A 70,066-nucleotide genomic window follows, 5' to 3' on the forward strand; every position below is an offset into this window, starting at 1 on the left:
TCTCCACTTACTCATGTTTTACAGACCAGGAAACCTATTGCAATAAGTTCACGCAATAGAAAAAATAAGGACAGTTGACGATTAAACTCTATCTTCACTAGCATGAAACTCCTACGCTGTTGGGAGTCTGTGCTTAGAATGTGGCACTTTAAATGGACTCAGTGGCTGCCCTTAGTCCAAGCACTTCAGCTAATGCACAGTAGCTTTGAGAGGAGGCAGTTCGCAGCAATGCTTTCACAGAGAGAAGGGTGGTGGCTGCAGCATTCTTTGTGCCTCAGAGCCTGGATTTGATCATCATAAAGGCACCCGTTCTTGAATTTTCCTGGGACGTAAGGATTATTCAGGGCGTTGGGGTTTCATTAGTAGGAAGATCTTGAGGGATACGTAGGGTGATGGAGGGAATGTTTGTGCTCTCTGCACGATAAGCAGGGCTGCTAGGCAGGCTGTCCTCAGCATCTTTTGAATGGCAGTTGGTGCCTGTTAAGTATTTTTTACCTCCAAAGTACTTCTCTGCATAAGGAAAAAAAAATCTTGACTCCAGTTACTGCAGCTTCAATCTAAGCTACAGTGAAGAGTCTATTCAGACACCAGACCCGTGTGTCCACAGCCTCTGAGGGCAGAGAGTACACAGTGAGCTCTTATTAGATGAAAAAGCATGTTCTGGGTGTATGCAGCAGCATGGTTGCCAACAGCTGTTGCGCCCCACAGTGTGTTCCTACTGCCAACATCAGCTAAACAGCTGTTTCAAGCTGCTGTCTGACTAAGGTGACGCTACCCCCGCTTTACAAGCATGCTCAGGCAGTCTGCCCAGAGCCCTCTGTAAGGCTCGTCTGTTTTAATGCCTTTAAGAAGGGGGAAGTGTTAACGTGGACGGATCGAGTCAAGCCACCAACATTTACTAAAGGAGTCTTACTTCGGAGCAAGACAAGCATCCTGTGGATGGAAAGAGGACAAACCAGGAAAGAAAACCAATGGGGCGGGGGGGAAGAGTAACCCTTCTCCCCGCATCCTCCTGTTCAGATGACGCTCTTATTCACATCTACTGATCACTTGACCAAAATGATCCAATGGGAAAGCCACCGGACTAGCTGCTGGTGGATACAACGTTGAGCAATATGGAAAGCTCTGTTAGGCTTGTCCAAGACAGTCTGACACCACACTTTGATTCATGGCATTTACTCGCAGTCAGTGATTTGGCTGTTATACAAAAGTCTGAATACAGATACAATGTGGTGAGATTACAGCAGCTATGCGTGGATAGAACAGGGAAGGTCACCACAGTAGCTTGCTTTCTTGCTCTCCTTCATCTGGTGCAGACCTCTTCATCACACTGTAGAGACAGACAGTGATTCGGTTAGCAAAGTTGCTCCCTCAAGCACAAGGGGGGTGGGAAGAGAAACCAAGGGAATCACCCAGGAAGTCCTACACAAAAGGCTATTTGCTCCTCTTTCTCTACCCTGGTCCCCCTTTTCTTCTAGCCTCTCTAAACCAGTAGATTAGACCCCTGCTTCATCTCATGGCTTCTGTGAAGGCCTGTTCCTGGAATCTGCTTCTTAATCTGACCTGCCACATCTTAAGCCTCAAAAGCCAGGCTTCTTCCACCAGGCCAAGCCAACCCTAAGTCACCCTTCCTGGGTTCTCTATTCACATTGCTTCCTTTCTCCCTCGAAGCACAAAGACCCTCAAGATGTGCGCTTCCAAATGCAGCAAAGATAGTTGCCTTTGGCTTCCTGCTTGTCTACGTCCTGTATGAACTCTCAGCTTAGGAGTGCAAGCCACGAGAAAAGGACTTGTCTGCCAAGCACAACACATCGAAGGTGCTGTACAAACGGAGCCCAAGATAGGTGTCTGACAACTGCGGTAATGCTATCAGTCTAGGATTTGTTTTTCTAGTCAATATGACTGATCCTGAAGCGAATTGTCTTTGTCTACATCTCCAAGAATACATAGAAGTAGTTTAGTCATTTTACCGCATTGGCAAGAAAACACTAGAGTGCTACAAGTTCCACTACAACTAGTGGAAGGCGAGAAATTAGAGCTTTGACCAAGGAAGTTAGGAACCCAGGATTTAGAGGCTTGGAAGAGCCTTGGCTTGAATTTGTCTCTATTGGCCCCTTTGCTGATATGCAGCAGCCGCCTAGCGTCTCTCGTGTAAAAGTCTAGAGTGCACGTATCCTGAGCAACAAGAGGAAGAAGGGTTCTGTGACCGTACAGGTCAGAGGGCAGTTGCATGTTTGACAGTTTAGTTACTTTGGAACTTGATGATTTTGCAGAAATGTGCCCTTAGCAATTCTGGCACTTGCCCCTTGTTATAAGGGATAATAAACACATGCCAGGGAGGAGTCTGTTCCAAGTCACTACAGCACATGGAAGTTACTATTTTATTTTTCATAAAAAAGTTTATTAAGCCTCCCACTTACAGAAGAGTCTTTCCACCTGTCGGTTTGCATCTGTGCCAACACAGCCAAGTATTCAAACCTAGCCATCCATCCACCCTTCCTTTGAAATCCCTAGTCACCCCACATCCCTTATATGCCTATTGCTGACTCTGCAAGTCTAAAAGCACCTTCCTTTGGTAACAAAGCACTGCAGACACCGGCTGCCACCATTGACCTTGACCAGACAAATGTGCTGGGAGGGCACTGGGAGACTAATCTTTCAGGCGTGTATATTGGAGAGTCTTGGGGGGGAAGGCACTAGAGTGGAGACAAGTGTTATTGGTCCCTTCCTCTCCCACCCACATGCTGTCACTAACGGTGTTTTACCCACACGTGGGAGGGCCTGATTTCTTTGGAAGTCTTGGCTGCCGAGCAAGAGTTAGTGGTACCTACAAGGCTCAAATAGCCCTTGCAGCACAGACAATGCTGCAGAAACCCCCAAGGACAGTTTAGGAAGAGGCAAACTGCATTACACGGTGCTCTGTTCCCAAAGCCCATTAGCCTTAAGAGCTGCCCAGGGACTTGCAAATCCTCTCAGACAGGAATCTCGCTGTCCTTGCCACGCCTCTGCCAGAGGGTTTCCACACAAGCAGCAAAGAGAAAGCCCGGTGAGGACTACTGGAGTCTCTTGCAGCCCTATGGGAAAGGGAGGAGACTTCTTGTCAGCTGAGGATTGCAGGTGGAGGTGTTCTAGAGAGGCACGCCCAGGCCCTAGTCCCACCCAGCTCCAGGGCTGGTTTAATGAGAGGGGGAACATTCTGCCCAGACTGATATTTCCACTCCCCGCGCCTCAGGCTGTTCACCCAGCTCTCCCCTCCTCTGGAGCATTTGACAAGCACACAGACTCTTGGGTAGAAGTGCTCCTAAGAGATTATAAGGCAATAGCAGCTTTGCTATAGGGAAGCCACAGATTTAGCCGCACTCTTGCTCCAGTTTTGCCAGAGATCCCTGTAGGAGAAGATACATTTCTGCGTGGGTCACGACTTCAGTGGACTCCCAGTAGGGACTAGCAGCAGAACGTGGCCCTGGTCTCCGTATTAGCTATCTCTGGCGGGCATAGCAGGGCTCTAGGTCAAAGAGCGTTTTGCATCTAGCCCTCCAGTGCTGGAGACAGGGGTGCCTGAGCGCCTGTCAGAGCTGGTCAGGAGGAAGAAATAGGCAAGTCATGGGAGGGGCCCAACAAGCCCTCTAGCCAAAGAAGGAGAGGGTTAGGCTCCCATGGCCTGGAGTGCCAGCTACACACTGCCTGTGGAGGTCACTGGGAGTTTGGGGAACCGCCAAGATTACATACTTATGGTGGGATAGGCAGAAGTGCTCAGCATGTGGGAGCAGAATTAGGCCATTGCTCAGTGTTTTTGGAAGGTTCACCCCTTAGAAAGTGACTTGGACTATGTACCAAGTTTCACCTAGATGCAGATGGAGTATCTAATCCCAGAATAAGACAAGGCCAGTGCAACTGAACAGCTAAATTCACACTGCTCATCCATCAGGTTCTTCCCGTTCCTTTAGAAGAATCTATCACTCAGTTTAACTCTGGTATGGTATAAAATTATATTGGCAAGCATCAAAACTCAATCTCTTCTCCTCATCTCCTGTTCAGCATTTGGGACCAACACTGCAGTACAAGGAAAGCAATTTCTGGTTATATTAATTCCTTCAAGGGGAGATCGCACAGCCTAAGATGGCCGTGGACAAGACAATTGAGCTTTGTCAGAAGTTATTTAGTTTGTGGTTTGTTCTAGACAATTTTAACCATACATTGAGTTTCCATGAGGCTCAATGGCAGACAAAAAAATGTGACTGTCTGCAAGTGCTCCTACTTCAGGAGAGTTACAATAACTGTAAGTAATATTTATGTATAAGTGAGCACCTAAAATCATTACAGGGAAAGTATTTTCCCCAGTCTAGAAGAGTGTCAGTCAAAAGGTTAACTTTTTGGAGGCTTCCCACTATTTACACATCTCAGTTTTAGGTTGGGTGGAGGAGATTATGCATGCAGAAGCCATGATACACGCAATTTTTCCTCTTAAACTAAGAGTGGCTTCCTTCAGCTTACCAGAGATGTTACTGCAGTGCTTCTGATTCGATGCCGTAATGTGTTTCTGACACTGTGCCTCTTCTCAACCCTTACACATTGCAGTATGGTCTTTAGGGAGCCAGGAATATTGAATGCAAGACTGAGAAAGTGGCAGGTGCATGAAAGGGTTTGAGTGATTGCCACTTCATCCTACCCATGAGGGCTATCAGAGTAAGAACCACAGTGGTTCTCATACTGAATTCTCATGGCACAAGCATCATGGGACTGAAGCAGAGGACAGGAGGCGTGGTTTGCCGAAGGGCACTTCCTTCCACTACAGGCGCTACTCTTCTTTCTCCACAGATTCCAACATTTAGCAATTTGCAACTAAGGCTTCATTTTCAAGTCTACGCCGCTTTATTTGAAGACCAGTGTGGGATGAAACGTTAGGCCATCTTGTCTGTTTTCATTAACCAGATGCATTGCCAAAGATCCATTTGGGCTACGTTTCCCCCAGCCCCTGACTTTTTCCTCGATTGCAGTTACTAGGTACACTACTTTACAAGCATCTCCATGGGATAGTCCCAATTTTGGTAGCAAATGGACAATTTAGGGTTTGTCCACAGTAAGCTGCAATGCGCACCACAGCCAAGGATTTCTAAATCTCTCGGCAAGCAGCAGCAACCCCTGCATGCGGTTATTTAGTATGAAACAGCGCCCTGTTAAAGCACACTAGAGAACCATTAGTGCGCTCCAGCAGGGTCCACACACAGCTCCATTAGTGCACTTTAGAAGTCACAAGTCTGGAGTGTGCATTCCCATGCTGTGTCAGCAAGCTTAGTTTGTGGCGTTGGCACAGTGTTCTGTTTTAAGCTATAGCTAGTTAAGGTTTGGAGTGAACTGGTTACAGCTGGTTCCTTCATTTTTAAGTTCAGCTTCCATTAAAGGAAATAACAGCTCTTACCTGAGGTTTCACGCCCTCCGTAATGCTCGCTGAGATCCCAAGGATTTTGATAATGGTTTCCAAGGGAACATAGTCACCAGGTGATTCCTGTATGAAATGCAGCAGTAACTTCTCTCCTCCTGAAAAAGGACAGGATGTATTTTGGTCATTAAAACAATTGGCCAGCAAGGCAGAGACTTTACCTAGCCTGTGCTAAGGGACCCCTGACCGACAGCCAGTCCTGTCCACATGAAAACCAGAACAGGTCTGATGCTCCCCACTGAGAGAGGGAACCGCAGACTGCAAGACACTTCTAGGGATGAGAGATCAGACTGCCTTCCGTGGCTCTGCAGTCTCAGTCTGCCGGCAAACTGCAGTGCCCCACCCTCTCATGCAAATTACAGATGCCGCAGTAGTTTAAGGCTTTTCCCTAAAGCCTGTAGACAAACTGACATTTGCAACAATTACATAAAGCCTAGCATCACTACTGGGTTGGCAAACACAGCCTGTGCTTATTGTTCAATCACCAAATGTTTGCCAGCTCCCCTGAGAAGTCATTAAGACTATGTCCTGCTGCAGAATGGAGAGAAGTTACACTAGTGTGTCAGACTAGAGACCCAAGCTGGAACTCAGGCTTTGTAGAGTGCTGTGTTATCTTTTAAAGAGGAAGAGGCACATATTCAGAGCTAAGTTGTTCTACACATCCAGGTGGGACAGGTGCACTCTGGATTCCCTATCGCTTTTCACTCCAGCATCTAAACATTAAAGCAACTTCATTGAGAATGTGTTTATGGTAGAACGAGGCAGTATTTTAGCTAGGGAGATTTTTTTTTATTTTAGATCTTGTTTTAAGAAGAGTGTTTAAATGCTGCTTTCTGCTATGCTGCCACCTGGTGGTAAGATCTGGACCCAAGGTCTAAAAACAAGAACGCAGTCTTCAAGAAAACAACTACATGTTGGGGTTGTGTGGAAGTTAAACACACTCTGATCCCAAAAGGCTTAAGCAAATTCAGCTACAGATACCACAGCACGGACTGCCCCCATTGCAGAGATGTGTCAGGGCTCTGCATTAACACCACTACTTGTGAGTTACCAGGTTTCAGCCAGAAGGGATTTCCCTCCCAGCCAGAGGCCTTGTACACTCTTGCTCACTGCATACTTTCACTTTCAAATATTACTGAAGTCAGATGCAAGAATCCCTACCCAGGCCATGGAACTGTCAAGCAATGACTGTTCCAGGACTGATCTTAGCTTGTAGGCAGGAGAAAAAAAACTAAACTCATTTTTTCCCAGAGTCTGAGAAAGTTTAAAAGTGACTTAACTGTCCTAACCAATACCATGAAAGACACCATTAAATAACAGAGTGTTAGCAAGGATGACGTCCATTAGTGACCAATGGATACATCTAACAGAGCTCAGACACTTGCCTATCAGTTTTTCCTTTCCATCAGGTTTCCCCATCACCTCACTCCACCAGTTTGCTGCAAATCCTCCCCACCCTCAACCAGTTAGTCTTGATTTCTCGAGACAGGATTTCAACGTGATGGCTTACAAGCCTTCTCCAGACACGGGCTCTTTGACCAGCCAAACTGCTCTAGCAAGTCATCTAGAAATACACATATATCCTTCATCAACTATGGCCACTTAACTGGTAGTTTTCATAGATGGATTCTCATTTACTTACCTTGACTGACTATTATTGTTCCTCCACTCTGCAGGAGGTCACCATTGAAGTTGCCTTGGATGCCCTCTGCATTTGCCTGAGGGAAAATAAGCCCAAGTCAATTGCAAGTGTGATACAAAGGCCTTATCCTGAGGATGCTCAGCACTCTCAAAACCCACTCAAGCCCATGGGAGAGAAGGGTCCCAGATGCACCCATATAAGTCATGGGAGTGCTCAGCACAAGTTTGATCAGGCTTATAGAGCAGTGGTCCCCCAACCTTTCACCCTGCACCACCTCACCACGCCTGGGAGTGGGGCCATGCACTGCAACCAGGGGCCAAGGCCATGCCGGGGTGGGATACTAAGGCCATGCGCCTGTGCCACGATCAGGGGCCCAGGCTGAGTCAGGGGCCAGAGCAGAGCTCAGGGCAGAACAGGGCTGGGTGGCACTCCTTCCCCGCCCTCTGTGGGGACCGGCCACGCCCCCCCAATGTTCCTCCCCACCCCCATGTGGAGGCATACCCCACAGTTTGAAGACCTCAGCAGTAAAGGGTGCATTCCATACTATCTAGTCTCTGACCTTGGTGACAACTTCTCGAACTGGTTTCCCCAGAGCAGCAGGAACGATACTCAAAGCGTTGTACCTGGGGAAGGGGTAAAAAGGACACGTTGGCCACCTGAAAGATGGAGGGGCCAGATCCTCAACTGCTGTAATTCATCTGAGTCAGTGAAGTTACACCAGCTCACACCAGCAGAGTATCTGATCCCAAGTTTGACTATTAGCAAATGGCTTTGATTAAGGGTTGACGTTATCTTAGATGGGACAATAAAAGCCACCCACCTTTTGAAACCCAAGTCATTGTAGCACTTCTTAGTCTCATCAAGGTAGAGTTCTGGAGAGGAAAAAAGCAAGGTTAACACAACCAGGATAGATGCATGGTCTCAGCAGTATTTGTTTTAGGATCATCTGCAAAAAATCTCCTTGCCAGCCAGCCAGCAAAGCTGCTTGTAGTGGGAAGGGTGAGGGAGAAGCGCATTACTTGTCTCAATAACAGGTTTCGAAAAATACCTTTTACACCAAGCAAGATATTGGTTCAAACCTAGCGGATGCCCCCCTTCCACCCATGCCTATAATTACGGCTACAGTTTTGGGACAGGTATTTTTATAAAAAGTCTTGGTCAGGACATGAAACACAAACAGAAATCACGGAAACATACACAGGGCCAGCATTAGGACGTAGCAAGCAGGACAACTGCGGATGGCCCCATGAAGCTAAGTCATGGGCCCAGCTGCCAAATTATTGGCATTTTCAAGTAGTCAGAGGTCTTGTAAAAACACTGAATCCATGACCACTGACGGATTTGTAGCCTTACCTATAATCCCACAGAAAAGAGCCCTTCCGTAGCAGCACTCCAGACACTACTTCAATACATATGTTGCAAGGCACCCGCGCCTGTAATATCTAGATGCCATCCATGGAGTTGCACGAGGCTTTATGGCACAGACCGTTTTATACTGAAGGGTGCAGAGTGAATTTTACTCAGGAGACTGGGCCAGTGGTTTGGCATGGAGGAAGGCATCTTTTGGGGAGTGAGCAGAGGGGGTGAAAGGAGCAATCATAGGTGCGGTGGAGCTCAGGCAGGAGATCAGGTTCTACAGAGCAAGTCAAGAGTGGGCCAGATCTCCAGCTGCAGTGAATGAACAGTGGGGAGGCCATGGTAACATACAGCCAGAGCCAAGCTGGTGACTTTAAACCACTTTCACAGTCCCCAGAGGCTGGCCCCAGCACTGTTCCAGGTTGGCCCCTAGTACAAGTTAGCAAGCTACCAAAGAGGCTCAGCTTTGGAGTCTGGAGTGGCAGCCCCAATTTCAGAGGCCAAGGAAAGGCATTTGCTTGACAGCTCTGGAAACAGAAGTGGCCACAGAGCATATAATGCACAGCCCTTCCCTTCGGGCTTGGGCTGATTCCGAAGGACACGCCCCAGCAGCCATGCAGACTCCAAGACCACAATGTCCTTGGCCTCTCTGCTCAGGCCGCCAGCAAGGTACAAGTTTCCTCCACCCAGTTTTGCAAGTGGAATTTAACCCCTCTGCACCACTACCAGGGATGAGTCACCTTCCACCTGAAACCAGCAGCAACACCAGGGATCTATACCAAGCTGGCGTGCACAAACAAACACAGGGAGACATCTCGCTTCAAGCTTCCAAGTAGCTGCTCATGCAAAGCTCTTGGAAGGTAACTGTTTGGAGCCAGGACATCCCACCCCTTGCTCACGCTCATCTCACGACTGCCCAACACACAGGAATGAAATACAAGAACAATTCTTGTGTGCAAGGGGTGGGGAGTGTTACCGAGTCAGAGCTCCATGAAGCTAGTCCCAGCTCTGCCCTCCACTTGTTGGGAGGCCCATTTAAGCTCTCTAGCCCCAGTTCAGGGTAGCCCTGAAGCCATCTTGCTACACAACCCACCATGAGTTTGGGAAATAAGTGGGGCTCCCTCTCCACACACCCCCAGCTAGGGGGGATTCCCCATTAGGCACAGAGTCAGCATGGGGCCAGCACATCCAGCTGGGAGAAGCTGTGCTCGAGGCATGCCTGCACTCAGGCTGTGGCCCTGGTCAGCGGGGGAATAGCCAAAGTCAGGGCAGCCCCAGGATAAAGCAGCATGAGCTGGACAAGTCTGAGTGGGATCGTAGGACAGGACGGGGGTGATGGTGGGGGTAGGTTCAGCAGCCCTGTGGGTCACTTCCATTTTATGCTTTATGTTCTTATGAGCTCCAGCTTCAGGGCTCAGTCAGTCACCGCAGGGGTCAGGAAGGGATTCTCCTCCTCCCCCCCCCAAAAAATGTATTGCAAGATGTTTGGTTTTTTTGTCTCCTTCCTCCAAAGCCTCAGGGATGGCCATGGCCAGAGATGGGACACTGGCCATTGGGTAGGGCCTGTGAGGAGGCACGAAGCGTTCTCTCTCCTCCTCAGGTGCTGGTTCTCACTCACATACTCAGGGTTTAACAGATGTCCTTCCCCAACCCCATATATGGCTTTCCCCCCACCCAGTACAACTGGCAAGGACCTTTGGGGTGGTTTCCCCTTCCTCTGCAGGGCAGGCTGTAGGTCAGTTTCCTGGAGTCTCTGACTATCTCACTTAGAGAGACAAGGTGGGTGAGGTAATCGCTTTTTGGTCCAACTTCTGTTGGAGGGAGACCGACAAGCTTTTGAGAACACAGAGTTCTTCTTCAGGCCTGGGAAAGGTTCTCAGTGTCACAGCTAAATACAAGATCGGACAGAAATTCCCTGAATCTGTACTGATCTGTATCAATGCAGGTACAGCCGTGATACTGAGTACCTTTCCCAGACCTGACCAGGAGCTCTGTGTAAACACAAAAACAACGAGAGTCCTGTAGCACCTTAAAGACTAACAAATTTCTGGGGGCATAAGCTTTCGTGGGCTGCAACCCACTTTGTCAGATGCATGAAGTGGAAATCACAGATAAGAGGTATATCTATACATCCAAAGGTAAGAAATAGAACAATGGGGAGGGCAAGTGCTAACAAAGTCAGTTCAAACAACGTGAATTCTGTAGCACTTTAAAGACTAACAAATTTAATTTCAGTAGGCATAAGTTTTCGTGAGCCTCAGCTCACTTCCTCAGATGCAGCTGGTAGAAATGATACAGCAAAATAGGAAACATATAGAAAACATATAGAAGGCAACATTTACATATCCAAGGGCATAGATAACAATGGGGTAGGTGGATAGAAGCCGGGTACTTGAGGCTTAATGACAACCATTGAGTAAGAGGTGAGAATGGGTCATCAGAGCAAATTACTTCTTGTAACGAGATGACACATTCAAACTAGGTTTAAACAGGGATTTGGAATGGCTAAGTTCGCAAATAATTTCTAACTCAGCAGTTTGTCTTTCAAGTCTGTTTTTGAAGTTTTTTTTGGAGAAGTACAGCAACTTTCAGGTCAGTGACAGAGTGCCCTGGGAGACTGAAGTGTTCTCTGATTGATTTATGGATATTATTTTTTATGTTTGATTTGTGTCCATTTATCCTTTTGTGTAGTGATACTCCAGCTACCCCATGGTTATCTATGCCCTTGGATATGTAAATGTTGCCTTCTATATATTTCCTATTTTGCTGTATCATTTCTACCAACTGCATCTGAGGAAGTGAGCTGAGGCTCATGAAAGCTTATGCCTACTGAAATTAAATTTGTTAGTCTTTAAAGTGCTACAGAACGCACGTTGTTTTAGCTGTATACAGACTAACACGGCTACCCCTCTGAAAGTCAGGTCAGTTAGGGTAGATGAGGCCTATTCACAACCGTTGATTAGAAGGTGAGAATGCGTGAACAGTGACAATTACTTCTTGTAATGAGGTAACCATTCCAAGTCCCTATTCAGACCTAGTCTGATTAAACAGCTCACCTCTCTCACTAACAGAAGTTGGACTAAAAGATATTACCTCACCCACTCGGGCTCTCTAATGTCACGGGACCAACACGGCTCCAACAACGCTGCATCCTCTCTCACTTCACTTCCCTGCCATCACAGGTGCATCAGGTGTTCGCACACCTCAGTCCCCCTTATTCTCTGCCTGTGGCACAGAATTGTTCCCTCTCCCATGGGCTGTAATACTTGGGTTTAATGTCAGTTGTTGGGTTTAGTGTGCGGGTGCCGTGAGATATACAGGAAGTCAGGCCCAATGATCTGGTTGGCCCTTCTGACATTACACAGAGTCCATGCATCGGGTTTTGCATGAGCACAAGGCTGAATAAAGGTGCCTGTACCTTGGTTTGTGAACTGGGTAGAGTTCTTCCCCACCTGAGAGAAAGAAGAGTTTATAATGTGCTTAGAGATCTTTGGAGGGAGAAGTTGCCCTCCTTCCTCCTACCTCCTTTGAAGTAGTTCCCACTGATAAACTCCTCCACTCCGACGCTCTCCGGCCCGACAGCGACCAGGTGGACGTTGTGACTGTCCAGCAGCTCTTTCAGTTTGCTGGTCTCCTTGGCAATCCAGCGGCAAACCTGGCAGCCAAACCTCCGCAGGAAGAGCACAACACATGGATGGTCCTTCCACAAGGCCCGCAGCTCCACCACCTGCGGAGAGGTATTACTGGTAGCTACAGGGCCAACACCAGGAAAGCAGCCGAACACTTGTGGCAGCACATACAGGGGAGAGTCACCTCATCAGTGTTAAAGGGTCATCCTCCATTGGAGAACTAGGCAGGCTGTTGGTCTGAAGAGTTAGGAGTCTCCGGGGACAGCAGAAGAGGGATTGTCATCCCTGTCCCCACTTTGTGGCGTGTAGCCATGTTGTTTAGGTTTAGGGAAAAGTGGGGCAGAGAAACATGGTGTGAAATGCCCCTCGCTGAGGAAACTGATGATACAGGGGAAACAATGAAGAGGCCTATAGATAAGAGGCCCTATAGTCTAGAGCTGAAGATTAAAGACCGAGTCTGGGCGATGCTTACTCCTGTGATAGGCAAGCCTTTTGTCAAACAGGACGTGTTTGCATTACACAGACTTGTGTCCCCGCCACCCGGGGTGGAAGGAGAGGACACAGAGTCTAAAAACCAAACACAAAAACCACACCCCCGCCCCCAAACCAACCAGGTACTGAACAGAGCCTGCTGCAGGGGTTTACTAGGGACACATCCCCGAGGTCATCGCCCCGCTGGCGAGGGATTACGTGCCACGGCATTATTGCTGCTCATCACGGGTCTCGTTTTATGGCAGGCCAAAGCCGTGCACAGCTGGGGAGCAGTTAAGATTTTGCCCCCCACAAAACAAGCAATGGCTGGGGAGTGGGTTTCCTTTTCTGTCCGTCCCCCCCGTTGTACCAGCTGTTAGAGGCGGGGAGGCGCCTTTTCTCCCCGGCAGTGGGAGGGGACAGGAGACGGGGGAGGGGCGGCTGGAAGGGGCGAGCGGGACTGACCCCGGCACCGACCCACGGCCCCCCCGGGCTCGTTTCCCCGGGCTGCCAGCCGTGCCCCCCGCGCCGCTCACCTGGCCGCTTACTGCGTTCTTCAGCGGGTTGGCTCCCACTCGGGCGAGATCCACGGCAGCCATCGTCAGTGTTGTCCAGCCGCTAACCCCCGCCGCCTCCTCTTTTATCGGCTCAGACCCAGAGTCCTCATCAGCTGCTTGGCCAGGCTCTCACGTGACCCGAGCGGCCCGGGACACGCCCTTCTCATTGCCATGCAGGAGCAATCAGCCAATCAACGGCTCCGGACCGGAGGGGGCGGGGCGGAGGGTGTGTGTGTGTGCAAGGGTTCATAATAAAACCCTGGGGCTTGGGCGGGGCGGTGACTGGGCTAAGGGGTGGAGGAACAAGGGCAGTGGTGGCATCGAGTGACCCGTGCCATGCCCCGTGGGGGAAGGAGGTGGCTGGGATGCAGGACCTTGGTGATGCCCCAGATTGCATTGACAGGGGCTGCCTATGGATATCCGTGCAGATACACACACACGCCGGAGAAAGGAAATAAGGGGGGTAGGGGTTAAATCATGTAAATCCACCACGTGGGCGTGAAATTAAGAGGGTAAAAGAGTTAAGAGGTGGAAAGTTTTGCAAAGTAGTTCCATGGAAAGGGTCTGCGTAATAAGAGCAGGGCCAGAAGTGATCCAGTCCAGAGCAAGGGTGAGATGATGCAAAGGCTCTGCGGGGTTGCATGAAGGGGTCTGTGCAATGCCTGGGGTAGAGAAATAGCAACACACCAGGGTAGTTAGATCCTGAGCATGGTTATTAATACTCAGTGAGCACTTGCACTTTGCTCTGCAGATCATTCAGGGCTGAGTTAGAAGTTTAACTCCTCTGTGCCTGTGGGAAATGTGTGAATGGTGGGGGGAAGGGTGGCCAAACCCCAGGAAGTTCCTTGCTGTAAATTATGCTTCCTAGCTTTAACCACCAAGTAGCTTCCGAGCGAGTCTAGCAATAATACTTCGCTCCTTTCTCTCATCTGAGGATTTTACAATGCATCACTGACATTAACCAAAGCTCCCCTCCTGCTGGCAGGCAGGGATGGTTAATACTGGTAACATCCAGGGTAGCCAAAGGAATGAGGCGAGACAACATTGACTAAATATCAAACCAAACTTTATTGCGGTCAAGCCCCTATTACGGTGCCTCTAGAACTGGTCAGGCAGCCCCACGCCCCACAAGCACTTGTTTTAACCCCAGTCCTCCAGCCTCTCCCTGAAACCAAACCCACCCACTCCCAACTAATGGGGAGCGGGGAAGCCTATTACAATATTATTACCTCCTTCTACATGCAGGGCAGATCGCTGTGGTTTACCCAGGTCACACAGCAATGGTGCACGTGCCTCAAAGGCCAGGTTAGAAGCTGATGCCAAGCCCGTGCTCTCACCCCCAGACCACAGCAAGTAACACCGTAAACAATTATTATTAACAATTAACAATTGTTCACATTCCTCTAGCAGCTTTCATCCAAGGATCTCAAAGTCCTTTACGAACAACCATAATTAAGTGGAGAGGACCGGCACCAAAACCTCAGGTCTGAACACCTCCAAACTCCCAGGAACTTCCATCTCAGATCAGACCTTCCTCACTGGCCCCTATCACTACACAAGGGACTGACCCAAAGCCCAGCTTCATATGTTGTGGCTCAGATCTATCCATGTGTCGGTGCTGAAGAGTCTTTCGCCCTACATTGGGCTTTGGAGAACATGGCCATGGGCAAATGCCTCACTGCCAAGCAAAACACACCAGAACGCAGCTTCTTCCCATTCCTAACCTATGACCAGAGCAGAGTTTTACTGACAGCGAACTCCGAGGGACTATTTCACTCCAGCCGGGGCTCTGCTGGGAAGTCTTGACTACTACTTATAATTATTGCTTGTATTACCATAGCTCCTGGAAGCCCTACTTGTGGTCCAAAACCCCACTGTGTTAGGTGCTGTACAAACACAGAACCAAAAGGCAGTCCTCGCCCCAGCTAGCTTACAATCTCAGTATAAGACAAGAGACAGATGGACACAGACAGAGCAACTTGGCAGTATCCATAAACAATGAGACAATATTAGTCAATATGATAGGCAGTGGGCTACAGGACCTCTTCTGTGGTCTTCCTGACATCCACCTGCCCCCTCCTGGATCCATTCAAAGTGCAGCTGCTAAAATCATCTTCCACACTCCTCCACCTTCCTCTGAACGTATCCGTAATTCCTGCCGTTGGATCACCCTTCTGCACTTTGTAGAAAACAAGCATCTCTTCCTTAACTCTAAAAGTCTTCAGAATACAGCCTTTCCCTGCTTGTCTGCTCCTGTATCTTACTGCAACACCCCCAGCACCTCCAAGCTTCCCATGGTGCTAGCATTCATCGCCCATTCATCTTCCTCTCCCACAAACACCTTGGCTCCTTCTTCCACAGCTCCATTGTGCCTGATTCATTGCTCCGGACTAATCAGAAAGTCCACACCACTGCCCTTCAAATCCCTCCTCAAGACCCACTTCTACCATGATGCCACGGAATAATAATAATAATAATGCTTTTCTCTTTTGTAATGCCTCTCATCCAAGAACTTCAATGCTTATACATATTCATGAATGAAGCTCCACAACCCGTTATTCCCTCTAACTGTTAGAGCCTAACAGGAAAGTTGCTCCGGAGGGAAAATGTGACTCACTATCTTCGGCTTTCATATGCATCACAAGTTGATACCTAGATTGTTCAGCTGTCCGATTGCTGCATCATCAAGAGTAGCAAGATGGTAAGTCCACCCTCCAATCATCACCATAAAAAAGGTTTAACTTTATTTCCAACCATACTTCTTATCTGGCACTTTATCTTATCCATAGAGAAGGTTCAAAGCAAATCTGATTAACAAAAGACAACAGATGTGCAGATTTAATCTAAAAGGGGATATTAAGAGCTAATATTCACAGCAATATTGTAGGGGGAGAGCAACTATTTTAGCAGTGTTCAAGAGGCAGGAGCAATTGTGACCTCTTAACATCCTAGACTCCATTGCTGTAATCCTGTTTACACGTGCTTGGGAACACTGTAGCTTGGAATATCTTGCCGCTCTGTGCACATTTTGTTTGTGACATCTCACAGTTCGGTTAGCTGCTTAGAAATATTTTGAGACTTTTTGTTATACAAGCAATTGTCTTGCTCATAGCTGAGAACAGTTACTGTGTTTGTGCCTTGTTATTTTATGTCAGTGGAATGATCCATATTGATGGCTAATTGCCCCCTAGCATTTCTAGTACTAGAATAACTTGTACTCCCCTCTTTTGTGAAAACATACATATATTACTTAGGGGAATGCAGCTTTAATTGAAAGTTGTAATTTTATTTATTTATTTATTTATTTTTGAAGGAGAAGTTAGTTAGTGTGACTGAGGAACGAATGGTGTGTGTGTGATATTGAGGTAAATGGTGGCAACTCTAAGTCTTCTTGATAACAGGAGGGAGGTGAAGCAAAACTTAGTTGTAACAATTTTTACGATCCATATGGCCGAAGAATGCAGGATCAAAATTACCCTGGGTCCAAGGGAGTCAACCCCCAAGCCAGGAGCAAAAGTGTGAAACAGGAATCAGGAAGTAACGGGAAGCTGTCATGTTTGCAACATTACGTGTGATTGATATGAGAGAGCAACATGACACAGCAAGATCTATAGACCTGAATGGGGATGGATCACTGTAAAGACGGGGTAAAAAGATGAGGACTTTGGGTTTGGTTCTACAGTCATCCTCCAGGAGCATCTGTGCGCACCGGCAGAGCCCTGCTCCCCCTTCTCGTGCCTTAACCACCTGGCCAGTGGACTAACACAAGCAGCTGAGGCTGGTAACTATACTCCATCTCTGTAGAACTGTGTGTGTGTGTGTGTGTGTGTGTGTGTGTTCGTTCTCACAATAAACATGGCGCATTGGACTTGTCCCCTGAAAAAGATCCTGCTATTGATTTCATAAGTATAATAATACAAAATTGCTGTTGCCAGTCGCTGTTCCCCTATTATACAACAAAAGCTATGCATAAAATCTGTTTTGACAATATGCTTTGAATACACATGGTCCAATGTAGTCAAAACAACAACTGGGGCAGTAGAGATTCCTGGATACCAGGTAATTATCACTGTGATATGTGAGTGGGAACTTTCAAATATGTTAATGAATAAATGAAAGTTTAAGTGAATCCACTGACTGAAACCAAGTGCCCAGAGTCTGCAGGCATTACACCTAGCCAGAGAGACAATGTTACATTGATGATGATTGCTAGAATGCAATGAAGGGGGATTTTCAGAGGCCTCCAGTCACTGAATCCTATCAGTTTTCTGTCCTTGATCATTCATCTTTCTCTAAAGTATCCTTGGCTCTTCAGTTCCGGAAAAGGTAACCAGAGCATCACAGCTAAATACAAGGTGAGACAGATTGGAGCACCTCATCCAGTGCATCAGATGCCCCATTTCCCTTCTCTCTGTAGTAAGGACTTTTCTCTATGTTCCTCCTCTTTCACTTTCAAGCCTGACGAATGGCTTTCTTTCTTCACCCTCTTTGAAAAAATGCATCTGCTTTTGCCTAGATTGTTCGGATCCTTTAAACGGTGGGTTTGCCATTGTTTTTACTAGTTTCCTGAACAGCAATGGTTGGATTAGCTCCATTCACTCCATCCGGTAGCAAATTCTGCAGACCCTGATCTCCTGGCTCATCCTTTAAAATATGACAAAGTAAAACAAAGACATTATGAGCATTCAGTTACTATCCATCAAATGACCAGTACATTTACCTATCACCTGCTAGAGTTCTCCTTCTTAGAGTTTGTTTTCGTATTTGTTATGACGAAGTATTATAATACTTAATGCAGTTCCCCACTTAGAACAGAAGTGTAAGTTATATTGTCTGGCATAATTTTCTCTTATAAAAATATCCAAATATTCGCTATACAGATTTTAGATTTTGTAATTAGCTAATTTCACATCATCTTAAAACAGGTAAGGCTACAAGGTAAAGACATAGATAACCCAGTATAAAACAGCAACTGTTCTAGAGATGCCTATTTCCAAACCAAAAATGTTGAAAGAGAGACAAGGTGGGCGAGATAATGTCATTTCTTGAACCAACTGTTGATGGAAGAGACAAGCTTTAAAGCTTCACAGAGCTCTCCTTCAGGTTTAGGAAAGGTAACCAGAATGTAATAGCTAAATACAAGCTGGGAGGAATTGTTAAGGATCAGAGGTTAACACATGTTGCAAGACACCACTTAAAAGGAAGTGGGCAATTAATTATCACCTCTGCAAGTCATAGGACAAACCAGGGTTAGTAGGTTATAAATTGTTGTAATGACTCTTAAAGCCAGTGTCTCTGCTGAGACCATGATTTTTAGTGTCTAGTAGGGTAATGAATTCAAGCTCATGGGCTCGTCTTTTGAAGGTATTGTGCAGCTTCCCTTTGGGGATGGAGACTGATAAGTCAGATATGGAGTGATTGCTTTGATATGGTGGTGATATGCTGGTTTTGTCTTTTATCATTTTTCTAGTGTGAGTTCATTCGAGAATGTAGTGATTGTCTGGTATTGCCCACATAGTTGGTGGGGCATCTGATGCACTGGATCAGGTACTCCAATCTGTCCCACCTTGTATTTAGCTGTGATGCTCTGGTTACCTTTTCCAGAACTGAAGAAATGCTCTGTGAAGCTCAAAAGCATGTCTCTTCCATCAACAGAAGTTGGTCAAATAAAAGATATTACCTCACCCACTTTGTCTGTGTCATATATGTTCAAAGAGTTTGAGTAATAGGCTCCAGATTCCATGCCTGGGAAGGTAAATGGCCAAAAGAAAAAGGGAAAAGTCCATTTTAACTTCAGATTTTAAAGGTTCCTTTGCTTTAAAGTATGCTCACTCAGCGTGGAATTAAGAGTCAGTAAAGCTATTTGTTACTAAGAGTCATTCCATTGTTTGCACTACATATGTCAGTGTGGTGCAGACCTTGAGCCTGGAGCACATTTAATGCTGAATAATAATATTTTGCACTCCTATGCTACCGGCCATTCAGGGATCTCAATGCACTTTACAAACATCATGGAGCAAATCATGGTCTATGCATACCCCAGGTCATTTGTTCTACTGCTTCCAGGGCCTTGCACAGCCACAGAGCATGCATGTGTCAGTGTCAGGGGAAGGGTTCGCTCCTACTGAGTCAAGTCTGGTAGTATCCCCTAGTGTACATATATTTCGCCTTTTACAGATGCAGAAAGTAAGGCACGTTGGCCCAGATCCGCCAAGATTTTTGGCTCCTAACTTCCATTGAAATCAGAAGCTAAATACCTGTAAAATCAATGGACATTAAATACCTTTGAGGATCTGGATCATAATGTTTAAGTGACTTGCTCCAAAGTCACATAGTGAGTCAGTGACAGAGTTGGACTAGAACCCAAGTCTCCTGATTTAAGAGCACCTAGTACTAATCTCGCTTGACCAGACCCTTGCATTTCAGTGGGGTCTTTAGAGCTTACACACGCACACGCACGCGCACGCACACACGCGCATGCACACACTTGTTATCAGAGACTCCTGCAGCACGCAGACATCGCCATGGAAGAGATACTCATACCATCAAGCAAACCCCTGCCCCAGTTGCTTGTACATAGTAAATAAAAGACCAGACAACTCACCCCTGTCTCCTGTGCAGCTGCAAAGAAAAAGAAACAATCACTTCAGAAAACAGGCTGGTGCATTTTGTATTGACATGTTTATGTATTAATGTCCCAGGGCCAAGTCCTGCCCTTAGATGTATGCATAGCTCTCTGCGATTCAGTGGGGCCACGTATGCACATCCACAGAATGTGGCCCCACTGTGCTGTAACTGCACTCTGCACTCTGCGTAGAAGCATCTTGAGGAAGTACCCCGCCAGGAAAGGGGGTAAGTGACTTTGTGCTCTAACAACGCTTTGCATTTATACAGCATCAAACCTCTAAGGATGTCAAAGCGTTTTGCAAACAGCCAGGAATCAAGCCTCACAGCCCTTATAAGGCGGGCAGTATGTCAAACAGCTAAACTATGGCACAGAACAATTGAGCAATTTGCCAGAATTCACACCTCTAGTCATTGGCAGAGCTGAGAATACAATCCAGGAGTCCTGATTCCCAGTCCCCAGCTATGACCTGTAAACAATGTTCCCCCCTTAGACCTGACAACCGTGTTCTTCTCTTGGTGGATAAATGACTGGGTGAAACTGAGATGCTTATTTCTGAAGCAGTAAGAGGTTACAACTAGAGCACCAACGCCTGTGCCATTAACATCCCTGCTTCCCCAGCAAATGGAAAAGGGAACTTTGTAAACAGATATCAGACACTATCGGGAAAGATCATCAGAAGGAGAGAACGGGTCTAGTTTGCTTGGAGAATAGGAACAGCCTGTGTTTTTAGCCACTGCAGAACCTGGCCTGGGAGAAAGGTTGGTTTATGGCATGTGCTGGGGAGGGAGAGGGTCTCCCCGAGCTGGGCAGAGGGCATGTCCACTGTAGCTAGTGCTACAGCACAGCATCCTGGCCGGGACCCAGCCAGTTCACCCTGTAAATCAGGTCAAACTTTGGGCCAGTGGATCTTCAAGGCAACGCTTTAAAGAAAGGAGAGTTCGACTTTCACAGGGATACTCGTTTGAAGAGGCTGTTCTGGTGACAGGTTGGCATGCTCCAGGGTGAAACAAAGACCATTGTGCCAAATATTAACTGCCCGTCTGACCCTTTTAGAGATCTTTTTACAGCTTTCATGGGTGCCGCGGTTTTCTGACTTACGTTGTTCCCCGTTTTTCCTCTTCGCCCTCCGCCGTAAAAAGTACACTGTTGCTGTTCCTGCTCCACCGGCCAATAAAACCGAGAGTATAACAGCCACCACCGACGCTACATTAACGCTGCTTTTTGCACAAACTACATCGGAAGTGGATGTCCCAGGCGTTAGTTCTGCCTTACCCTGCTCTTCGCACCTATGAGGAAGGAAGGTCTGTTACTAAACATGTGAGTGTATCCACAGGCATCTCACTGTCTTGGTGCACCTCTTATTCCATCAGGTGGCTACTTAACATAGTCAGATCAAATGTGATAAGACTCCATCCAGATTCTAGGCCTGTTCCTGCGGTCTATAGACAGGCCAAGCGCACCCTCATTTCAAGGCTGCGGGGTTAGGCCCTTTGTGCAGGTGAAGTCTGGACATTGGAAATTAAGCTCTAAAGGCCCAAATTGTTAAGAAAATGCAGAGTTAGACTTAAAAAAACAAATACAGACAATACCTCAGAAGCTTTTCCCTGCCCGCTCCTCAGCGTAGCGTTCTGTGTTTTTAACGCCAGCGTTAATGACGTACCAACAGCACAGAGAGTGGGGTTCGCACGCTGAATTGGGCACTCCTCAGGCAATCACCCATTACAGGGCAAACCAGAGCCCTAACTGAGCCCGAGGGCCAGATTCACCATTGCTCTACTGCCCCTTTGCACGATTTGGGGGACAGATGGGCTGTGAAGTTGGGCTAGGACTTCACCTATGTGAATGCACCTGCCACAGCTGAGCTATGGTGGAGCAGGGGTAGGCTAGAGACTCTGCACCCCATTAGTGCATTAGCCACTGTTAGGCTTCAGGATAGGTCAGGGGCTGAGCTGGCTCCCAACAGCCCATGCAAAGGAGGCAGAAAGGTCTTTGTGACGTGGTTTTCAGCTCTTAATATTTGCAAAGCCTGTCCCCTTCTCTGTGGCCATGGCGGCTCTCTGGCCACAGAATGGGTGCTGTTACACTGCATAGGTGGCCAGCTTCGTAGTATGGCACAGGGCCTGGTTCCACTCCCCCATGTCACTGTGCAGTGAGGATTTGGCAGAGGGGGCTGCAGTTGGAATCCACCAGACATCCCATGTCACCTTCATAAACAGCCCAGAGGTTAATCCAGCCCTAATGGAGAGTGCCATGGGTCTGGAAAAGGATTCCTGGGGAAAGGATTTCCCCAACACACGGCTCGCAGCCGTACTAATTTAGAATCACATTTCCCAGCTGGTGCACATCAGGGTCTCTCTAACCTGGTCTGACATACTGTATCTGCAAAATTCAGGTACAAAGAACTAATAATGAATGAAAGGAGAGAATGCAGCATGTAAAGTCGGAGCAAGGGAAAAGGCCATATGAGGTCAGAGTCACCTACTTGGTCCATGGATGACAGGTGGGTGACATGTTGGTTGTTGAGAAGGTTCCACCAGGGCAATCTTCACATATGTTGTCACTGAATTCTGTGCCTATAAAAGAAGAAGGCCCGAATGCATGGACTAAAGGAGCTTTGATTTCAGAGAGATCTCATTCCCCATCCTCCACCACCACCACCACCACCACAGTGCAACAGCTTTTCATGCACAGCCATCTCAGTCAGTTCAGGAGTTTGCGCTTTAAGAATAGATCTGCGCTGGCATATTCTTCCTGCACTGTACTTAAATACTTCAGTACTCCACAGAGCACAGGTACATGGAGAAAAATGCACCTCCTGCTGTCCCACATACCTGCTACATGTCACTACAAGGGCCAACATCCCAAAGGAATAGTAAAAATTAATTAACAGTGCCAAGTTGTGTAGTAGCACCACAGCTGCAACAGAACACAGCAGTGAAGGGGTTAAATGCACAAAGGCTTCTGAAATGACGAGAAGGCAGCTGGAATTTGAAAATATTTAGGACTTAGCCTGCCATGCTACCAACTTATGCTGGGATATGCTCAGTGCTCACAAGCTAAGCAGATGCCGGCTGGGGGACATGGCTGAAATCCTGGGGCATTGTCCCAATCCATTGTCTTCAAAGGAGCCAGAATTACACCCCAAAATGTGTCTGGAAGTGACGTTGCCACCTGCTATTTCTACCCTAGCTGCTCAGACTCCATGGTTCTGGGTCATCTAAGAAGATATACTGGTGCAAGGAGAAGTTGAGGTGCTGCTGTCTTTCATATCAGGTGTAAACCTGAGGTCCCTGAGCCTTGGAAAACTCATGCACACGTCTCCTGACCAAATTCCTGTTGGAGGAATTATATTCCACTTACCTAAATTCTACTTATAATGAACTGAATATAATATTCTTCACTTTCTGACCTAACATGATGCAAGGCTGTGAACTCTTAAATAGCTGTCTTCTTCCACCCTACAGATGGCCACATTTCAGGGGTGGATGAAATCATCTCTGAATATAGCCTGGAGCTCATTTTATTCCAGTTGTAAAGAGCTTTGGGGTGAAATGTAAATATAACAACTATCAAGGGACACTGTCATGCACCTGAAGTCTTCTTCTGAAGCCTCCAATTCCATACGGCCCTGGTAGGGGGACAGGTGATGGAGGGCATTCGAGTTTTGGACACTGGACTTGCAGACTGCAGAAACGTGTTGCACAAATGCTCTGGCCACGCTGTTGTATTAGTTGTTGCCTCTAGGTCCAATAGCTGCCATTGAGCATTTTCTTTCCATAGTCAGGCATTCCTCTTGCTAGCACAAAGGCTATTGGTGCTTTAAACAGTACTGTGTTCCTTTAACTCAACTTGATGCAGATTTCGGAGGGGATCCAATTCTGGTTTTTTGCTCAGCTGGATTTACTTCGTTTGAGACATCTCATTGCAATGTGCTGATTGCATTATTCCTTCACTGGCATGGTGACACCGTGATTACACATTTTCAACTCATCTCACAAACTGCTGTTTTGTGAGTTTTTCAGAGAAAACTGGGCACGCACATTATATCCAGTAGAATACAGTTGAGTAAAGCATCATTTCTCTTACTCATCAAATAATCCATCTGTTCTTTCCTGAGACTAAGGACTGAGATGCGTTAATGTCTCTCCCATCTTTAGTGTAGTGTCTGGTTTATAATGTTACTGCTGATTAAAGCAGCAGTGGATGAGAGTCTGCCCTAATAACTGCTCAGTTTAACTACCAGGGGTTTGTTCCCTTATCATGTCTCTTCCTACAGTGTCATTCTAAGGTGACTGTTCGCTTTTTCCTGCACTTCTCTGCAACCCCCTTTCTATGGCAGTGTAGAAATGCTATTGAATGGCATGGGTGACACATGTAAATGTAATAACACATACTCTGCTTTTCCATAGTAGCTCCCATCCCAATATCTCAAAGCATTAAACCTCACATCACCCCCACTCAGTGTCCACCTTCAGAAACACATGCCTGGCTGGACAGCCAACCTCATTAGTTACTGGAGCAAAGAGTCATGATGTACTTTTGGTTAGTCTGGAAATCACATGTGCCCTTGATTAGATGGCTTAATAATGGACCATTGCCAGGATCCACACCCACGCTCTCAGTAAAGGGACTTATGTGTCTACACCAGCCATGTGCTTCAGTGCAATTAACTGGAATTCTGCACCAGTAGAAAATATGTTGCTGAACAAGTCTGTTGCATCACGGGAACTCCCAAAGGGGCATTGTTTGAAGAAAGGGGTGTGTAGCACAGTACTCTGACAAGTGTAATTCTGGCCCCAAACAAGTGTCCGAGGGAGCTCTGTTTCTAGTGTGCAAGTTAAAGTGTAACTCACACTGCGCTCTGCCACTGTGTCGCTGGGTTGCCAATACGTGTGAGTACATTCCCACCACCGAATGCAAATTGCTGCATGCCAGAGCATCATGTGAGTGTCAGACAACACCCAGAGGAGTCTGATCTCATCACCTCCTGTGACACACTGACCCTGGCCCCTGTATATTAAGAGGGAGATGTCTGGACTGGAAGATTAATATAGCCCGGCTCTGGGGCAGGACCCAGGACAGGATAGCATATTCCAGACCCCCAGCAGCTTTCTCACTCCCCCCTGCCCCGCCCCCAAGGTATATTGAAGGAGCTCCATCCTGAGCACCTCTGCTGAAGTCAGCTGTGGCAGTGTGTCCCGGGGACAGAGGCAGTCAGGACCCAAACCATTTCTGTCTCTATAGGTTAAAACCAATTCCAACATGCTACCAACACGCAACCCCACTCAGTCTGGAAGCTCCCCCCCGACAGAGCGCTGTCCACACCGGCACTTAGGAGGGTGGCTTATTCACACCCCTGCACATGGGAGTGCAGACCTAGCCTCAGCCAGTTTGCCCTCACCCAAATTCCTTCTGTGCCTGCCAGGTTTTGTCTTGATATTACAGAAGCTTTGTTGCCTTACCAGGTCTTTTCACCATAGAGCCGGGGAGGCAGACAGTGTTCTCACTACACATTTCACAGTCCCTGCCTGCGGGGAGACTGCAGAAATAATCCGGGGAACAGCCACACACTGTGTTCTTCGTATACGTGCATTTGTCTTTTGTTATCAGTCTGGCTCCTAAAGGAAAGTTACATGTACCACAAATATATTTACACGGGAAATAAACAGAGCAGATGCAAAAACAAATGTGCATGCTCAGTCCCTGCTGGCCCACTGGTACCGGGCACAGGAGCTGGTGAGGTTTGTTATGATGATTCCATTGAACAAGTTTTGCCATGTAAACAGAACCATCTGAAGACTTCCAGAGGAGTAGCCGTGTTAGTCTGTTTTCAGCAAAACAAGGAGAGTTCTGTGGCACCTTAAAGACTAACAAATGTATTTGGGCAGAAGCTTTCATGGGCAGAAACCCACTTCATTAGATGCATGAATTCATGCCCAAATATATGTGTTATTCTTTACGGGGCCACAGAACTCTTGTTTTTCATCTGAAGACTGATTCGCCGCTGCCTTGCACCTTGTGTTGCATTCACAGCTGTGGATGCAAAATGCTACCATTTCAGAGTTCTCTACTCAGCTGCAGTTGAGATCGTGCTTTGCATCCACTCTGCATTCATCTGCACTGGTATAAATAATGACAAAGGCAGTGGAGAGTCAGGCTCCCAGTAGCCACATATAAAGACCTCATCCTCCAATCCAGCTGGGCACTGGAGAAGCACTCCACTGTAGTGGGATTTTGGAGTGGGGTAGAGCTGTGGTAACACCTGCTACACAAACCCTTCTCCTGGCTGCCCAGTTAATCCCCAGCAGTTGTGCCAGCCCTTTGGGGCTATAGGCAGTTGGGGTAAACTAGAGCTGTTCTAATTCATGCTGAGGAACAGAGTCTGAGGGTTCCAGGAGCAGAGGAGCACAACAGTGGCTTACAGTCACTTGTGGCACTCCCCTTTCCTCAGATAGGCCGGTGTTCCTCATGCACTGCTCAGGATCTGGGATATGAAAGGGAAGGTTATAACCTTCCCAGGGCTATAATACAGAACCAAAGGACACAGTGCTGCTGATCGAGGACAAAGAATGCCATCTAAAATCTTTTATTATAATTATTGTTTATTGTGCTTGTTCTACTTCTGCGAGAGACCCACTTTTCTCCTGAGAACTATCTCCCAGGATAATTCTATGGACCTTAAATCAGTGGAAGGTGTGCAACTAAATCCATGCACTGTGCAAGAAATCTCAACTAAAGTGATTTGCCCAAGGTTGAAAGGGACTCAGTAAGAGACCTGTGAGCAGAATCCAGGTCTCTTGACTTCCAGTTCTGTGCCCTAACCACTAGGCTGCTTTTGTATGTGTGGGACGGGGGAGACGACTCAGAAAAAACAATTAAAATCCACCCCCTGCACACAGCAACTTCCTTACCTGGATCACACAGTTTACATCTCATGCACTCTGTTAGGCCATTGGGATGCTCTGTATATGTGTCGCCCACGCATGGCATGCACGTTGTGCTGCTATCTGGGGTACAGATTTTGACAACTTTGTTCCCTAAAGCAAACAAAACAATTAGCTCCTGTGTAAACTAGGCTAATATATTGAATGTGTTAATACAGAGATTGCAAAAACAGGTAATTATGTATGACAAACGCACATACTATGTGTGTGGATTTTATATGTTGCACACACCACCACTAGAAAGAAAAGGGAAACAGCCCAGAAATAGATTGACATACCTGAAATCCTCTACTTCTGCACAACACAGGTACAGCATAGACAGAAATAATATAACACACTCCTCGCTTATCAGTAGTATTGCTAGTACAGTAGCCCTTAGACTCTGTGTAACAGGACATGGGTCCTTTGACAGATGTGTGTGTCCCCACTATGCCTAGTCAGGATCTTGGCCCTTTAAAACCTGCAGTTCTGAGTATTGTAGTTCCTCCTAGTGGGAGGGAGAATTCCCAGGTGAAGCAAGTGACTGGAGAGATCATATGACCAAAAAGAGGCAGGGGACCAAGGAAGGCAAGTGACTGCCTGGGGCCAGTCCTATCGTACTATCAGAAATAGATTGAACTCAGCTTGGGAGAGGTCAGGGGTTGGGGAAATGCTGGTGTCCACAGCAACCTGCTGGACAGCTGCCTGGGGCAGGGCTGTGGCTGGGGTGGGACTGGCAGAGGTCCCTGTGTGGAGGATAGATCAGTAGGAGGCCCTGATATAAAGTAACTGTGAAGATCTGGGGAATGGCTGGGAAGGGCTTGGGGACCTGGAATGCAGGGCAAAGGGTGAATACATTTTCTTCAATATGAACAAACCAGACTCCAGTTGAAATAGCCGTTGTGAGGTACGTGAAAACGCCCAGGGGCAGAGCAAGACAGTGCATCTTAATGGGGACAGTGTATTGACTGTGTTACAGTCAATCCGGGTACCGATGTGCTGGCCCCGTACAAATGTATCCGAGCCATGGGCAGTCAGTGACTGAAACAAGAGCTGATCCAGCAGCTAGCCAGGTGCTGTGGCTGCTCCGTCAGTCCCAAAGCAGTGTAACCAGGCTTACAGGCTTACAGGCAGCCAAGTTAGTGAAGGCAGCAGGCCAGAAGCTTATCCTACCTGGCCTGGCCTCTGACAGGCCCCAACAGGTGAGGAAGGGAGGTGTTACGGACCTGCCCAAAGGATCACAGTGCATCTCCTTCTGGATCTCCTGTGTCCCAGGCCTCAAGAATCATCCTCTCTATGTCCTCCACTGGCAGGTGAATAACAAGCAATGTAGACATTCGCATGGACAGATTTGTGTCCCCACCACCAGGTATATTCACAATAATAGAGGGTGCAGTGTCTGACTCAGGCCTGAGGCGAACAAGCTCTCCAGAGGGGGCCAGACAATTGGACTCTCTAGGGAAGGGTCTTTATTTTTAAAGAAACAATGATATATACCTACCAGCACTGCACATGGGGCAGCATTGGCCATTTACTTCATAGTCACCTGGCAAACATGAAGCTTCCATATGAGGTAGTTGTGTCACCAAGAAAATGGCAAAAATCTTTAGGGAAGAAGAAAAGAAAGAGTTTCTGATTCGCACAAAGCAGGCTCAAAAGCAGATGGGTTGGGACTGATAGCACCATGGCACTGATTAGCACCGGGATGCTTCTGCCTGAAGTCCTTTGAATCCCCAGGTTCACGGTGGGAATTCAACAGTGCCAACACTCCTAGCAAGCTCTTCTCAGCCTTGACCCGGATGCAGTGAGGTCTAGTGTGTATGAAGCAGCTTCCATCTCCCCCTCACACCCTGGGAGAACATCCTGGTACAGAGACACCACTGACATCAATAGGAGTTAGGGCACTGGGCACTGTTCAAGAAGTGCTCAGCATACTGCAGGATCAGGCCCCCTAAGAGTCTTGTGATGTCGCCTTTGCTGTAGGAAGCAACGTTAACATACTGCATGTCACTGCAATAACTTCAGTGACCAGAAATCATGTGCCTGGGTATAAGCGTCATGTGACAAGCTGCTCTCTCCTGCCACTGAACAAGAATAGCTAGAACCCTCCCCAGCCCCATCTCCTTCCTGGTTCCTCCTGCTAAAGGTTTAAAGAAACCCTGAACAATCCCACCATGGTCTGTGTAGCAGATCAAGAAAAAGCAACTGAGCTACGGGACAGCTGGAGCCTTGATTCCAACCCTCATTGCAGTCTGTCTGTGTGAGGGGAAAGCACGTTAAAAGTCGGATTGGGAGGAGGCTAACCTGGTATCTAAAGGTCTTCTCTGCAGCCTCTGAAGACCTAAATATGATGTCTAATTGATGTCAGGAGTTTTGCCATTGATTTCAATAGGAGTTGAGAGGTTCAGCTCCTGGCCGGTAGTTGTGCTGCTATTCTCTAAGAAGAGGCATGTTTTTGGAGTTTAATGTGCCCACGCTATACACACCCACATCAGATAGCATTTGAAAGCTTATTTTATGTATGTGTAGATGAGGTGTGATGTGGTGCTGTAAGCCGGTAGGCGAGATGAAACGATGGTACCAAAATGAGAAAGTGTCACTTTTTCCACAGTTCCAGACACACAGCAACAAGACCGCGATTACAGTTTTTACTGGTTAAGTTAATTTCAACTCCTTAATATGGTGGCTGTTGGTCAAAGCCACCGAACCAGAATGTATTAAAAGATTTTTATTGATTTTGCATGGGCAAGTTTTTGGGTTTTTTTCAGAAATGAAGGTTTAGCATGTGGCAAAAATGACAAATATCACCATTTTCTTATATACTGACCTGAAATCTTTTCACATTGCACATTCTTAATTATCTAAGTATTTCACAAGTGATTATAATAGCTTTCTGTATTGTGAATTGAAATTTGCTGACCAGATCTGTCTCACACTGAAGGTTGACGACCAGTAGCAGTATTCAGGTAAAGATTAAAAAAACACTTTGGTTCTGCAATTTCATTCCATGCACAGCATGGACAAGGCAAGTCTATTATTGTTCTATGCAGCACAATAACACTAACTGATGCTATCCAAGGCTTGGTCTACACTGCCAGCAAATTTTGGCGGCAGTCGACAGGAGATACACAAGCTACGTAGAGTAGCTTGCGTATCTCCCGTCAATTTCCTAACTTCTACTTACTGCAGTGTCCCCACTATGCTACACCAACGGGAAATGCCCTCTGGTCGACGCAGCGTTACTCTTTTTGCGGGGAGTGGATTAAGGCCATCGACTTCCAGATCGATTGAGCGGGTCTCCACTGCCGCTCAATCAATCCCACAGAATCGAGCCAATGTAGACATACCCACAGTGTGCATCAGAGATGCCATGGCTATCACTCAAATGATGCCTGGAGACAAATTCCACACATTTGATGAACTGGCTGCTGAATACTTGAGGCAGGTCCTAAAAGGATTTGACAAAGTTGATTCTGTAACTGAAGTCTTTGACAAATATGACAACAGTGTAAAACTGCAGAAAGACGGCATTGGACGGGATCTAAGGCTGGATGCAAGAAATACCAGGTGATTGGGGGATGCCCTCTGCCGCCATGGAAAAAGTTTCTAAACATGGTACCCAACAAGCCATCACTTGTAAAATTCCTCTGTGAATATATGCTTCAAGATGCACCTGAACACACACCACATAAACACTCTTTCTTGCTAGAGGTTTCCAATGGTGAAGTAGCAAAAGTCCATCACCAGCAGAGGTGTTGAAGGAGCCCAAGACTCATACAGTATTCAAGAGGAAGCAGACACAAGGAGATCTGCATGCTGTACGTATCAATATGGCTTTTGTGTCTCTTGGTATCCAAGAAACCATAGTACATAGATCACTACATACAGATATTCTGGTCCTTGCTCCTCACTCTTTTCCAAAAATGGAACACACAGATAACACGGGGATTGAAACAGGCACCATTACCAGCAAAACTGCCAAGCATCACATCATACCTGTGCATGCAATTTCTGACACATTTATTCCTGACTTCTGCAACATACCTCCTGCTGTACACGCATTAATAGGATGTGTCTCTGTATCATCCCTATTTACTGTTGGGGAAAAAAATCTGTGTGTAATCTTATCAAAACAAAGAGATCTTACCACTTCAAAGATCTTGCCAAACTGGGAGAGAGTAATGGACAAGCTGCAATTTCTGCATAAGAAAGAAAAGGAGACCACAGAAAACTGAACTGCTTGTGCCTCAATCTACCATCAAAAGGACAAGTCACAGGCCAAACTCCCATCATCTGAGGACCCTTCTGAAGAGCGTTCAAAAGAGCATCTTGGCAAAGAAAGATTTGGATGTCTTCACTCATACAATAAGTAAACCAGATATTAGGTCACCATTGCCACGTGGATGGAAAAACGTGGATGATGAGCTACTTGCTGTATTCTTCAAGGGCTCAGTGGCATCTGAGCTACTACAAGACTTTCTCTGTGCCTGTAGCCGTAGGGGTTGTTGTACAATCCACTGAGTCTGTAGTCAGAACAATCTTCCCTGGACAGAACAGTGTACAAGCCACGGCAATGAAGACTGTGGTAGCGCAAGCACTCTCGATGAAGATCATGATGAACAAGAAGATGCTAATGACGTTGACTAGAAATATTACCGGCACTATTACATTTCCATGATGTCTGTACAAATTTATTATTGGATTTTGTTTTCCCCTTTAGTTTACTGCTGTGATGCATTGAGGTCACAAAGAAATCCAATTTTATGTCTTCAAATAATACATGGAGTTATTAAACTAGCAGAAACAAATGCAAATATTTCAAAGTGGTCATTTTAACGTGTTGATGGTGCCACTGTTTATCCCCATTTCTATGGTAATGGCATCACTTGACAGCTCCACATCAGCCCTCAGTCTTAAAGTAGACATAAGAAGCTTTCAAATGATATTATGATGTGTGTTTGTGTAGAGAGGGTACATTAAGATAACCAATTCAGTGGTATCTGCCCTAACAACCCCCTAGTTAGCTATTTCCTCACTACTATTCTTCAGATTCTGGGTCAAACTCTTCTCTCATTTAAATCTTGAGTAACTCTACTGACATCAGTCTGGACAGAATCCAGCCTTTACAGCCTAGGACCTGATCCTCAATCCCTTACTCATATCAGCTTAGTCTGGATCTACACGTGTGCATTACAGTGACAGGGTTGGATTCACAGACTGCGGCTTTTGAAATTTCAGCTAAAGCCACTTTCTGTTATGATTTTTCTAAATCCAGAAGCATGGGGGATACCCTGTTAGCCATTGGAAATCATATTCCTTTTTCTTCCAGTGTAATCTCTTTCCCTTTTACTCATGGTGCATTTTGCTGCGTACTCACAATGCAGATGAAATTAGCACCAGTTTCAGTTGACACCATGACACCCAAAATGGAAAGGCTGAAGTCTGGCCACGGAAAGCCCAAAACAGAGACATTGCAGCACAGTCTCCGTGTGGGCCAAGCGTTATTCCCTGCCTTGGCCTGTCCCTCGGAGCCAGACAACCATGGAAACTATGGGAGGAAACGGCAGATACAAAACAACTATGGGGCTAGAGCAGCAGCAAATTCAATACAAGGAGCTAGGGTCAATTTCGAATCCTCAGACATTTCCCCATTCAAATGGCAACTTTTGGGTAGGATTATTGGTTTTTCTAAAATCCGTGCCCGTTAAAAAAAAGTCTGCCACTCTACATAATGAAAGGTCAATCCACTTAGACCCACCCAGTCTGAGTATCAGCTGAGGAAAACAAACCAAAATCTCCCAGCGATATTTTTTTTCCTACCTAACTAAGGAGGAAAAAGTATATTTTCAAGATCCACTTTGATTGTTTGCTGTTTCCACCAGATGGAGCCAATAGCTCCTAAAATACAGAGACTGTCTCAAACCAGGAATAAACAACCTAGCACTCCGGTGGGAAAAGGGTGTTTAGTTGGCGTTAGTTAAAACGATAAATGTGAAAAACTCAGCTCCCTGGGATCTTGTTATTAGTTACAGTAGATTCCCACAATCCCTGCCCCCACTATCCTCTCTCCCCACCACCATATATGCACCCCACCCCTCCCACAGTGTCTCTCCAGTGTATGCTAGTTGGATCCGATGTAGTTGACTCTGTTCTATTTCAGGAGCTTTTGTGATCCACTTACCAAGAGCATGGTCCTGAGAACAGACAGCAGGACGTCGGCGTCTGCCTCTGCCCCCCGCAGGGCACTGACTCCTCTGACCTCTACAGCTCAGAGAGGCCTTCGGGTCCCCGCCATTGCCAAACCGCTGTTCTCAGCGAGCCCGGGGCCACCACCGAGTCTTCGGGTCTCGGCCCATGGCTCCCCCACTGCCTCCTCTCGGCAGCTCCTGGGCCCTGTAGCAAAGGGGGGCGGGTCAGAATTCCAAAGTTCTGGTCCAGCCCGAGGTTCTAATCCAAGTCCAAAGGCGCAGCAACCATAGCTCAGCTCCGACCCAGCAGCTCCACAAAGGGGAAAGTGAAACTAAACTTGTGCAGCCGGGACTTTCCAACTGGCTGCTCTGTAGGGCGGTATGGTTATAGTAATGGAGCTACTTAAGGTTGTGAAGCGAGAAGGATTTTTTCTTAAGAATCGGGCATTTCTTGGGGCGAGGGGAGTTTGGTTAATTTGAAAGGGAAGGGGGTGAGGGGGACTGGGCAGGGGAGGAGCAGGGAAGAGGGGCAGGTGTGGAGCAGGGGAGCTGAAGAAACAGAGAGAAGGGACAAAGTCCAGTCAGAACTGCATTAAGCTCTTGGTGAGTTGTTTGCATATCTGTCAGCATGCCCAAGGAGCAGCCAGCCACACTCTTGTTTTTAGGGATTTTAGTCAGTTTCACTCTCAGGGTGTCAGTGCTTTGATGTTTGGGGTTACAAAAGCTGTAGATGAATTTTTATTTATTTTAAAACAGCTGTTTTCGTTGGGATTAAAAATAAATTGTAGAAACATTTCACTCCTCCTTGAACCCTGCTTGGGGAAGGAAAGATCTATATGTGTACACACAACTTTGCGCTGCACTTTAAAAACAACAGAAAATCATGGAAATATTTTTCTTGGTCTTAGCTTTGCAGCTGAATTTCAGTAGACAATGTTCCTTGAAGGGCAGATCTGTGTGGACAGCAGAGACTATTCCAAGGAGGCTTTCACTTTCTCCCTTTTATTGACCTCCTGATTTGGTTTTATAACATTATACTTTTGTCGGAGGATCTCAAAGCGATTTTGCAAAATTTAATTCTCACAAATGTCCTGCAATGTACTGAAGGGCTGTTATCCTCATTGTACAGAGGGTGGAAACTTGGGACACAGTGCAGTGAAGGGACTTGTTCAAAAGTTACTCCGGAAGGAGCAGTAGTCCTGATTCATCGCCCTCTGCTCTAGCCACAAGGTAACACTGTCACATGTTGTCAGTGTAACTGCTGAAATGTAAACTAAGGGTCTGGCTACCCTACCCTGGTTACAGTTGCATAGCTACGGGGCTGATGTGTAGACGCTTCCGACATCGGCAGAAGAGGTTTTTCCAACAGTGTCATCAATCTCTCTCTCCAAAAGGTGGTAGCTCGGTCAATGGAAGAATTCTTCCGCTGACCTTGCTGCGTCTACAGTGGAGGTTAGGTTAACTTTAACTATGTCACTCGGCACAAACTTTTTAACAGACCTGAGCGACGAAGCTAGGTCCATCTAATTTTTAGATGTAGGCAGGCCTAATGCAAAATTGGAACGAGCAGTAAGAAACAACTGAGTGTGAAGGTAAAATATACTACATCAACCTACTATGAAGTATTTCATTCTACTGTAACTGCGTGTACTTTTTTCCTGTTATGTTATATACCAGGAAAGGAAAAGGGGAATGGTGTAGGGTGCATCTGAAGTTGTTTAAAAGGTGAAAAAGGAAAATTGAGTTTGTGATTTCAGTTACACTGAGAAATACAAACTGCACAAGTGGCTGCTATGATATAATTGATTTATCAAATGGGACAGATATAAGGCCAGAGTTGCTGCTGGTGTAAATCAGCTTAGCTCCACAGAAATGAATGATGCTCATTTTCCACTAGCTGAACATCTGCCCCCATAAAGTTTTAATTTAGTGCACATGACTTGTCCACTCATGATCTGCTGTCTCCCACCTGTGGTTACAAACAACCAGCGCTCCCTTGTCATTCTTCATAGCTTCAGAGCTATTAACTTCCCTTTTTGTTGCACTCGTCACACTGGACATGTGAGAAGGGTCATGTGAGCATTTGTTAGCAGGACTTTCCTTGTTCTCCACAACTGGGTCATATGGATTCATTCAAACAAGGCATCCTTGTTAGGGACAAGTACTGGGGGGAGGGGGGATGTTTTTTCCCCCAGGACTCTGCCCTACAAATGGACAAATCTTTAATGCTGCTTCCCCATCTTACTTCATGCCTCTATCCCAGCTGGCTGGCTGCAGGCCCTATCTGTACTATCCCCACATATACCCTGTCAAGATTATCTAGGCAGCAGACGAGAAACAACAGATGCAGACAGATAGATGGAGGAGCAAAAGGAAACACTGAGACAATACTGGTCAGCATGATGGGCGGTTGTGTCAGCACAACAGCAGCCTAACCACTGTCACGATTTTTGTAGGCATCATGGCGAAGGAGAGTTTTGAGAAGGAATTTGAAGATGTATAGTGAGGTAGTTTTATGGATATTTATGGGGAGCTCCCTCCAAGCATCTAACTTACCTGGTGCGGCCCTGTCCTCCATTACCTCTCTTCACCAGAGCGTCCCCCAAAGAATTAGACGTGACGAAAACAGAGAGCACCATTGGTAAAACAACAGAGCAGGGTAAAAGCCGTACCAACCTACTGCCACAGCAGCCTGGAGAACCTAAAGCTCCCAAGCCGCAACTGGTGCATCTGTCATCTGTGCCCCCAGGAAGTGAATCAACATCACGGTCCTCATTTTAAAGAGGGGGGAAACTGAGGCACAGAGCGGTGACGTGATTTGCCCTAGGTGACTCAGCAGGTCAATGGGAGCACTGGGAACAAAGCTTTGGAGCTCCAGGTTCCCCCACTGCCTTGGCTGATTCCTTACACCACATGCCCCCAGCACACAGGGGTCCTTGCAGTTGGAGGTCACTGATCACAAGCATGGTTACAACAGTGTGACTTTATTAATGATCCTGCCTCTACCTTGGCTCATTCCTTCTCCTTGACATTCATAATCTGTTTAGCTTTCTTGTCCCCCCTAAATCAACTGCCAGGTCTGCACAGAGGTAGGTGCCTGTTGCTTAATCTTGCTCTGCCCCCTGTAGGCATTTTTGCTCTTTACTGGCTCTGTACAGCTGCTGCAAAAATACAAACCTCCCTTATGGGACAGTGAGGTAACAAATCTGGTTGCCAGGGAGTAGAATCTAAGATGGGTTAGCTGAATCAGGCTTTCCTTCATTTAGTCACTGCTGGGTTAAATCAAAATTGCTGATAAGGCAGCTCTTCAACTGGCTGAAGATCTGCTCTTCTGGCTGGTTATAAACACAGCTTTACCACTACAGTCCCAGCTTCTACTAGCTTCTGCCATGCAAGCATTTTATGGAGGTGGTAGACTCCAAGAGTGCAAGGGAATACTGTCTCAACCAACAGGAACCTGCCAGTCAAGCTACAGTTTAGCAGAGCTGATGGTGCGGGTAGGAGGCTGGTAAGAAAGAACCCAGGAATTCTTCTTGTTCAAAATACTATAATCATAGAGTGTCACCAAGAAGTTTATATTTCTCTGTATGTTTCTTTAAATGTAGAGAAGCGAGCCATTGAGCTGAGCATGGCAGGGTAATTTGTGGGTTCTTTTAACCGCTCATAGTCAAAAGTCCAGCCTGTGCTGTTCGTTTTATAGCTAGCTAGATGAGTTGTATTACCAAGGTAAATAAGTGACTGCCCTAAGGATGTTCACGGAGTGAGTTGTGGCCCCTTTGTTACTTAGTGATCAGAATCTCCACTTTACTCAGTCAGAATCCCAGTGGGCTAAGTAAAATTAGCTAAAAGTCAAAATATTCTTTTATTTTTAAAGGAGAAGTTGAGGTTAATGAACGATTCTATCACTTTTAGTTTTCTTTTCAGAATGCGGGAACTAGGGGATTTCAAGCAACTGTGGGTGGGGACTAAGGGTCATTAAATGTAAAACAATTCTGGGCAGAGCATTGATATAGGGTATTTCTTGGTACTATAGCTGTCTCAGTTCTCCACACATCACTGCCTCCGTTCTGCGCAGTTAACCTGGAAGGTGTGAGCCATGGGAATAAGCGCTTCAGTACCACAAACAAAAAAAAAGCTGACGGCTAAGGTATGCATGTACAGACAGAGAGGACCTGGGCTTGTGTAGCCTTGTCCCTGACAGATTTCAGCTCGCATTGATCTGACAGTGCGAGGCAGCCAGCGATGCGATCACATCACATCACACGCTGATGTTAGCCTGGGGGTTTCACGGCCAGAATCCCCTTCGCTTGTGGCCAGCACTGATCACTAAGTTAAGTAATTTTCAGATAGGAAACCCAGCAATGTTTTCTACTGGGGAGGGGTGGGGGGTATCTATTATCAGTGGCCCTTGAGAAGGCAAGAGGACTGTCCAGAGGAAATACAGCTGATGCTGAGGCTAGGTGGGACGTGCAGGCTCACAGCAGCCTGATCGCCACCTTAGAGTAGAGCAGCCTCAGGGCTGCTTGAAGTTACTCCGGCTTCTATTGGACTCAAGGAGACATTGATTATGGGAGTGCAGGCACACTTGGGCCACACCCCCTTTCCCCTGACATAAGCCCTCTGCTGGAGGCCAAGAGGGGAGGGGTGCAAACGTCACTACAGTGGCTCTGTTTACTAGCTGGTAGACAGTGCAGCCTTGATTGGACCAAAAGAGATGAACCATTGGCTTCAATGGAGATACTCCTGATTTACATCAGCGTAACAGAGAAGGGGGATCAGGCCCTCTGGTCTGATTCTCCATTGCCCTAGAGTCCCTTTACACTGACAGGCTAACGCGAAGCCTCTCGGCTTGTGACTACACCCCCAGCACAGGGATCCTCTATGCCAGGATGGCACACCTGCAGGAGCACGGGGTGCAGAGGGCTCCCTGGGCTGAAGCAGGGATGGTGCAGATCCATGGTGGGGCACCAGTCCTGTGAAGCCTGACGGGAACCACTGACCTCACAGCACGAGTTATGCAGCCACACCGCTCCCCGCACAAGCCCCTGAAGTGAGGAGAGGCATGCAGGCTGCCTGACGGAGCTGGGGTGGCCCCGCCCGCAAACGTATTCAGCACCTCAGGGTATGTCTATACTGTAATTAGACACCATAGCTGGCCCATGCCAGACAACTCGGGCTCCCAGGTTTCAGGCTGCAGGGCTGATGAATTGCTGTGTAGACTTTCAGGCTGGGCTAGGGCTGCAACCTGAGATCTGGGCCCTCCCACATCGCAGGGTTCTAGAGCCTGGGCTCCAGCCTGGGCCCACGAATGTCTACACTGCGATTAAACAGCCCCTTAGCCCAAGCCCAGGGAGCTGTCAAGGCCAGCTGCAGGGTTTTAATGGCAGTGCAGACAGACTCTCAGAGCTGATCAAACAGGGCAGGGCAGGCAAGCCACAGGGGGACTGGGAGGAGCCAGTTATATTGCTCCATTCTGGGGAACTGCAGATAAGATTCAACTGATCGGCTAGCTTAGTGCTTAGTCAGCAGCTAAAGTCAGCCAGCAACAGCCAGGAACAAGCGCTGGAGCAGGCTACTGGCCACCGTAGAATGGCGCCTGCAGGGCAGCATGTTCCAGTTCGTTCGGTGTTCCTGGAAAGGGAGCAGCCTGCCTTGTGCCATGGCCCAAAAAGTCCACTCAAAATGAAGCTTCATTGTGACAAACACCCAGCTTTCACTGGTGGTTTTAACAGTGAAAGTAATAACTCAGCCTTGAATTTCAATCCCCAGAGGAGAACTGTCAGTTTTGAGACAAACCCCAGACTATGGAGAGCCCCAGGCTGTAGGGACTTACAAATATCCTCCTGACACCTCCTGACCGCAGACACCTCCTCAGCCTGATGCACACAGCCACTGAGCTGTGGCCCGGGCTGAAATATGTCACCAGGATTATTCTGTAGTATGTCAAATTGGTGCGGTGCTAGCCTACTGGAATCCTAGGAAATGGTGGGTGCAGCCCACCACCACCAGGAACAAAAGACCCACCCTCTCAGACCGGGGGACGTGGGGGGGACGGGTCACAGGACCCAGAAATCAGTTGAAAACCTGAGATGAAAACATATTTTGTCTAGCTTGTCTATTTAGACGGCAAGCTCTTTGGCAGGGACAGCCTCTTAGTATGTGTTTGTACAGTGCCTAGCACAACGGGCTCTTGATCTCAGGTGGAGCTTTAGGGGCTACTGCAACATAAGCAATACGAGGGAATTTTCCTCAAAATGTCTGATTAAAGACCTAAATTTCTGGAGGTTCGTCTGTCACTGTTAGCCCTAATCCCTGGATGAGACCGGTTTAGAGACGGTTTGCTAAACACTCTTTTGAATTATCTAAGTTTGTCTCCTAAGACTGATTTTCCCCCGTAGACACAATATGATGCGCTGACACTGCGTACAGGCTGCAGAAGGTGCTCATGTGTGCACCGTGGGTTTGATTTACTTCAAAAAGTCTGTACCGACTCCTCACATGCACAGGAAACTTGCATACTTCACAGACAGCGAAAAGCAGGCTGCAAATGCTACAGCAAAGACCAATGTTGTACTTGTGGCTTCCTCAGTCGGTGGTTTTAACGACATATTCTTCAGGAGTGCTGCAGGAAGAAGACATGTTTCAGGGCAACATACACAGGTGCAGTCAAACCAAAGACAAAGCTGCTCTTCAAAGTTACAATCCAGATTTGTGCCAGAGCCCCAACCTCAAAACCAGATAGTGAAAGAGGAACATCTCATTTACTATATGGTTTGAAGCATGCCGGCTGAAACCCAGTGCATACATCACCCACACAGATTCAGATAACTGGGTAGAGAGCCCCAGACAATGTAAAAAGCAAGGACCTGGTAACAATGCGGGCCCTGTCACATGCCTACAGCAAGTCCCATGTTGATGTTGTCTCAGTGGCAGATTGTGCCTTTGCAATCTGCCCTTAGTGAAGGGCAGCATGTAGCTACCCCACCACCCTGCAAGAGCAGAGCAGAGAACAAAATGTGAGGGAGCAGAGAGGGAGGGACTCAAAGACTCACCCAATTCCCCTCTTGTGCTGGGAGGGAGGAGAAAATTACAATGCCCCTTTTCTTGAACCAGCCTCTTCCCCACTCACCCAACTATTCTAGCTAGCAAATGGGGAGAGTGGAGCCAGCCAGCTTGCAGCACTTTCTCAGGTGGATAGCTCCCCACCGCTCTCCCCACCTCAGCCAGATCATGACCTGGGGTGGGAGGGTAGCTTTATTCCCTTAAATGGCCAACAAAGGACTGTTGCAGCCTAGCCCTATCCTATTTGCTCATTTTATAACCTGCAGCCAGGACCTGAATAGCTGGTGGGGGAACTTCTCCCTTGGACACCAAAACTGGCTGTCCAGATTGGAGCATGGCGGGAATGATGGTGCTGGAATCAGGATTGACTCCAGCTCTCTTTCTCATCTTGGGTCTGCAGCTCCCAGGACTAAGAACTTCTGTTTGTATTTGTTAATTAGAATGACAGGTGGCTCCATTAATACTGTGCTAATAATGGCCCTGATACTGCCACTCTCTGTGGCCTTGGGCAACTCTCTTAACCTTTCCTCCTCAGTTTCCCCATCTGGGGACAGTGACTATCACAGGAGAGACTTTTGAATTGCTTGTAGCAAAGGCCGGGGACATCTGGAAATGGGCAACCTGTGTCAAGTTCAGCATCCCACTCTGCCCTCTATAATCTCTGATTCCTAGAGGCCAGGACCCCAAAAAGCAGCCAGTTGTGCCCCGAGCCTAGCTCCCAGAGGAGGCTCAAGAAAAAGAAACATCTCCCCCATTGTGCTTTCTGCTCCCCTGGCCTCCTGGCCTAACCTGGGGTTTATGATGCAGTGTGCTAACGTGGCGCCGAGGAGCCACAGTCATGGCCCACCCCCGTGCCAGGCGCTACTCAGACACACAATGCACAGACAGTCCCTGCCCCACTGAGCTTCCACCAGACACGTCAGCTGGGGGACCCAGCCGATGGAGATGGACAGACAGACAGTGCATGCCAAGGAAGCAGTGAGACATTGGGAGGCAGCCGGGCTTGCAGGGTACAATTGCACCCCCAGATGTCACATGCCCAGCCACCTATAAAGGGGCAAAACCACCCTCCCAAACACCCCCAACTGGGCCTGCTTTTAAAGGTGCCCCAACAATGGGTTGGCTACTCTGCCTCTCAACAAGTCTCATCTAGCCAATCGAAAAATCACATTCCGTTCAACCCCCCCGCCAATTACATGGCCACTCAATCACAAAAACACACCAATGGGGAAAAATGGGTCCCCCTCCACACACACACCTGGTGCATGGGTGGGAGTCCACACCTGGGTAGCAAATGAGGTGAGATGATGGGGTGAGTGGAGATAGGCTGAGCAGGGTCTTGAAAGCAGAGACAAGTTGTTGGTGTTTGATGCAATGGAAGGGGGGGCAGTGACATGGTACGAGTAACAAAGTAGGGAAAGTATCTTTGCAGCAGCGTTCGGCATAGCTATAAGCAGGGCAAGGTTGCATCACAGCATGCATTGCATGTGCCCCTCCTAACCTGTGCAATTCACCTTAAATAAAGCACAGCTCCCTAGCATTCCTGGAGAACAGTTCCTCACCTGCACGTGGCTCTGGCTGGCACACACAAGGCTGCACAAATCTTCTGATGAAGTAGGTGAGCATGGTCATCCTCCCAAGAAGCTGCTCCTCGGGAAAGCAAAAACATCACAATGACTCTTCAAACAGCATTTCCTGCAGGTGCCTCCTTCTAGTTCTGCCCCCCGAGGCATTTCTTCTATAGACCTTTCCTTCCAGAAGTGGCTCCTGGCGGAGTTTCTGAGTCAGAAGTAAGGGCACAAGTACCAAATATCCCCCACCTTGCAGCCTCCTCCACAGTGGCCATGCAGTCAGTCCTGTGTTTCCAATAGCAGCTTCCCGCTGTGTCGATAAATCTTGGCTGTAAACTAACCAGCTCCATTATGCAGGAAACTGTCAGGAAAGAATTATTAGGACAAGCATTAGTCAGTTTCCTGTGGGCGGGGCAGCGTGGGGAGGAAAGCTGGACTCTAACCTTTTATATAAAGAACTGCTGCATTTTTAAATACTCAAAACAACCCTGTGAGGCAGTGAAGTGCTGTTACTGCTTTTTTATGGCTAGCTACAAGGTGGGCCACAATGAGGGGAAGTGACTTGGTCAAAGCCATGCCGCAAGTCAGCAAAAGAGCTAAGAACAGAACCCAGGAGTCTGGATTCCCAGCACTCATCTCTAACCACAAAGCAGTATTGCCACATGAGTTTCAGTCTTGTTAGTGAGGCAAAACAGAGGAAGGATCAGTCAGAAACTGTTGTGTGTTCAGTTAAAACAGACCACAGCAAAATATTATTTAAAAAAATAGTATTAGTGAAGGGACCCATTTGTTCCAATTGTGTTAATCATGTCTCTGACATTGCAAGTCTCCGTGGACTTCTGCAACACACTTAATTTTTCTGCCTCAGTTTCCCCATCGGCAGATGATAATCATCAGGGAGGCTAAGGATCTGGATCGATTACAGCAGAGGTTGATGGCCTTTGAACGTGGACAGAAGAAACTGAGGCTCAAACTGACGCATGATGCTCACAGCCAGTTTACAGCAGCAGGTCTGAAGCGTCTGACTCAATATAAGGCAGGAAATATCGAGCTCTAAGACACTGTTGCTGATTATCTTTGCAGACAAAAAAACACTCCAAAAGGGCTAAGTCGTTAATAAACAGGGATTAATATAACCGAGGGCCTGAGAGAAAGGAAATAAAACAAAACCTGAACGGAGTGGAAAAGATGGGGCATTGCAACCTTGAGAGCCTGCTGTTTGGCTCATCTGCTTACTGGCCAAACATCACTCCTGCTCTTCCCAGGCCAGCCAGGGTTTCCAGGAAGCTAACAGCACCAAGTGAAGCCTAAGTGAAAATTTCCTGCATGGGAGGGGGGTGTTTGAAACTAATTTCTGCCCTTTTAAATAAAAAAAGAGACTATTTGGAATAACAAGGATTTGCAAGGGTTAAATGATAAGAAAGTAGCACAGCAGCCGGCACAAATCTGCTGGGCTCTCCTAAGACACAAACACTTCTGTCCTTTAATTATTTATCATCATCATCCATGGCTCCCACCCCCAAGTGAGGTTTTCAGCGTGCTTTACAGATATGAATGATTTAAGACACACACCCACATGTCCCAGGCAGGTAAGGTTACAGCTAAAGCTTCTCTTCAAACACAAAGCCACAACTGTGAACTTTTTCCTTTCAAAACAGGATGTTATTGCATAAGCTGCACCAGGTTTGGTAGGCAATAGAGAGCTTTGATCAAAGTGCCACTGTCAACCTGAAGTTGTCTCCCTGTCAAAAAGCAAGTTAGAAGTATGTCCATGTACTACACCTGCCCTACACCTCCCTGTTCTTTTCTATTTATTCCTCTCTCCTGGCCCTGTGTGTGACAGACCTGCACAAGTAACTGGGGGAAAGTGTGACACTGGCTATAGACGAATCTGGCCAGGATTTTTCTGGAGCACCTAAATAATGGGGCCAGAGTTTCAAAAACCGCTGTGCAGACAGAAGTGAGACGTGTCATTATTGAGCTGACTGCATTTCCTTTCAGGAGGCACTAAGTGTGGAAACTGAGAATCATTCTAACATGAAACCATTCTGCTTGGGCACCTTGTGGGCGGTGTTTGTAAATGTAGGTGTGAGGCTGCACCTTTCAGTGCACCGAGCTAGTGCCTGTGCTAGCATGCGCTTGCACAAACAGCGGGCTGACATGCCCACACCCACCTGTCTGCTCAGACACTGCCAGATAAAAACCTAGAGGAGAGCAAATACGGGGTTTTCTACGCTTAATGGGTGCAGATGCATAGTTACAGGATCCCCGCTGCACTGCAAGAAGGAAGATTTTTCTCTGTGGTTTTTTTTTACTTAATATCAAAACTATCCTGTGTGTGGCATTGCAGCTGCTTGCCATGGAAATCACTGTTCTGCCTTAAAGGATGCATTTGGGGGGGGGCTTATGTAAAATCTCCAGCTCCCACTTCCCCCTTCCTCCTCATAACATTTGCTCATTAAAATGAAACACAGTAACACAGTGACTAATCACCAGCCTGTGGCGTACTGCTTACGCTCTGCTAGCTGGCTGTTTACAACCTCGTAGGTGTCTCCCAGGCCTCTCAGGAAACTAAACCCAGCACAGCTGGTTCCAGCCCTTGTAAACAAACTCAGATGCCCTGGGGACAGTGTTAGACCCGTCTCTAGAGCCACGCAGCAGATGTGGAGAGTGCGCCTCCTCCGTACACAGGGCCCCCACACGGGGGGAGGGGAGAAAGGGTACACTTTACCAGGGTCTGGGGGGCCCGGCCCAGGCTGCAACCCCCACGGGTATGTGTGTGTGGGAGGGGGCCGTGTTACAAGTTTGTACTGGGCCCGAAAAAATTATGCTTGGGCCCTGCCTGTGGAGCCGTTCAGCTGGCAGCCTGGAAGAGAAGAAAGAGTTAACACGGAACTGTGACCTTCCTCCTCCTCCTGCAGACTGTCGCCAACTCTGCAGCCATATTTGGGTTTGTACTAGCTGCAAAAACAACCTCCCCCGTTGGTGAGACACCTGGTGGTGCGAAATCGAAATAAAAATCTGGTTTAAAATCCTTGTGCGTGTTTTAGAGCCACAAGGTTCGAATACTCAGTCTGCCAAAGGAACAGCATCGTACACTGGCTAACGTTCTCCTCTAAGGGCTTCTATAGGTTATAAATACTACAGCCCTGCTGCATGGTGATGTAGTTTGGAGGGGATGGGGGGGGCGGCGTTGCCCCCCCAAACTGCAAACCTCAGGCAGGCATGGAATTTTCCCCCCAGACGCGGCCCCATTGGCCTGGCTGGAGCTGGCCCCCCCAGATATAAAAGTCAAACTACGCCTATGTTGGTACAGCCGGATCTCTGCAGCTGAGGCCAGGTCATAGGGTTGCCAAGTTCCCAATTGCTGAAAACCGGACACGCCCCTTCCCTGTCCTTTCCCTTCGAGGCCCCGCCTCTTTCCTGAGATCTCGCCCCGCCTGAGGCCCCGCCCTGCCTCTGCCCCTCCCTCCGTTGCTCTCGGGGGGAGGGGGAGAGGGTCGGTCCCCAGAGCGAGGGGCTGGGGTGGGGGCAATCAGGGCACAGCAAGGGTCAGTCCCTGGAGCGAGGGGCCAGGGCAATCAGGGCACAGTGGCTCGGGGGGGGGGTCAGTCCCTGGAGCAAGAGGGTGAGGAAATCGGGGCACAGTGCGATGAAGGGAGGGGGCGGACACACAAGTGGGTCCACTGGAGAGGCTGGAGGAGGTCGGGGAGCCAGCCAGTCTCTTCTCTCCATGGCCCCTCAGTCAGGCGTTGGCAGCTCTGCAAGCAGCTCCTCCAGCAGCAGCTGCTGCTTTTCCCGCCCCACGGTGGCAGAGGCCGGTTATTGTGAGCAACTGGACTTTTTAGTGTCCGGTCAGCAGTGGAGAACCCTGCCCCATCGGTCACTACTTGGAAGACATATAATTATTGATACGGTAGAGGCCTCAGCTGAGATCAATACCCCATTGTGCTAGGTGCTGTACACACAGTAAGAGACTGCATAGCCTTTATTTATTTGATGTACATACGAGGGCTCCTGTGGGCAAGGAATCAGTCTCCTGATACAAACCATGTATTACAAAGCAACCACAGATTCTATCAGAACACGCCATTCCCTGTAATTACAAAGAACAATCACAATCCTGGATGAGCAAAGGGTATGGCAGAGCGCCATGCTTTGTTAGCCAGGAATGCATTCCTGATCAGGACATCCTGCTTTTCCCAGCAACTTCACACCCACTTACAGAATGACTGTATTGCATGGGTCACAAGGGGCTGCCCTTGGGGTTTGTACAAACCCCAGAGAGTCTAATGGTTCGTTCATTGGAATGGCTGAAATGAAAGAGCAGTTCACATGGAGGCGGCTGCATAACTGGGAATTGATCCCAGTTTGCCAAGGCCCAGCTCAGAGCCACAGGCCGTGATGTGAGGGCAGTGAGCATTGCCCCTCTTCTGTGGGCCTGGCTAGTATTTTTTTAAAATGTAGGTTTTTTTGTTTTGGGTTGTTTTTTTTAAAAACTTTAGCCAGTACATGGGGTCTTTTTGACACAGGTGTGGGGCCCTTTTCAAAGGCTTCTGGCTGATGGCACTTGACTGTACTGGTGCCATTTATTTAAAGCAAGGGCCTCAACAGCACTGGGTAATCCAAGGTGACGTAGCACAGCTTCTTGCCCAGAGAGTTCTAGGTCCTGCATGGCATTGACGTTACACTGGCGAGCAGGTGGCACTGTGGATTTACTGCAGAACATCAGGTCTAAGTAGCATAAAGGTCAATGGAGAAAATGCACAGGCATGTCCCTGGACCCATCCTTACCTGCCAAAGTTGCGTCATTTAGTCATTCAGCCGTGAAAAGCAGGAGGCAGGCGCACCCGGGAGCCTCCCTCTACTTTGTTATATCAGTTTTATGCCAGTGTAAATCCATTGCCCTCACGGATCAGAATCAGGTCTCTGGATTTTAAGAGAGATCAGAATGGCAGGAGCTGCTTACCAGTGCAGATGCCTGTGCTTCCTGGGGCAGTGGGGTACTGGCAAAACAAGAGGCTGAGTGGCTAGAGGTGTCTAACCTTTGCTTTCATCCCTGTAGGGAATGTCATGCATGCTCTAGGAAGGATGGTCCAGTGGTTAAAGTTCAAACCTGGTGCTTGAGAATGTGGGGTTGAATTCTCTGCTCTGCCACACACTTCCTGTGTGACCTTGCAGAAGACAGTTAGTAAAAGAAGGGACTTGGAGATAAATGGGCATAATAGCCCTGCCCTACCTCCCAGGGGTTGTGTGGATAAATATGCTGCAGATAGTGAGGTGCTCAGATAGCTCAGTGATGGGAGCCGTGTCAGAACCTAAGCTAGGTGGGAACACAAGCTCTTTTGGTTTGAAAAGTCTCCTCTTGCAATGAATGTGTGGTTGTTAAATTAGCAAGGAGCATTTCCGTGCCCATGCAACAGCACCTCGCCGACAAAAAGGAAACCTAGCCAGCAGTTGCACACAAATGCATTTTTATTTCTCTCTACAAACATGTGAGACAGATGCATACATAGTATGCACAAAGCCCATAGGGCCGTTCTCAGCCGTGGGAGAAACCCACCATTCTTAACGAATGAAACCGCTCAGCACAGAGAACAATCATTATCATAATGAACATGCTGGAAAGAGCTAGACTGACAGCCAAAATGTATAACATTGAACCACCAAACCTTGCATCTACTTCCTTTTCTCTTTAATATAAAGCATTAAAGTATTATTTTCCTAAACAGAAAAAGCAGCAAAACGGTAGAAATATTCCACATAGTTTTATCTAATGACCTCTTTCTAGCCCTGATGTATAAAGTGTGGTGAGTGAACAGAAGCTAGGTATCCATCTTTGCTGCTATACAAGCTGCAAGCAATCAGAGAGCAAAACTTGTAAAACTGTCCACCAACGGAAGAGCTAAATTTGTGCTGAATTAAAAATGAGCAAAGGTTGCTAATGAAGTGGGAGTAAAGCAGACAGCTTTTACAAGCAAAATTAGAGAATTCTCTCCTACAGAGACCGCTATCTGTTACAATCTTAACACAACTGTAACACTGATAACATTTAACCACCTACAGAAACCTCCTTCATTATGAAGACACGCACCCCTAGACTGGGGGCCCTGGTGTACATTACTATCACCAGTGTCTGCACAGCTTAAATACCACTCAACAGAATACTTGATCCTTTTCCAGAGGATCCCACATGAGATTGAAGAATCAAGAGTATTCCATTCTTTCCACATATAAATAAAAACAGGGGAAGTAATATTCCCTACGTAAGAGAGGATCAGGGTTGGACTATCAGATGCAGTCACACCCATCCTCTGGAATAAAAAAGACAAAGGTCCATAGAGTAAGCCTTTCCCCCACCCCCTCAGTCTACCAGGGTCTCCAGAGAGAATTGGCGTTCTTCAGGGATGCTTGCTTTGGGGTGTTCTGGCTGGAAGGCGAGCAGATGACCTCTGGAGCAGCTGACTGGCTCTTCTGAAAGTGACTCAAGAGCTTGGTCTGCGTTTCTGTTTGGACTTTATGGAGAGACAGGAAATGGAAAGCCTCCTGCAGGCACCTGGAATACCCTTCCTTGAAGTCGAACTGAGAGTTTTTATGGATGGATCCTGAAGCTAGAGAAGGAAAGTGAGAGGGGAGGAGAGAGAGACCATCATTTAGACTCATTGTTCATGTCACTTCCTGGAGCTTCATAAAGCACATCACTGGTTTACACAGAGCTAAGACAGAAGCCAAGTCTGATACTCACTCTTTATCTGCAGCTGGCTCTGCTGTTTCAGGTAGCTAACAGTCATCTCCAGGATGTCGGCTTTCTCCAGCTTGGAGTTGGGCTGGTGTCTCTGGAACTCCTTCTCTAGCAGGAGTTTCAGCTGCTCGATGCTGCTGTTAATCCGGTCCCGGCGCATTTTCTCCACCACTGGTTTCCTCAGCTGCAAAAAGCAGGATAAAAGATTTGCTTAGGAAACATCCTAACTCTGCCACATCTCTGGACCGTTTGCTCCATAGCTTGAGTGCACCTAGGCAGCATTGGCCAGATCCTCAGCTGGTGTAAACTGGCATAGAAATAGAGCTATACTTATTTGTACCAGCTGAGGAGATAGCCCCTTCTCTTTCACTGAAGCAGTCAGCAAAGCAGACTGTGCCAGTACTTACTTTGTTTTTCTCTTTTGGTGTCAGCAGGTTGTTGTGCTCCATGAAAACAGTGGTGGGGGCCATCTGTCCTGAGCTAAGGAGGCAGATCTCTGTCGTGCTGAAGTCCTGTGGAAATGTGCGCTGGAAACTGACTCTGCCCTATATTTATACTGCACGACCTCGTTGAGAATCTGTGGGTCTCTGGCTTGGTTGAGTTTCCCACACTCCAGAGCCAATCAGAGATAGGCAGGACAATAGAAGAAGCATCTATTCTTGCATGCTCCATCACCACTGAATAGCGGGGGGATAATGACCTTCTCCCAGATGAGCAGGTGGGGAGTGTGTGGTACGTGAAAGATTGGGATCCGAATTACATGTTAGGAGCTGGGAAAGAGCTGGCCCTCAGTGAGAAAAGACTGCCGACTGCTGCTGCAGATCAATAGCATTCCAGGCACACACAATGTTCAGTCCACATACAATTGTGAATGGGGGAAGGGGAGAATTGCTGATGGCGGGAAATCTGTGCAGAGGAAGAGATGGGATTGCATCTCTTTTGAAAATATGCATACACAGGCTCACACTTGGGGCACACACACACATACACACTCCCCCAGGCACACCCATGAAGGCAAGCAGCACACTTACTCAGAGATTGCTGGATTCACCAGTTGCTGAAAACAAAGTATAGAATTTATTTGAGTAATTTCCAGGGTTGTTGGTTTGGGGGTTTTATAACAATGAGCCGGATTCTGAAGTTCCTCCTCAGCTGCCATCAATGCGAGTGTCGCCTGACTCAAAGCAGAGTGTGGACTCCATGGTCTGACTCAAGATAAACAATGCACTTCATTGTGCGCGCACATATCTATACAGAGTGTTGTCTATTGCTTATTTATACAGAGGACAGTGTGGCGGTTAGAGGCAGAAGACAGGGAGGAAGAAGATTTGAGTTCTGTTCTGAGATGTCCTGTGTGACCTTAGGCACTTCACTTCTCAGCACTTGAGTTTCCCCATATGGGAAAAATAGTCACAATAATACTTTATTTATCTGCTCTTAAATAGGGGAGAGAGAACCCAGAGGTGAAAGGAAGAGTCTTAGTAGGTGCTGAATATCTGTAATACTTTTGCATTTATGCATTACCTTCATGCAAGGATCTCAAAACATATAATGAACATTAAGTTAGTCATTAAGTTAGCCCACTCCCTTCCATCCCCACCACGAGGAAGGATTTAGTGTGATTATCCCGATTTTACCAATGGGGAAACTGAGGCACAGAGCAAAGTCACACAATGAATCAGAAACACCTGGAAACAGAACCCAGGAATCCTGATTCCTAATCTCCTTCTCTAGACCACACGCCATACTAGGATTTGATCCTATTGGCAGGCTCTGCTCTAGAGAGACCCAGGACTGCACTAGCAATTGATGCTGCTATTTCGGATATTAAGATACGTTCTCAGGGCAGCATGTGTCCAAAAACAACAACAATAATAAAATTGCACTACACCTGACTATACTCTGCCTGCCTGAATAACAAGGAGTCCTCACTCACTTTTCTGAGCATTACATTAACTCACACAAAGATAAACAGAGTATCAAATGGAAGCAGATTGATTTCTGCACCATCTGTATGTTTAGAATTGCATGGAGTCAGCTTGATAAAAACAGTACATGTCCTCCATTCCAATGAGTTACATTACAAGGCTAGGGTTATAGCATGGGGCCAGGCAGCTAGACACAAGGTTCTGTTTCCAAATTTGTTCCAGATTCACTGTGTGAACTTAATCAGGTCACTTCACTTCTCCTGACCTCAGTGTTCCCGGCTGTGACAAGGGGATTGTAATATTCCCCTCTCTCTATATTCTCATGAGGCTCAATTTATATTTAAGTGTTTGGGGATCATGCCCTGGAACATGGTATAGAAATGGCATTAAATAAATCTGTGGGTAAATAATGTGTATGAAAGTGAATACACATGCACACACTTAGCCATCTCTCACTAATTCAATTATTCTTAAAACCAGGTAAGGCTTAAGTGACCTCTTCCAGGATCTGCTTTTCCTTCCCCCATTGTACTGCCCTTGAATAGGCTCCCTTCTTTTGTACAGAACGGCAGCTGTTGAGCTCTGAGTCTTTTATGTCAAGTTGTGGGAAAGTTTTGTGACACCATCTCACATGTTTCCTCCGAAGCTGGTGGATTAATTCTGAGCCCATGAAATGCCACCTAGAATACTCATCTTTTGCTCCCCTGCACCCCTCTTGGGGACAGCCTCTGAAACAAAAACTCTGAAGCAGCAAACTCATTTCTAGGGCTGATTAGTCAATGACACATAGGGAATAACATGCCGGTTCCCCAGCCCGCACATTCAACTGACAGCTTTGCCTGAGATTGTTTCTCCCTGGCAGATGAGCTCACTAATAACCAGCTACGAGACATGCCATAAATTGTCCCTGCAACATCCATCACACATGCGCACGCCCCATGTTTTAATCTAACAAAACAGTTTTAAGTGTCAGATGCCCCTCCTTGTAATAACCAGTTGTATAGAACAATCAAAGCATTTCCACACGTACTCTCCTTTAGGGGGGGCACCTGGGCCCTGTGAGTTTTGTGGCCCATCTCAGGACTTTTATTTTTGTGCAAGACAAATGAGCTTTCTGTGGTAAAGCCTGTTAGAACAGACATGGGGGTGCACAGGTGACAGGTTTTCTATCACAGTTTGGGCTTCTGGCCATTACTGGGGTTTTGTGCTATGGCTCCAGACCCATGTTCTTTCTAACTGAGAAACTTTGGGGTTAGACTCAGTCAGAACCAACCAGATCCTCAAAGCTGTTAGTTGACTGTGCTGGGGTAATTAGAGTCACACTTTTTTCCCCCTCGGTTGGTACCAATTAAATTTGAATAATTTCACAGAAGTCAATGGAACTACGCTCATTTGCACCAGCTGAGGATCTGGCCTGTTATTTTTAGAACATGGGGTTCTACAAACAATAGAATTTGCACACAGACATTTTACTTCTCAGTCTGAATAATCAAAAAAAATTACATAGGGCTAACTCCTGCCATCTTGAATTTCTTTAGCTCCACTGAAGTCAATGGGAATATTACTCGATTAAGGACTGCAGAATTTGCCCCATTGGAAAACAGAACAAAATATCTGCTCCCCCCACACCACAAAGGCTTCCAGAAATTAATCAACACTTGCAGGAAATTAACTATATGGGATACAATCCCTGCTTGATTCCTCCTAAGGACCCTGCCAATAAGCCCTCCAGGGGAATTACTTTCTAGTCCTGTTTGGTTTTTTGGTAAGTTTGAAATTTGATGGACCAGTTTGCTAGAGCCCTTTGATTATGGTAGGGTTGGGGCTGGGAGTCATTGAATCCCAAGTTCTGTCCTTGACTCTGATATGGACTCTGTGGCCTTGAGTGAGTCACTTAACTGCTATGTGCCTCAGTTTCCCTAGCTGTAAAATAGGTCTGTTTCACTGGGTCATTGTGGGGTTTAACTATGGTCTGTAAAGTGACAAGTACAAAGACTCCTGGGCTGACGGCAGCCTTTCCCTGCCCTCTCCAAGTCACACAACAAGGCTTCTGTAGTCTCTGAAACAAAAGTTCCAGTCTCAGGAAAAATAAACTAAAAAAAAATGGCTCAATGGTTTTTTTCCTGTGGCTTTGCAATCAACAAAGGAAATTAACTAGCCAGCGAAGAATTAGCTTTGGAGGAGACCATCACTTTGGCACAACAGGAGAATACATTGCTCTAACTCCAGTTTGATTTGGAAATCCCAGAGAGGGGCAGTGAGCCAAATTCAGCCCTAGTATAAAGCCACAGGTGTCAAACGAGTTACACCAGGGATCATGAATTTGGAATTAATGTCCCAAAGTCAGAATGATTGCTTTCTATTGTGAGACCAATGCACACAACACTGGAAAGGAAACAGATTATGACCATAAGATCCTATATACAGGTACCTTACTTGAAATGTGGAGTTAACAATATCCTGCCTCCTCGATCCCTGCCAGATGTTAGCTTTCAAAGCGTTTTAAAGGAGCTGCTGCTTTCCTAAGTCTTCAGAGATCATCACTGCTCCGACTGCTTCCTTTCTGATAACTGCTACCTTTTGGGAGCAGGGGTTCCCACTGAATACAATGCAAAGTCAAGCACCATTGCTAATGTGGTTTGTAGCCAGCCACACTTCCTTTGTGTGTGGAATGAATGGAGTTAAGAAATGGTGTGGGAAACTTGGAGGTACACAAACTTCCACAGCCTTATGTTAATAAGCCACTTACCATGCTAGGGGGCTTAGGAGAAAAGGAGAGGCAAAGACTCTGTGTGAGAGATGGGAAAGGCGGCAAGATCTTGGCAAAGGTAGCACTGAACCCCAGAGAGCTTATTCAGGGAAATCTTCTCTTGGACCAAATCCTGACACCCTTTCTCAGGTGAAACCCTCACTGAAGCCAATGGGAATTTCAGCCTGAGTAAAGCTTGAGAAGTCATGGATTTGACCTATATCTTTGGCACTTCCAGGGCCATATTCTATTCTCAGCTACACCAATGTAAATCCAGAGTCACTCCATCATCTTCAGTGGAATTATCCCAGATTTTCACCAGCATAACTGTGATTAGAATCTGGCCTTTCTATCCAAGCAGCTCAGAGCCCTTTTCAAGCATTTATGAACAAATGAGTTGGGAAACATTCATTTCCCTGTTTCCCAGGGTAACTGAGGACCCAATAGGCTAAGGAGCCTGATATTCATTAAGATCTGGGCCTACTTTTTTGTGTGTACTTACCATGTAGTGTGTGTGTGTCCAAATCATGATTTGCACATGTAGGTGGCTAATTAGGTGCTTGCACATGCAAATCTGTATTTGGCCTGTTACAAACAATACGCATAAATGGAAAGCAGACATACAAGTGGGCATCTACTTTGAAAAAAAACCCAAACCATTAGGCCCTCAGTGACTTTCTAAAGTTCATACAGGAAGCATGGGAGATGTGGCAATAGTCCAGAGGTCTCCCTTTGCCCACACAGCCATCCTTCCTCTCCAGCCCTGTGGATCAGAGAGCTGCAAAATCTCCAGTGCAAAACTGCTCAAATCAGGCATCGCCCGCCACTGTAAACTCAGACTCCACCCACGTCTGTCAATTGTTTTGTTACAAACTTTGGGCCAGTCATGGGTGCACCGGGGCTCAGTCTGTGGTTTTGCATGGATGGCTTCCACATGAAAGATGACTCGGCCTTGGCTAAGTTTTGAGAACTTTGTGGTTTTTGAGTTCAGTGGGTAAAGACTCAATGAGCCGCCTGATTAGGGGACAAAACCAGTTGGCAGGTACCCCAACATTGACTAGTGCCAGCCCGCTGATCTGCAGAGGGCAGTGACATTTGCTCAGACAGCTCTCTGCTGACAGCAGCCATCGTGACAGAGCTGGGAAGCAGTATCACTAATGGTTAGAGCAACTGACTGGCCATTCAGACTGCTGGGCTCTGTCATTCATTGACTGTGCGGCCTTAAGCACATCATTCCACTCCTCTGTGCCTCAGTTTCTCCATCTTGTAAAACAAGGAGACTAGCACTTCAAAGAGGCTAGGTTCATTAATATTTGCAAAGGGCTTTGAGATCTTTGCATGAAAGGAGTCAGACACCTGGACTGTTGTTGTTGCTGGGGCCCCAGCTCTTTCTCTCTCCATTAAGAGCCGATATGCAGAGCTGCACTGAGGAAGCCATTTGCAAAGCCCAGGATCCCATACTGCATATTCTTGAGCAGACAAAGCACTCGGCACCTAACACAGGCCCAGCCCAGCTATACTGAACTCAATGGGACTGTTTCTATGGGCTTGAATGGGTGTTGGATCAAACCCTAGGTCTGCCCTTTTCCCCTAGTCGTTCCCTGTGCTGCTGCTTGGGCGTGATAAGTTTAAATATCAACCACAGCTCCCTGTTTGCATTTCTGGCAATTTCTCTCCAGCTACGTAACGTCATTTTTTTTCAGTGCATTTCCCCCCAACCACCCTCTTTGCAGTTTTTTATAATCCAGTTTTTCTTTCTGTCAGTCTCTCTCCGTGTGTCTGCTACAGGCAGATGTGGGACCGAGGACAGGAGTGCGTTACAGGCCCTCAGACTGTGTGAGTTTGGAGTTCCTCTGAGTTTCCCACACTGCTTCTCTATTCACTGCATTCAGGCGGAGGATAAAGAAAGTGTGCCATGCTACAAGCTGAATTAGAAATGGTGTTTGACTTCCCTTTGTACTTCATAGAAGCCCTGTTCTGGGTAGGCCATCTGCATAGCACTTACTGTGGAGAAAAACATTGATCAAGAGCTGTCAGCCTGAGCTGGGGGGAACTTGGGAAAGTAATTCCTTGTGCCACTTCAGTTCTTTAGGCCTTAACATCTGGCCTGGTTGGGGGGTGCGGTTGATGATTTAACAACAATCTCACATCCTTTTAAACTTTTGGGCGTTGTCATGAGCCTACATGCGGTATTCTGAACTCCTGATTCTAATGATATGGTGAGGGCTCACATGACTGAAAATGCAAAGCACTATGTATTATTCCCAAAGTACTTTACAAATAGCAGCTAATGAAGTCTCAGAATTGCCTTGTGAGACGGGGAAATTGTTAGTAGCTACATTTTGCAGGGAGGATCAGCCCCAAAGATACAAATGCAGCCAGTGGTGTTGGGTGCTCAGTTTCACACACCTGTTTTGCAGAAATGCAAAGCCCCCCATTTTCATTGTAACTGGGTACTTGGAAACGCGGCCCGAAGGTGTCTTTAATTAGGCACCCAGAAATCAGTGGACATTTTTGAAAATTTTAGTTAGAGTGACTAGCTCAAGACCACAAATAGAGTTAGCGTCCGAGCTGGGGTGACAGGGCAGGACTTTCTGGCCCCTAAGGCTCCACTAATCTCTCTCTTGACACCAAGCCCCCTACTCTGTAATAATCTCTCATAAGAACAGCCATATTGGGTCAGACCAATGGTCCATCTAGTCCAGGATCCTGTCTTCTGACAGTGGTCAATGCCAAGTGCTTCAGAGGGAATGAACAGAACATGGCAATCAACAAGTGACCCAGTCCCAGCATCTGACAGTCTGAGGGTTAGGGACACTCAGAGAATGGGGGGGTCCCTGACTATCTTGGCTAATAGCCATTGATGGACCTATCCTCCATGAACTTAAGTCTTTTTTGAATCCAGTTATACTTTTGGCCTTCACAGCATCCCATGGCAACGAGTTCCAGAGGCTGACAGTGTGTTGTGCGAAGAAGTCCTTCCTTTTGTTTGTTTTAAACCTGCTGCCTATTAATTTCATTGGGTGACCCCTCGTTCTTGTATTATGTGAAGGAGTAAATAACATTTCCTTATTCACTTTCTCCACACCAGTCAGGATTTTATAGACCTCTATCATATCACATATGGGAATATCTGAGAACATCAGTTCCCTCTCTCACTTAAAGAAGGAAAGTTTCTAATACATCACGGTGTGCAACCATCACTAGCAGCACCTCCTGCTGGCCATTCTGGGAATTCTCTCTACCAAGCTTGTGCTGTCTCTCTAATGGTGTCTTCCCCCACCCTATCTCACTCTGCAGCCCTGCTCACTCCACATCTGAGGTCTCCACTTCATGGCTTGGCCCACCAGCCAGGTCACTAAGGTTCCCCCCTTCCAAGGAATTCACAGTTTTTCCAGACCTGCTGGCATCTCCAACACCCTTTCCATTCCCCAGTGGCTGGTAGGAGGACCCAGGCCCACCCTCTATACAGGGTTCCAGCCCAGGGCAGGGGTGCTGGAACTACAGGTGCTGAGGGGTGCAGTGGCACCCCTAGCTTGAAGTGGTTTCCATCATATACAGGGCTTTCAGCATCCCCACTATACAAATTGTTCCAATGCCACTGGCCCTATAACAAGCAGCCAAGAACTCTGTACCATCCTACCCCTTCCTGGTGTTTTCCTGGGCTTCTTCCTATCTATCTAGTCCCCCACCCCTTTTTGGGTATACCAGCCCATAACCTCCTTCCACTCAGACAATGACTGTACAGCCTACTTCCCTGTAGCTTCTGTCTGTAATCAGCTACCTGGCTTTATACAGGCCACTCCTTCTACACTGCACAGGTGAGGCTGTTCCTTTAATTAGGGCTTTCCCCTCGGTGTCCCGTTTACCGAGTTAATTGGCCCATCAGGCCTCCATTAACCCCTTTCACTCCTGTCACCTGGACACCCAGCCGGCCCTCATGATTTCAGAGAAAAACTTAGAAGTGTGATCCACATGCAGCCCAAAAGCTCAGAAACCAAAAAGCAAATAAAAAGAATGCCAAAATAATTATTTAAAATCCAAAATAGCTCAGATGACTTTTAAGCCAATCTCATGATTACTGGGCACCTGACTCAAGGTATTTTGAAAATCTGGAGCTGGCAATACAGCCAGATCCTAAGAGATGCTGAGCACCTGCTAAACAGCCCCGCCCCCATCAACTCCACCCCAAGCAGGAGGTGCCCAGCATATTCTCTGTCCCTCATAGGGTTTGCCTCAACATCATCTATTCTCTCTGTGTGGCCAGAGTTCAGGGTGAAAGGCTCCACAGCCAGTTATCTATCCCCTGAGATACCCAGGCCCTGCTATAAGTAGATGGGTTGAAAAGTTCATTCTAAGGATTGTTGTAGCAATGAAATCGGCCAGGTAAGGATTCATAGCTGGTGCCATTAATTCAATAAAACATCCAGATTAACCTACACAAACCAATATTTCAGCTGTGCAGCCAGGTCTGTAACCAGCAAGTGTGTGTGTGTGGTGTTGTTGTTTTATTGTTGTGCTGGAAGGTGTTAATCGCTGCCATCCAATGAGTCTTTGATCGCTAGACAATCACAAGCCTCATTAAAGCTGATAGGTGTGCTAAGCACCTTTCTTTCATGCCATATGGAAGGAACAATTGAATGTCTCTTTATGTAGAGATAGCTGGAAGCAACCGCCCAAGGTCATGGGCCACATGACAAGGCAGCTCAGAAGCTAAGCTGTGTAGGCAGAAGAATTTCCCTGGCACTGATTGCAAATGCAGGGTTTAGGGGATTGATTGGTTGTAAGTGTGTATGCAGAAAGTGAGAAAAGGACACTAGCAGACACTCTTGGACCAGGAGGACGCTGAGCTAGCTGGAGCAGGCCTGATCCACTTGCTTCCTATCTTTAACCCTTGTTTGCCTGTTTGAATCCAGCCCGGGTCAGCCATGTCACCAAGCTTTACCATTCCAGGGCTGTTCAGTGGCCAGTGGGGAATGAGCATCTGGGTGTCAGTTCTGCTTCATACTGGACAGGGAGCCACTTCACTTAAACCACCACTACCCATGCCACTGCCTGGCAGCTGTGTGGCAGGGCAGAGCTAAGGGCCACCAGCAGCCCACGCAGAAGAGTAAGTGCCCTGCACAGAATATGCCAGGATGGCCTTGTCTGGGCATAATCCTTGCAAAACTAATCCATGCATGGCTCTTTCACCTTTGCCAGTTTGGGGGTGGGAGAGAAGTTTGCCCTGCGGGTACCCATGTTTCTGTGACTCACTAAAGGACTTCAGTCTGGCACCTTTCACTGAAGCCCCTTTAAAAATGCAAGGGAAGAGGTTTGAAAATAGATCTCTCTGCTTTGGAAGGGAAAGGCGAGAGTGGGGAATAAACACGTAATGTGGCTGTTTTGATAAACCCCTGCTCCTGGGGCAATGTGCTCCTTTGAGATGTAACTGATTCCTGCCATCAGGCACCAGCCTGCTCTCCTGGAGAGTCAGTGCTTTCCCACATCCAAACACATTATCCTGCAGACCCGGCCTTTTGTACAACACACTCCATCTATTCATGTGCAAAGCAGCTGTAATCCCTGGGCCTTTCAGAGTCAATATACCAGGAAATAATAAATCCCTCTCGTGCACCCTTGAATATACTGAGAGGTGACTTGTGGGAATTTCCACTAGGCAAAAAAATAATAATTGCTTAATTTTTAATAGTTGCTGTAAGGAGAATATGTCATTGGCCCATGAATATTCCAGGGTTACTCACTTAAGCAGCTGGGGAAATTGATTTTACCTCTAACTACCTTGGAAATGCAGATTAGGTTGGCTCATACGGTTTGTGTCGTCCAGTGACCAAAACCTGCTTGCCTTCTCTTCAGCACCTTCAAATGACAGTGTTTAAGACTGCTGGATCCGGAAAGAAACTGAAGGTTAAACATACAGGGAGAGTAGTTTATAGTTGCATTACAAAGGTCCTAATTTTTTTTGGTCAGCATTCAAAAGCCTGTACTTGCCTCCTGCATGGGGAACATGAGAGGAGGTGTTGTCCAGATAATGGCACGGTAACAATTACTTACACGTGATGGGCCTGATCATCATGCCTTTTCCTCTGAAAGGGGCAGATTCTGCACACGTATGCTGCACACGTATGCTGCATGGCGCAATTGGTCGGTTTGTGGGATGAAGTGCTATTCAACATGAATGAAAGTGGCAGAATCTGGCTGAAAATGAGGAGTTTTACCTAAGGATCACAGGATCAGGTCTTATAGAGCATCTTTCACCCCAAAGCACTTCAGAAACGATACACCATACATTGTATAGGACCACTAAAGTAACATAATCTCTCGAGTGGAGGCCATCAGCACACTGAGGCAGAGTAGATTTGGTCCAACACCGCCAGTTTAAACCACTACTCATATAGAAAGTGCCAAAGGATCGCTAATGGCCGTACACAGTAATCAGGAAGGATTTTTTTTTCCAGGTGTCATCCGAGAGACCCTCACGCAGAGCAGAACTCAATTTATCTACTCAAGAAGATGAAGAGCTGGGATTGGAACCTGTCATTCTAAAAATTTAGGAAGCTTAGAAGATTTGCCAGTCAAGTGGGTTTGCTACAATGATGCTAATACGGGGCTGGCCTGAAGTACATGTAAATGTCCTTTCAGGACTGCAGTCCAAGCAGGTTCTGCAAGGCTTTACCACCCATCCAACTGCAGTACCAAGGTGAGAGTGGTACATGTATTAGGGTAGAAGAGGTCTTTGCCAGATGCCCCTATGGGGCAAGAAGAGAATTTGACAGCTGTAACCTTCATGGGTAGGAGGAAGAAGCCACTCATGGCATTTTCTTCCTCCAGGGAAGTTCTTTCCCTACTGACTGTTCACACTGTCGTCCTCCTTTGAGTCCTATCTTCAGCTTGTCTCCCCTGCACCCTCCCCTGGTGCCTTTCCCCTAGAAGCGGGAAAGGCATGTTGGAGGCATTGTATAGATAGGCTCAATGCTGCGACTTGCAGGTAGACCACCCACACACACCCCCATCGCTGTCAGTCGTAGAAGGACCCCTCTGAGGAAAGTCAGTGCCACTATCCCCATTCCATGGAAGGGTAAACCAAGGCAGAAAGGCATCCATGGACTAGTCCAAGGTCACACGGGAGTCAGTGGCAAAGCCTAGATTTTCTGAATCCCAGCCCTGTGCGTGAACCCGCAGAGACTGGCGTAACTCTGCACCTTGCCCCCCACATTGCCCCTGCCCTTGGTAAACAAGGATCTCTGAGAAACTCCAATCCGCATGGCCATCCATGCACTCTTTAGTGACGCCAAGAGAAAAGCCACATGAATTCCCGGTGCATTGACAGAAGCGCAGGCTCTACAAAAGAGTTATTAGCACCAAGCTGTGTGGGTTTGAATTTCCCCGAGTTTCCCACACTTTTCCCCTATTGATAACATTTCTTGTTTGGACAATAGGCGTGTGCCTTGCGACTACTTGCAACATTAGTGACGGTGCCTGAGCCTGAATGAATTCAAGGGAAAAAATCCAACTCCCAAAAGACCATCTGGCTAGCAGTTATAATACAGCAATAAAGGTCAGGGCTGCCTCTCAGAAGTTGGGAAAAAGATGCTCTTTGACACTGAAGAGTCTCTTTAAGCAGCTTGGTACAACGACTACCCGTCAGACCCTGGCTTCAAGGTCCCTTGCCATCACTCCAGTGCTATGGGAAAGATGACAAGGGACACGGCCTTTTGGAGACGGAGTGGTAAAATGGTGCAAGGAAAAGGGCAGCATCTTCTTAGATGCGGTGCTGGTGAACAGTCATTGGGGCTGCATCTTATCTAAAGTTTTAATCCTTTGGCTGGTTCAAAATGTCCATGAGATGACCTATCTCCTGGCTTTCCCAGAACACAGGGAATAAAAGCCTCTGAGGACATCATCTGTCCCTAACAAAGAACTAAGCCCATTCAGGCCTATACAATGAAAACCATGAAGCGTGCTATTTCCCTGACTTCCCTTCCTGACAAATGCCTATTAAACTCAGGCTTTACTGCAGGGCTTTCCACACAGGATATAGACCCTGGTTTTCTTTAACCATTGCTGAGTTCCCGCAACTAGACACAGTTCTGTTTCTCTGCTCATCAGCCTTGTCTCCATGTTCCATGCACATTGTTTGCAGAGAAACTAGGACTTCTATCCTTAAAACAGTATGGACCAGATCCTCCACTGGTGTAAATCAGCGTCTCTCTATTCAGATCAGCTCCATGGATAACCCTTCCATAGTGCCATATGCAACCCTCTTTAATCTAGCGCCATATATGCCCCTCTATCCTATGTCAACGGAGCTCTCCCAGTTTCCATCAGCTGAGGTTCTGGCTCTATGCTATTTTCACTGCTGCCTTTAAGATTGCACCCCGGTATTAAATTTATCCAATTGGATAAAAATCAGAACTGACCTGAACGTTTTCCCCAAATGTGAACTAAACCTACAGAGAGTTCTGAGGTTCAAAAATGTTTGCTTAAATTTTCATTTAAAAAAATTCCTAGGTGCCTCTGCTCTTGCTGCTTTCAGCCACACAAAAAAAAATGAGAATCACTCCTCATCCATTTGTCTCCATGCCCTTTACAAGCATAGCTAAGCTCTATTATTCCAGATCAGGAAACAGAGGTGAAGTGACTTGCCAAAGGTCACACAGTGAGTCAGTGGCAGAGTCTCCTGGATCCTAGTCTGGAACCTAACCCTCTGGACCACAGAGCCTCCCTGAGTTCCCATTCTACAGTGAAGAAGAGTGATATTGCTAGACTGGCTGAAAGCTGGATGCCTTGGAAACCTTAGAAACAAGCCTGATCTCACAAGATTTACAAGAAGAGGGTCAGACATGGGCTGAGAAGCTTCTGAATTTTTTTAATGATTTACCCAAGCTAAACCAAAGCTCTGATCCTTCTGAGCTTCCCTCTGTGTGATGATCTAGAGATAGGTCAGAGCTGCCAAATTCCAATCCTAACCTGGATCTGAACATGCCTAGCGTCCAGGCCTGTTGGAACAGATCTGGTGCTGTTGACTCGAGCCTGTCTCTATTTTCGAGCCCCTGAAAACACCTTCTTGAGACCAAAAAGAGGAGTGTGAGAAAAAAGAGCTACAAGATGGCCTAATAATGGGTCAAGTTCTGCCTGCTGCTGGATCCACAGCCTGCACAAGGGCAGTAGAATTGTCTGGGTGTCACTCGTTGCCACGCTGTGGTGACAAGTGTAGTATCGACAAGAAAGGTAGAAAATGAGGGCATACTTTACGTCTACCTATCCATCCCCATTCACACCCTACCTATCCATCCAGCAGGCATCACTTGGAATCTCCCCAGCATGTAAGACCTTTGCTAATAAGCCTGTCATGTTGCACTGACAATAAATAGTATTTTGCTTTGCCATTCAGCCCGTACTGGGGAAACCCCAAGTACTCGATAAACAAGACCTTCAGCTGGTAAACTCTGTAATAATCAGGCTTGGTGTTCAGCTCTCTGCTTTTCCTGGAACGGGCACTGAATACGGAGTCGTTTATTTTAACCCTTAAGGCACCGCCCCCCTCTTTTTCCCCACCTTCCACGAAACGTGTGCCTCCATCCCCAGGATGAAGGTGACAGGCACATGTTGTGACTCTGGAATGCAATTGATCCCACACAACCAGCTGGGGGGTCACTGCTTTCCCAGATCCTCGTGTAGCCCCACCGTGCCACACTGCACACTCCACCGGTTGGTTTGGGCAGAAGGTTATTCTCTCCGGGGCATTTAAAGTCAATGTACCATGCACTAATAGATGCCTCCTCTGTTGTTCGACCGTGTGCCCGGATTGGCTGAACGAGTGTGGGAAACATCAACAAGCCTGAGACTCACGTATCTGCTTGGCCATTGTGGGGTATAAATAGAGGCTGTTGAATAGCCTTGCGCTCAGCACAGGAGCTCCTGAGCCACAGATTGGTGACCGCAACTGACAAGGATAAGAATGGCTCCCAGCAACAGCTTCATGGTCCAGGTGGAGGAGCAACTGCTGCCCAAAGAGAAGAATAAAGTAAGTAGAACACTGGACAGGGCTGGCAAGCATGTGTTAGGTTATATTCAGTGCGACTCCAATGCATCTGAAACTTCAGAGCCAGCTGGGTGTTTACCTAACCAGTTTTATACAGGAACATGGGAGAGAGAGAGAATAGATGCATGAAAAGAAGGATAAATAGATTAGTGACAGATAGAGGGAAAAAAAGATGTAAAGAATGAGAACAAAGACTGGCATAAAGATGGAGGATGAACATATTGAGGTAAAAGAGGAAGACAGATGGACAGGTAGACACTTCCCTACCATAGAATTCCTTCCAAGTAGGAATTTGTCTGAACATACACGGGTGGGAATCAATGGAGATTATGTAAATAAATTGGATCCCACTGTCTCCCTAACAACCTGGCCTTTCTCTCATGCAGCTGAGGAAACCGGTGGTGGAGAAAATGCGCCGGGACCGGATTAACAGCAGCATCGAGCAGCTGAAACTCCTGCTGGAGAAGGAGTTCCAGAGACACCAGCCCAACTCCAAGCTGGAGAAAGCCGACATCCTGGAAGTGGCCGTCAGCTACCTGAAACAGCAGAGCCAGCTGCTGGCGCATGGTGAGTATGCAGCATGCTTTATCACTCACTTCCCCGAGGGCCCACTCCTCCAAATACTTGCTCACATGAGTCAACCTTACTCCTGGAGGAGTCAATGGGACCATCTGCATGAGGACAATCCACATAAGCCAGGATCTGTGGGATGTGGCCCCTCGTGTTGAGTCCTTCGGATGTATGTACACGGTTCGGAGTTTGGACAGACCATTAACATGTCCATTTTCTCCCATTTCTTTTCCAGCATTCAGTCCAAAGAGCCCAGAACAGGATTTTAACACTGGTTACCTGCAGTGCCTGAAGGAGGCTCTGCTTTTCCTCTCCTACTGTGAGCCTAAGAAGGAAGCTCAGGCCCAGCTGATCAAGCATTTCTGCAAAGCTCAGATGATTCCAGATAACCTGTGCTTACCCCCCGGGCAATGCCCGCCCCCATTGCCATGCCTGCTACCCAACAAGCACCCTGCCCAGAAGAATATCCCTGTGGCTGTTGCTGCCATCTGGAGACCATGGTAGACTTGTCTGTGGACATTGTGTGTGCGTGTGTGTGCGTGTGTGTGCTTCAAAACCAAAGGGATCTTTGATTTAATGGTTCCTCTTTAAAGTAGGAAACTGATTTCCAGGAGGGGGGTTTATTGTTTGTCAGGAGAAATGGTCTCTGCAGTAGTTTCCCTTCATAGTGAAGGATGGGGTTTGTATCTTGCAGCAAACATGCTGCCCATATGGGTGGCTCCTAGCTGAAGGGAGGGTGAAGACCTCTGGCACTTTACAGAGCCAATCTCCCACTGACTTCCATCAGAGTTTACCTCAACAATGTCCTCTCTCCAACACCCTTTGAAGTCAGTGGGATTTCCATGGGCATTGATTCGGGAGCTGCTTTGGCCCTATATTAGGTATTGACCTTTGGATAAAAGGGTATTTGAGGATGTAATTTGTATCATAAAGAGAGTCTAGCCTTTACCTTTTGAGTGAAAGATTTGATTCAGAAATATTGATGCTTCTGAAGTTCTTATACTATTTTAGTATGATCTCCTGGGCAAAGTTATTATGATAATGAATTATCGTAGGAGAAATTCTCTTACTGTCCAGCATGTGTTACTCTCAGTTGAGGGATAATTGATGCCTTTTGTAAAGGAAGTACCTGCTGTGCATCTTAAATAATGCAGATGGGAGGTGGGAAATGTGTACTCTGCAGTCATTCACTGAATGTGCTGGTGAGTTAACGTGCTTTTATAAAGTTGCCCCTTGTTTATCATATGTGATGTTGAAAGTGACTTTGATTCCTTCACTGTAAATGTCAATAAACATTTTTTTTTATTCACTGATCTTTAGTTTGAAGTCATTAAACCACAGAAGTTTATTGGACAATGTGTGGTGCACATCAGCAGTTGAAGTGTGTGAGGGGAGGGTGACAAGGGGTCCTGGGAGATTGAGCAAAACCATTTTTGTAAAATCAAGCCAGGTTGCTTAGGGCTGCTCTTTCAGCACTGTTTTACTAATGTTGCTGCTTTCAGTTTACCATAGATTCCCCCCACACTTTTTTTAGTCTATATGCAGAATGAGGCTATGTGAGGATGTTGCGGTTTGTAAATGCTGCACACCCTTACTCCAGTGTGTAGACTCATGCAAGCAGCTACACAGATTTCAGCTGGAAGAGAAGCAGGATTTGGCCTACAAAGATAAACAAAAGAACTACCAAAAATAAAAGTCACAAAGGCCTAATTTGTATTAAAGATGAACTGGAATGCTAGAGACAGATGTGTACGATTCCTTAACAAACCATGCATAGACTTCAAAAGTGAAAGAACACCATGAAAAATGTAACTGCCCTCCCTCACCAACCCCCTTAATTTATCAGCTAAGCTCTGAGTTCAGAGTCCTATGCTTCCTACCCTGCAGGACTCTGATCTTCCCATTGAAGTCAGTGGCAAAATTCCTGTTTCCTTTAATAGGAGAAAATTCAGGGGTTCACTTGGTGTTTTGATGTTTGCAACTCCTGTTTTCAGAAACCTGATTAGCAGACCTCAGGTCCTCACAGGTAACAAAAAGCTTCTGCTTTAAATTGTAAATTGCAAGTCTATACAGTCTGGTAAGAATTTCCTTTTCCTTATCCAAATTATTTTTTCTTGTTTTCTAAAAGCATTTCACTCTCATCTTTAAGGACTCCAAGTAAGGTTCAGAAATTCAACATTATTAGTCCAGTAAGATCAAGCACAGTGCTGGGAATCAAGAGATATTGGTACTACTCTCTGCTCTGCCACTGATTTGCTGCGTGACTGCACCTTTGTGCCTCAGTTTCCCTAACTGTAGACCTGGGATGATAATGCTACCCCACTCTTTGCAAAGCACTTTGAGAGATATAAATGTCAATTGCTATATGAATGCTCAACGGTTCTCAACCTTTCCAGACTACTGTATCCCTTCCAGGAGTCTGATGTGTCTTGTTTACCCAAGTTTCACCTCACTTAAAAACTACTGGCTTATAAAATCAGACAAACATACAAAAGTGTCACAGCACATTATTACTGAAAAAGCACTTACTTTCTCATTTTTACCATATAATTATAAAATAAATTGATTAGAATATAAATATTATACTTACATTTCAATGTACAGTATATACAGCAGTATAAACAAGCCATCGTCTGTATGAAATTTTAGTTTGTACTGACTTCGCTAGTGCTTTTTATGTAGCCTGTTGTAAAATTAAGCAAATATCTAGATGAATTGATGTAGTCCCGGGAAGCCCTCTGGGTATCCTCAGAAGTACACATACCCCTGGTTGAGAACCACTGTGCTAGATGTTATTGTATATTATACATACACTTTTAACTTGGACTTGTTTGTTTCAAGGAAATGCTGCCACACTCCAGCAAGCTTTAAATATTTAACCCAAATCCTATTAGTTGGGATATAAAAATATGACAGTGACAATGTGTTCCCCTTGATCCCTCCCGCCATCCCAATATAGAAAACAAATCCCACATGCCTTCCGAAATGAAGGTTTACAAAAGCCTGAAAACACCACCACACCAACTGGGTGACCCCAACTAAACAAATCCAGAGTGCTAGGCTGCTTGTGAACCATGGATGAGAGTGCAGTAGCCACCCTATCCAGGCGATGCCCCAGCCAGGTCTATTCTTCAGAGCAAGGAGAGGATTGAAATTGACAGGTGCTTTGCTTTAGAAGAGAAGGTGTGCAGATTTCATTTCCTGGGAGCTGGCAAAGAAGCACAAAGGAAGCATTCTATTCTGTACTCGTCTATAGAGGTTCCTATACCACCTCATCACCATAGCTCCTACAGCTGTGCATTAAAGGGCATAGCTAACCTCTGCCACCTGTTTTCTCGCTCATCCCCTCCCCTGAAGTGCTGGATGGGGTGGAAGTGTGTGCGTCGTGGAGTGTTTCGTTTGGGGGTGAGGGGTGGTTAGAGAATCCCCACGCTGCTCCGTGTCTATGTTCGAGATGACAGGTTAGAGAAGTGAAAGATGAGCTTTAGCCATGCTTTAGAAAGTACTCCTGTGCCTAAGCAGAAGCAGCCTTGTCCACCATGGTCATAGGCACTAGCCTGGGATTTGAGAGACCTGGGTTCGATTCTGGGTTCGATTCTGATTTGACACAAACTTCCTGAGGGCAAGTCGGTCAGTCTCTATGTCTCAGTCCCCATCTGTGAAATCAGGATAACAGCACTTGCCCACCTCACCTCCCAAAGTCAGCCTCAGCAATGGTGACATAGGGACAAGCCCAGTTGACCACAGGCATAGCATACCGCCTCCAGACCTGGGGCTAATGTTTTCTTTTGCAGCGTCCTCAGTAGGTGCTGCTCCTGCTGCTCCTCCAAGACTGCCAGCTGCCTTTGCAGAGACAACAGTGCCTCCTGCTGCCTCTAAATTCCCCAGGAAAACTTCCCAGATTGCAGGAACCCCTGCAGTTACTGCTGACCCCGCCCCCCCATACCCATTAGGGAGGGTGAACTTTTAACCACTGGATAAGGCTTCCCTGCTCTCATCCATCCTCTGCTCTAACTAAAGAGGATTCACAGAACAAATCCTGCTGGGACTGCACCAGTGTCCCACATCATCACCCACTGAGTGCCCCCTCACGGCCTAGGGTGTCTCTAGAGCAATCTTGTCTCAGTTTCCTCTTCTTAGGGCATCTCAAAAACCCTGCAGCCTGGTCTGGCTAAGTCATTTAACAGAAGGCCACCCCTTCTGGTGTATACCCACCAAACCAACAAACACAAAACCCCAGAGTATCTACATCCCAGCTTCAAGATGGACTCAGTCCTCTTCTCCTGAGGGTCTGGTCTATCTTCCTACTCTTTTACTGAGCAGCAACTACCAGGATTTCCTTCCTGCACTCTTCCTTTTCTCCTGCAGAGAAAGCCCTCTTCTCTCTAGGTCCTCTTCTCTTTCTTTCTCTCAGCAATGAAGCCCATCTCCTCTTAAAGAGCCAGCCACCCTGTGGCATAGCTAAATAGCTACAGTAACTTTCAAACTCCATCCCTTATCTACAGTAAGATTCCCTCACATGTAAGACGTGCCACTCCCCCAGAGAAATTCCACTCGCTAGCAAGCTCAGCAGGCAATGTTGACGTTTTACTTTCCCTGACTAAGCTTCCCAAGGAAATTAAATCTGCACATAATTGTCAAAAACGCTAGTTTACAATATTATTTTTAAAAATTACTGTTGGTTCCTGTACCGTGGTACATCTATGAGGGTGTATGGTAGGAAATCATCTTGCATTGAGAATGGATGATCAGATGACCCACCCCTGGCCAAATATTCCATCTCCCCTGTGAGTCCATGAAAGAGATCTATATGAAAAATGAATTGCTACTGAAGTCATTTGTCTTTAAAAACACAGGGCTGATCAAGCACACCTGATCTCAGATAGTATCCCAGCTAAGCACCTGCCAGAGTCAATCCTGCTTACTGCCAAGAACAACACTGACTGGCTAGTCACCACCTCGCTTTGGCAGGGAGTCTGCAATAAGTTTCTATGTTACATTTATGGAAAGGACCAAAAAAAGCCAACCAGCCAATAGAAGAATCTTTTTCTTCAGTGTGGTTATAAGGACCTTTCACATTATTCTTTTACTACGAACACAGGAGCTGGTTGCAGTAATTCAATATATTTAACCTTTTTTTTCTGATTTTGTGATTCATTCATGGCTGATCATGATTTCCGTGCCTAGATTCATTATTCATAAGTATTCACCAAATAACTCAAATTGAAGATTCTTCAAACTGAAGTGACCCAGTAGCTAAAGCACTGATCCAGGACTGCGTTCTGTTCCTGGCTCATCCACTGCTGCATGAGAATGGGAAATTCACTCACTGTACCTCAGTTTCCCCATCTGTAAAACTGTTATTAATTATTTTGATTGCAGTAATGCCTCGGAGCCCCTGTCATGCACAATGAAAATAACTATACTTACCCGCTCTAAGTCTACAGATAAAAAAAGTGCTATATAAGAGTTAGAAACCATCATTGTTGAGTTAGCTAATTGCAAATTGTTCACTATGGTTATTCACTGTTTGTAGTATTTGATTGTTCATATGGCATATTTTCCGCTCCCAGACTGGCTGAATGAAACTTTTTAAACATGAAAATGGTGACTAATGGATACCATGTTTCTCCAATTTTGTAAACATTTTTATAACTACTGGAAGTCACATGTATGACAAGTAGGCTGACCCCTGCCCCTAAATATTTGCCAATCAGATTCAAGCTGTTTATTAATATATGTGGGGGAGTTACTAATCAACCAACTCGAATGAATGAAGATTACAAATGAAAACTGGGGACGTACATTCCTTCTAGTTAGATAAGACTCAAATCGTAATGTAATTTGATATAACCCCATGCCACCTTCTACCCAGATTGTACTCCATACAATCACTTAAATTCCTCTTAGCTATTATACATTTACTTAGAGTAAACAGCTATTATGTGCATAACTATCTTATACAGCTAACATACATCTACTTGGAGTAAAGTGTGCCACAGATCCTTGCTAAAATCACACGAAGTAACCTCACACATGACTGAGTTTAAATTGATGAAGTCAGACAGAAATACAGAAAAAAGAAAAACTCTGAAAACAACGAGAATTTAGGGACCCCCGGGTCTGAGTCTGACCTCGCTTGCACTGGTGCAAATCAGGAACAAGTCAGAAAAAGTACACCTGTGGAAAGCTGGTGTGAGATCAGAATGAAGCCCATGAGGCAGGCATCTCCTTCCACTCAGACTGGTATAAATCAGGAAGAGAATTGCCTGCATTTCCACTGCCAGGGTTGTAACTGCTCTGTGGATAAAAGGAGAAGTTCATTCTCCAGGGCTGTGCATCCAGCACTACATTCACATAACTCTGTAACTCATCACTTTCTCTTCCACATAACCATTTATCCTTTTCATTTCATGTCACTTCCTGACTTCATGTCACCCGGTCTCATGAAAGGTATCGATATTGCATGTGTGTGTGTGCGCGTGTGTTTTAAAGGAACAATTATGATTTTTTTCTGTCCCTTAGATATCTTAAAATCTAACTGACAATCGCTCCTCAAGCCACC

The 70,066-nt window shown here is 46.8% G+C and overlaps 4 protein-coding genes and 1 long non-coding RNA gene across 6 annotated transcripts; 1 reads left to right on the forward strand and 4 right to left on the reverse strand.

Annotated features, from left to right (window-relative positions):
- Positions 1-522: 522 nt before the first annotated feature.
- On the reverse strand, positions 523-13,205 carry PRXL2B (peroxiredoxin like 2B). The gene is made up of 7 exons (XM_067567142.1): positions 13,075-13,205; positions 11,961-12,165; positions 7,903-7,954; positions 7,642-7,705; positions 7,083-7,158; positions 5,420-5,538; positions 523-1,330 (listed from the first exon to the last, which is right to left on the reverse strand). Exons 1-7 carry the CDS (start codon positions 13,135-13,137, stop codon positions 1,304-1,306), a joined length of 606 nt encoding a protein of 201 aa, XP_067423243.1. The 5' UTR covers positions 13,138-13,205; the 3' UTR covers positions 523-1,303.
- A 945-nt stretch (positions 13,206-14,150) lies between these two features.
- TNFRSF14 (TNF receptor superfamily member 14) lies at positions 14,151-33,212 on the reverse strand. Of its 2 annotated transcripts, XM_067567145.1 has the most exons (8): positions 32,828-33,212; positions 28,148-28,250; positions 26,635-26,760; positions 25,186-25,341; positions 22,206-22,296; positions 20,822-21,009; positions 19,700-19,716; positions 14,151-17,739 (listed from the first exon to the last, which is right to left on the reverse strand). In XM_067567145.1, the coding sequence occupies exons 1-8, from the start codon at positions 32,834-32,836 to the stop codon at positions 17,626-17,628; spliced, it is 804 nt and encodes a 267-aa protein (XP_067423246.1). In that variant the 5' UTR covers positions 32,837-33,212; the 3' UTR covers positions 14,151-17,625. The 2 variants fall into 2 exon arrangements, with proteins under 2 accessions (XP_067423246.1, XP_067423245.1); XM_067567144.1 differs by lacking the exons at positions 14,151-17,739; positions 19,700-19,716 and having other exon boundaries at positions 20,558-21,009.
- Positions 33,213-38,660: 5,448 nt separating this feature from the next.
- Positions 38,661-41,809, reverse strand: LOC137165458 (uncharacterized). The gene is made up of 3 exons (XR_010923372.1): positions 41,717-41,809; positions 41,459-41,540; positions 38,661-39,456 (listed from the first exon to the last, which is right to left on the reverse strand). It is a non-coding gene; the product is annotated as an uncharacterized lncRNA (long non-coding RNA).
- Positions 41,810-46,937: 5,128 nt separating this feature from the next.
- Positions 46,938-48,718, reverse strand: LOC137165455 (transcription factor HES-5-like). Its single transcript, XM_067566737.1, has 3 exons — positions 48,617-48,718; positions 48,213-48,393; positions 46,938-48,078 (listed from the first exon to the last, which is right to left on the reverse strand). The coding sequence occupies exons 1-3, from the start codon at positions 48,677-48,679 to the stop codon at positions 47,837-47,839; spliced, it is 486 nt and encodes a 161-aa protein (XP_067422838.1). The 5' UTR covers positions 48,680-48,718; the 3' UTR covers positions 46,938-47,836.
- Positions 48,719-62,813: 14,095 nt separating this feature from the next.
- LOC137165456 (transcription factor HES-5-like) lies at positions 62,814-64,708 on the forward strand. Its single transcript, XM_067566738.1, has 3 exons — positions 62,814-62,913; positions 63,318-63,498; positions 63,737-64,708. The coding sequence occupies exons 1-3, from the start codon at positions 62,848-62,850 to the stop codon at positions 64,003-64,005; spliced, it is 516 nt and encodes a 171-aa protein (XP_067422839.1). The 5' UTR covers positions 62,814-62,847; the 3' UTR covers positions 64,006-64,708.
- Positions 64,709-70,066: the final 5,358 nt, after the last annotated feature.

This window comes from Emydura macquarii, unplaced genomic scaffold (assembly GCF_026122565.2).
Source record: "Emydura macquarii macquarii isolate MOO-44397 ecotype Brisbane River unplaced genomic scaffold, CSIRO-AGI_Emac_v2 contig_2768, whole genome shotgun sequence".
Taxonomy (NCBI): domain Eukaryota; kingdom Metazoa; phylum Chordata; order Testudines; family Chelidae; genus Emydura; species Emydura macquarii.

Bases quoted from the DNA above. Each gene is read 5' to 3' on its own strand.
- PRXL2B (XM_067567142.1), bottom strand. From the start codon at position 13,137: ATGGCTGCCGTGGATCTCGCCCGAGTGGGAGCCAACCCGCTGAAGAAC. The intron at 7,955-11,960 runs GTAGGAGGAAGG...TTTCCTCTCCAG, and splicing joins TGGGAACTACTTCAAAGGAG to AACTCTACCTTGATGAGACT. The intron at 1,331-5,419 runs GTAAGAGCTGTT...CTGTCTCTACAG, and splicing joins CGGAGGGCGTGAAACCTCAG to TGTGATGAAGAGGTCTGCAC.
- LOC137165456 (XM_067566738.1), top strand. From the start codon at position 62,848: ATGGCTCCCAGCAACAGCTTCATGGTCCAGGTGGAGGAGCAACTGCTG. The intron at 62,914-63,317 runs GTAAGTAGAACA...TCTCTCATGCAG, and splicing joins TGCCCAAAGAGAAGAATAAA to CTGAGGAAACCGGTGGTGGA. The intron at 63,499-63,736 runs GTGAGTATGCAG...TTTCTTTTCCAG, and splicing joins GAGCCAGCTGCTGGCGCATG to CATTCAGTCCAAAGAGCCCA.
- LOC137165455 (XM_067566737.1), bottom strand. From the start codon at position 48,679: ATGGCCCCCACCACTGTTTTCATGGAGCACAACAACCTGCTGACACCA. The intron at 48,394-48,616 runs GTAAGTACTGGC...TGCTTTTTGCAG, and splicing joins CACCAAAAGAGAAAAACAAA to CTGAGGAAACCAGTGGTGGA. The intron at 48,079-48,212 runs GTGAGTATCAGA...TTCCTTCTCTAG, and splicing joins GAGCCAGCTGCAGATAAAGA to CTTCAGGATCCATCCATAAA.
- TNFRSF14 (XM_067567144.1), bottom strand. The intron at 26,761-28,147 runs GTAGGTATATAT...TGTTTGCTTTAG, and splicing joins CTGCCCCATGTGCAGTGCTG to GGAACAAAGTTGTCAAAATC. The intron at 25,342-26,634 runs GTAAGGAAGTTG...ACTTTCCTTTAG, and splicing joins ATGTAAACTGTGTGATCCAG to GAGCCAGACTGATAACAAAA.